The 72,089-nt window shown below is 33.9% G+C and overlaps 6 protein-coding genes across 6 annotated transcripts in view; 5 read left to right on the top strand and 1 right to left on the bottom strand.

Annotated features, from left to right (window-relative positions):
• The first annotated feature begins 7,598 nt into the window (after nt 1-7,598).
• LOC102586986 (uncharacterized) lies at nt 7,599-11,361 on the top strand. The gene is made up of 10 exons (XM_006338148.2): nt 7,599-7,896; nt 8,175-8,279; nt 8,378-8,494; nt 8,617-9,147; nt 9,233-9,576; nt 9,672-9,771; nt 9,853-9,912; nt 10,092-10,175; nt 10,293-10,409; nt 10,736-11,361. Exons 1-10 carry the CDS (start codon nt 7,837-7,839, stop codon nt 11,036-11,038), a joined length of 1,821 nt encoding a protein of 606 aa, XP_006338210.1. The 5' UTR covers nt 7,599-7,836; the 3' UTR covers nt 11,039-11,361.
• A 454-nt stretch (nt 11,362-11,815) lies between these two features.
• LOC102587522 (uncharacterized) lies at nt 11,816-33,659 on the bottom strand. The gene is made up of 24 exons (XM_006338150.2): nt 33,257-33,659; nt 33,036-33,145; nt 31,298-31,463; nt 30,184-30,284; nt 30,009-30,081; nt 29,775-29,910; nt 29,120-29,280; nt 27,589-27,713; nt 27,416-27,515; nt 25,231-25,327; nt 23,764-23,815; nt 21,584-21,685; nt 21,350-21,496; nt 21,090-21,252; nt 20,749-20,976; nt 20,515-20,669; nt 20,235-20,363; nt 20,009-20,126; nt 19,671-19,866; nt 18,506-18,617; nt 17,954-18,108; nt 15,437-16,847; nt 13,997-14,191; nt 11,816-12,658 (listed from the first exon to the last, which is right to left on the bottom strand). Exons 1-24 carry the CDS (start codon nt 33,387-33,389, stop codon nt 12,188-12,190), a joined length of 4,836 nt encoding a protein of 1,611 aa, XP_006338212.1. The 5' UTR covers nt 33,390-33,659; the 3' UTR covers nt 11,816-12,187.
• Nucleotides 33,660-43,901: 10,242 nt separating this feature from the next.
• On the top strand, nt 43,902-45,850 carry LOC107060262 (calcium-transporting ATPase 12, plasma membrane-type-like). Its single transcript, XM_015307930.1, has 3 exons — nt 43,902-45,296; nt 45,387-45,680; nt 45,782-45,850. Exons 1-3 carry the CDS (start codon nt 43,902-43,904, stop codon nt 45,848-45,850), a joined length of 1,758 nt encoding a protein of 585 aa, XP_015163416.1.
• Nucleotides 45,851-50,244: 4,394 nt separating this feature from the next.
• Nucleotides 50,245-52,193, top strand: LOC107060263 (calcium-transporting ATPase 12, plasma membrane-type-like). Its single transcript, XM_015307933.1, has 3 exons — nt 50,245-51,517; nt 51,633-52,018; nt 52,125-52,193. Exons 1-3 carry the CDS (start codon nt 50,245-50,247, stop codon nt 52,191-52,193), a joined length of 1,728 nt encoding a protein of 575 aa, XP_015163419.1.
• Nucleotides 52,194-54,657: 2,464 nt separating this feature from the next.
• On the top strand, nt 54,658-60,728 carry LOC107060264 (calcium-transporting ATPase 12, plasma membrane-type-like). The gene is made up of 3 exons (XM_015307937.1): nt 54,658-54,912; nt 58,102-60,621; nt 60,723-60,728. The coding sequence occupies exons 1-3, from the start codon at nt 54,658-54,660 to the stop codon at nt 60,726-60,728; spliced, it is 2,781 nt and encodes a 926-aa protein (XP_015163423.1).
• Nucleotides 60,729-69,307: 8,579 nt separating this feature from the next.
• The window catches only part of LOC107060265 (calcium-transporting ATPase 12, plasma membrane-type-like), a 2,794-nt gene continuing 12 nt past the window's right edge, over nt 69,308-72,089 (top strand). Inside the window, exons 1-2 of the mRNA XM_015307941.1 lie at nt 69,308-69,544; nt 69,663-72,089. The exon at nt 69,663-72,089 is cut by the window's right edge and continues 12 nt beyond it. Of these exons, the coding sequence (XP_015163427.1) occupies nt 69,308-69,544; nt 69,663-72,089 (2,664 nt within the window). The remainder of the gene's footprint in view (nt 69,545-69,662) is intronic.

The raw sequence follows: 72,089 nt of genomic DNA on the forward strand, positions 1-72,089 counted from the left end.
TAAAATTATGATTGCTCCAATTCACTATCTCTAAAAGTTGGGTTGGTGAACTGAATAGAAAGAAATTAAAATTTGATGAGCTTGAGCGATGACTCAATGTTTAACAATTCATGACCCCATCTCTGTCAAGTAATATTTGACGCCGATCATAATTATCTGCCTTTCTATTTATTAATTCATTCAAATTTGAACAACAGCATATGAAAAATTATATTGAGATCAATTTTTAGGCAAAGTTTTTTAGGCGTGGGTAGAATTGAGGCATTAAATGACACTCATTCTTATATTTTCTTTGGCAATATAACTAACTTTAGAAGAAATTATTCTCCTCTCATTAATTTTGTTGAATCCTCAATGTCTTCTCTTACTTCTTTTAAAATCCAGAACATGCATAATGTAGGTACTTTTAGCAAGTGAGGGATGACACCATAGCCTTTGTACGAAAACATTCTTTCATACTTAAAAGTCATTAACTTCTACCATTCAATAATTGAAGACTTTCTTTAATGTCCTCAATTATTAGTGGATACCTAATTTACACCTACAACTAGTAACTAAAACTATAGTCCATGCTGCCAATTAGAAAATTATTTTTCAAAGAATTTATGAAGTTGCGGACTTTTAATTTATTAATTAATGATGTTGAAATTCGATTAGGTTGTTAGCAAGTAGTTAGTAGTAGCTAAATAGACACCAACAAATACTACTGGGTCCTGGGACAAGGCAGCTACTTGTGAATTGTCATAGTTAATTAGTTATTCTCTTCTCTCAACTTATTCGAAAAAATCCGTTCCCAAAAAAATGTGAGCTTTTTATAATAAGAAATGTTTAAACTTCAAAATTATTCATTTTACCTTAATGAAATATTTCCTCAATTCATTTTTACTTGTCACTTTTGACATATCAAGAAAATACAATTATTTTTCTATCTTTTATCCTTAGCAAATCATTTTTCAAGATCTAATATTAAACATCAACTAATAGGAGTAATTTGTAAAATACTTATATCAATAATTATTTTCTTAATGGATGTGTCAAGTCAAACAATGACAAGTAAAAATGAAAAAATAGAGTAATTTATAGCTATGCAAGTGGTCAAAGAGACAACAAAACATAATTAGCTTTTGAAATTTGGTAAAATTTTTGTATTAAAATCAAATGATGTCACATAAATTAATTGCGACAGAGGAGCAAGAGGATGATGAAAAATACTGTAGCAAATTATCCAATATCAAAATCATATTTTTGAGTTCTGAAGATAAAGCGTGTATATTAGGCAAATAGACATATAAAGTCTCGGCTATCATTAATTATATTTTGTGCTGCTCTCATTAGTAACCACCGTAAATATGAAGCATTATTTTATGGAGTATAATAGTGCAGCCATTCATGGTGACGACAACGACAACAAATAGTATCAGAATTTAGGAAAAATAGTATGTACGTAAACTTTATATTTCTATTGATAAAAAATATCGATTGAAAACAATTTGGAAATCACGACAAAAACTTCTTCTGTCCAATATAAGTTGATTATCTTATTAAAAATAGTTAGGCCATATTAATTGATCACTTTATTAAATTAACGTTGAATAAAATGCAAACGAAATGACTTACTAGCCACAGTATATCCCGACAGAACCATTAATTAAAATTTTCCTATATTACCCTTGCAATTAATTCTTTTTTAAAGTGTTCACATTTATTTGTAAAATCTCAAGAAGTTTTTTAAGGGATGAATTATTATTATTTATCATTTTTTAATATGTGTGTAAAAAGGAAAGTAATCAACTAATATGAAACAAAACTAATAAGAAAGCACGGAAAATAATAAGGAAGTAAAAAAGCTAAGTATGGAAAATTAAGGAAGACAATGCATTATGCTAAAGGGATTGCATGATAACGTGACGCAATATTATATAGAAATTGACCAATAAAGTTAAATTATTTGCCAGTAGTTGCTTAGTTGGAGATATATATTTCTAACATGAAAAAAGAAGAAGAATACTTGACAATTACTGATCAAAATGATTAAAAAAGAAGAAAGACGAAAAGTAAATTTAGCACAGTTGTTCACACCAAATTAAATGAAAGTGATGATACATTATTTTAGCATAAAATACAATAGGAATGAGTCTTATTAACATGTTCAAAAGTAGTTTTGGCTTTCTCCCCATATTTTTGGAAGTTTGCTCCTTAAGAGGAAAAGTTCTGACACCATTAATCTTGTGTTTCAACTGTTAATTTTATTAATTAGATAGAGATCGGGCCAGCTGGGAGAAGTGGGAGCAATCTTGCTTTATCACAAATATTCATTAATCAATATTTTACTTTATGGAGGCATTAGCGAATCAATATATTAACGGAGCGTAATGTTGAATCAAATCAAAATAATCATGGATTAAAAAAAAAGACAAATTAATTAAAACGAAGGTAGAAGAGTATGTTTTTATAATATGAAATGGTTTATGATCACATTATGTCATTATCGGATTGCAGAGAGGTACGATTATAAACTGATAAGGGCACATGTGCACAATCAATATGTTTCAAAGCTGAAAATGGACAAGCATGGGATATGCTTTCACGTGCTTTGCTCAATATAATTATAAAGTAATATTTACTCCAATATACAACTACCTAGTTTTTGAATCCGGCTCTTCTCTATTTCTTTTCTCTCTATTTTCCCTAAGTTCTAACTTGGATTGGAGACACATGTCATAGTTTAAAATTAATGATTGAGATCTAATTGATTAAAGTAAAGTCCTAACCATAGTTATTTACTTCCATATATTTACTTCTTAAATATTTTTGCATTATATTTTTCCTAAATATATTTTAAAAAATTCTTTAATGCCCTGCATTCATATATAAAACTATTACAAATTATTTTTACTTTTTCTAAAAAAATTATAATAAAGTTAAAACATTTTTATTATTCTAATAGAGTATTAAGAGCTACGATGTCTATAGAGCAATATGGACTCCATTTAGGGAGTAAGAGAGAATTTAAAGTTGAGTGACAATTTATTTTACTCCTAACATTAGAAGAAAAAAACATTAGGTCACAATTTTTTATTTTTTATTTGGAAAATATTATTTGAGAAATGGCAAATGTTAGGGAAAAAAGTAAAAATCAGCAAAAAATTACTCAAGTAATTAAGAAAATAATTTTTAAAAATATATTTAGGAAAAATATAATGTAAATCTAGGATTGTTGGATTGCAAAAATATTTAAGAAGCAAATATATGAAAATAAATAGGGTTATAACTATGGCTAGGAATTTACTTTAATCAATTAGATCTCAACCATTAATTTAAACTATGACATGTGTCTCCAATCCAAGTTAGAACTTGGGGAAAATGAAGAGAAGAGAAATGGAGAGGAGCCGGATCCCTAGGTTTTCATCTTTGTCAACCTGTGCTATTTTTAATGCATCGATCCGGACTGCCTTCAACCGTATCATTGAAACACTACTCATATGAGAAGCAATAAATAAATTAGTAATTATTAATTATATCATGAATAAATAAAAATAATTTTTCTAATATAATTAATAAGTAAAAGTAAGCAAAGTATTTGCCATTTCTTTTGGATTATTATATTGCATAAGGAGTTTAGTGTACTTAGTTGGCACATAATATTTGTTATAATCAATTGATAGAAACATAATAATCAATATAATTCTAAAACTGTCGTTTTAATTTACTACAAATTTCTTTGATTAATTAATTAGTAGATGTACTATATAATACCACACTGCCTCCAACTGTGACACCCATGAAAAGTTTATCACTTACCTACGTAATTTTTGTAACCTACAAAACGGACAAATATTGAAATATGTGCAGTTAATTACCCAAAATAGTACTCCCTACAAATACTAATCTTCTTCAACAAGCATTTATAATGAATTTGGTACTACGTACACATATATAAAGCTGTTGTCTACTTGAAGTGCTTTACTACTTTTTTTACCGTAATTTTTGTGACAAAATCAATTTACATACGTACAATAATAATTACCCTTGAGAAAAAAATTATTCCGAAAAGTATTGGAATTTGGCATTACTTGCTTTCAAATACTCTATGAGTACTTTATTTGCTACTTGGGACCAAGAGTTTTTATATTCCCATTACTTCCTCCATTTAAAAAAGAATGACCTCCTTTTCTTTTTAGTTTGTTTAAAATGGAATGATCTCTTTTCTTTTTTGATAACATTTTACTTTCAGCTTTCCACGTGACATGTTTAAGACCACAAGATTAAAAGACAATTTTATACATTTGACATAACTTTAATTTAGAACCACAAGATTCAAAAGTCTATTTTATTTTCTTAAACTCCGTATCAAGTCAAACTAGATCACTCTTTTTGAAACAGAGGGAATATTATTTATCTAACACCTATTTGTAGCTACCAGCTTCATAAAACTTGGTTTTTCATTACTTATTTATTGTGTTGAACAAATCGTTAAGAAAATTTTATGAGAAAGAGGTACATTATTTTTTAGGATTGTATGTAGCAGTGACAATTGCATTTTGGGCATCAATTAATTAAACTTCTTGTTATACTATCTTCTGAAACATGTTCGCCCTATGCATTTTTTGCTCAGAAAGTCACTCAACTCTGGTTATTAACTGAAAAGTCACCCAACTATGAGTTTTTTTCTCAGAAAGTCACTCAACTATGAGTTCTTTTCTCAGAAAGTCACTAAACTTTGATTTTTAACTCAAAAGTCACCTAACAATGATTGTTTTACTTACAAAGTCACTCAACTATGAGTGTTTTATTTACAAAGTCAATTAACCAATTTAATTGATTTTTCATTAAAATTTACCGACATAAATTTTACTTTTAACCAAAATTATAAGAAATAAAAAGATATTTTATTTGCAAACATTTCGCTACTACCAAACTAATCAACACTCAAATTGGAAACAAGTTATATTATTTGGATTATCATATGCTTTCCAAAGCAGATTAGCTTAAAGATCACAAGTCACAACAGAGTCGATCAGTTCCTTATCTTTGCTTCTTGGTTTCTTATTATTTTTTTGAAGAAAAAAAAATTAGATGCAAATCGAGTAGTTATTTTGTATCATCACTTACTAAATTATATAAATGAATATCTTTTTATTTCTTAAAATTTTGGTTAACTTTTTTTTTTTATGTTAATAAATATTAATGAAAAAATAAATTAAATTGGTTTAATGACTTTGTAAGTAAAATATTCATAGTTGAGTGACTTTGTAAGTAAAACACTCATAGTTAAGTGACTTTTGAGTTAAAAATCAAAGTTTAGTGACTTTCTGAGAAAATAACTCATACTTAAGTGACTTTATGAGGAAAAAATTCATAGTTGAGTGACTTTTGAGTTAAAAATCAAAGTTGAGTGACTTTCTGAGAAAAGAACTCATAGTTGAGTGACCATCTGAGATATTTTCTCCAATATTTTGACATACAAAGAATCAAATTCAATTGAAAACATTATCCAAAGATATGTCGTTTTTTTTTTTAAAAAAAAAACTTAGAATCTGGTGCTTACTATCCAAAGATAGTAACAAAAGCATTACTATTGTTAAATTAGATCTTAGGCCTAACTCACACCCCAAAAGCTAGCTCAAAGGGAGGAGGATTGCTCAAGCTTTATAAGGGGTCCACTCATCTCATTAACCACCGATGTGAGACTTTTGTCATTCTTTAATGCCCCACCTCAAGCCCAATGCTTAGCATCTGGTGCGTGGGCAATTTTTTATTTTGGGGGCCCCAACATCGGGTGAGACGGGCCCTGCTCTGATACCATGTTAAATTAGATCTTAGGCCTAACTCACACCCCAAAAGCTAGCTCAAAGGGAGGAGGATTGCCCAAGCTTTATAAGGAGTCCACCCATCTCATTAACCATCGATGTGGAATTTTTGTCATTCTTTAACAACTATTATTTAGTCCATATGGATGCCGTCACGTCCATGAAATTAAAACAGCCAAAAAAGTAAGAAAATGAGAGGTGCAGGTCCTAGATAAATATATATATTGATAAGAGCTGGATAGAATATATATGCAACTCAATGTTGGCCAGCTGAAATAATAGATTGATCTAGTGGCAATCGAATATATGCCCACAAAAACAAAATGAAAGAAACAAGAATAAAACAATACTATTTCTTAATTCCATATATATATTCAATATTTATTTTGAGTGTCTATCGATTTTTTATTAATAATAATTTCATGTTACTCCTAATATAAAACTTACAATATGTGTTAAAAATTCTGAGTTGTAAAAATAATTCCACCTGACCTTCACTTTCTTCGTCCATATTCGTTTGTTGCCTTATTTTATACTGACAAAAGTGCTCTGCCCCTTTCCTCTTCTTGGACTCCATGCTTTCTGTTGTTTATTTATTACGATACGTCCATATTCCTTGATCGAACAGGCACGTTTTTTAAGACGTATACAAAGATTTGTATAGTTTAAAAATAAATAAAATTTTAAAATATATATATTTTTTGCTAAATAAGTGAGAAACAATATTGAACATTTACAAATAAAAAATAATTTATTTAAAAAACTTATTAAAAAGGAAAGTGTGTCGAGGGAAAGTAGTAATTTAGTGATGGGAAGCAATCTTTTAATCTTATACAATTGGTATTAGTTTAAAACTCACGTATATGGTAAGAATAATTAGTTTTTGTTAGTAGGTCTTTATTTTATTCTGCTTCACTAATATTTAAGGGTGTCAATGGGACGGTTCAGTCGATTATTTTTAAAAAATTATATCATACCAACTTTTTGGGTATTATATAATGTATAACATATATTTACATATACATAAGGTTATTCGGTTCCGTTCGGAAATTTTTCAGTTTTTTACAAAAATTAAAAATACCATCCCAATTGTTTGGGATGGTTAAACACTTAGACAAAAATCCACGGTTTTATTGAAAAAATGACATAAATCGATTCGATTAAGGTCGATCAATTTTTCATATTCTTTTGACACCCCTACTTATAATATTGTTAGCCGATTCGAATCAGGTATTATTTTTATTAGGTAAAACTCATTAAAACCATTAATTTATATGTGTGCTGATCAATTAACCCACTACAAAAGAAAGCACAAAGTATTTCTTATTTCATATACTGAAACTCAAGACCTTTATTTCAAGTTTTTAACCATTCATCTCATCTATCACAGAGAAATGGATGAATATAGCCTTTTATTAAAGAATAATTCAGCAGAGGCTTTTTTTGATGTTATTTTTATAGTTCTTTTATATATATATATAAAAAAATCTTTTGAGAAAAGGGCATAAAACTCATTGATGGTAGCTATTGTTACCATTATTTGTATATTACTCATAACTCAAGCTATTTCCACTCCAATAATTGGATGAATAAGAGAATATATTTGTTCAGTATGAAAAAAAATCCTTTGAGCACTATTCAAACATTTTCTTGAATGAGTTTTATAGGTACAAATTTAAAATAATCAATTCCAACACCAATACGTACAAATTTAAAATTAATCAAACTCTAACGCGAATATTATATGAAGCAATAAAAAAACAGAGATGCTTCCCCACTCTGTTCTAGTTCCCCCAATCCCACTACTCTTTTTTCTCTGTATCACCCTTTAACTTTCCCGCTCTCTCTTCTCTTCCTCTCAAGTTTCTTTCTTTCTCTCTCTATATCTCATGCTTGTGCTTTTTATGTATGTCTTCTTCCACCTCTCTGAATTTCTTATTCTTTTCTTCAAAATCCTTAGACTGGTCTTTGTCTGAAATTTACCTTATAAACTTCGACACCACCATTTTCAAGAAAATAAAAAGAGATGAACAATAGATTCCGACCATCTCTACACCCCAAAAAAGTTCCTTTGAATCCTCAAAAGGTGAGTTCTTCCACTTTCCAAAAATCCCAAAATTTTCTTCTCTCTGACTTTGATTATGCTAAATTATTGAGATTTCTCTTCTTTCTTGTCCCCTTTCCTCCTTTTACTTTTTCTTCCTTTATTTGGCCATTGTCTTGAATAATACTACACAATCTTTGGATCCAATTTCTGAATGGGATGCTTTACTCATATTCTCAATACCCCTTTTAATTACACATCTAATTTATCTCACTTATTAAATTCAACCTGAAAAGTTTGTTAAATCTAATTCTTGATAGGAGAAGAAGATGGAAATACAGCAAAACAAATTCTTGTCTGTAGAGAAGCCCAGAGTTAATCGGCGTCAAGCTGCTAAAGAGAGAAAATTAGCCTTACTTCAAGATGTATTCTTATCTTAATGCTCTAAATTCATAAAATTAAAATTTTCATTTTTTGCCTTGAGGTTTTAAAACTTTCTGATTTTTCGCGTTCAAATTGGCAGGTTGATAAGCTAAAGAAGAAGCTGAGGCATGAAGAAAATATCCACAGAGCATTGGAAAGAGCTTTTTACAGACCTTTAGGAACTCTACCTCGCCTTCCTCCTTATCTTCCCAAATATGTTAGTACTTGTGGTTCAATTGAAATTTCATATGATTTTTTTCGTGTTTTCGTTCTGAAAATATTGAGTTCAATTGAATATGCATGGTAAATGAATTGATTTGTGTGATGACAATAATGCAGACATTAGAGCTTCTTGCTGAAGTAGCTGTTTTGGAAGAAGAAGTGGTCCGGCTTGAGGAACAGGTTGTTAATTATAGACAAGGTCTCTATCAAGAAGCAGTTTCCACATGCTCAAGGCTAAATACGGACGATAATCATTTGTCTGATTCATGCCCTCAGAGACATGGTAAAATTTCTAAGCAAAGACATTCAAGATCATTTTCCATGAGTGAAGTCAATCTCGGATCATCCGTGCCACAGTCTTCTCTTTCTCTAGATAGGAGTGCTTCAAGTAGAAAGTTGTTTTTAAAAGAATCAGTGTTTGGTAGCTCGAGAATTAGCTATGATGTAACATCAAATAGCAGACAAGCTGTCATGAAGAATTGCAATGACTCATTGATAGATGGCCTACGAAAAGAGAATCACTCGGCTGATAGTTGTACTAAGGATAAACCATCTCCACAGAAGCAAGTCAGCACGATAAAAACTTTGTTAGTAAGGCCTCCTGTTAAGCCTGAATCAATCAGCAAAATAGCAGATGTTAGGGTTCAGGTATATACCATTAGGCAACCAGCAAGAAAGTTAGCATTTGATGCTTCACGTGCGAATTGATCTTATTATAATTCTATCTGTTCAGTGCAGGGTTGTAGAACAAGCACAAGAGAGTTATTTAGCTTCTTCAGATGAACGGGAATTGGAAGCTGAAAGCACAGAAAACAAAATATCTGAAGACATTTTAAAGTGCTTGTCTAGCATCTTATTAAGGTTGAGCACATCTAAAGGGAAGATAGCTAATACAGAATCTTTTCGCTCTTTAGGAGCAAAAGTCTTGAATGAAAGGGAGTTGCAAGATCCGTATTGCATCTGCTCAGAACAAAGGAAGCAAGATATTGGCGAATACGGATATATACTCACTATAGATGCTAACTCTGTTAATCTAAACCGGAAAATGAATGCTTCGTTTCTGATTCACAGACTTAAGTAAGTTCAGGCTCTCTACCATTTTCTAGTAATTATGATTAAGAAGTCAGTATATTTGCATGTCCTTATCGTGTTCTTTACATTTCAAACGTAAGGATTCTCCTTGGCAAGCTATCATCTGTGAAATTAGAGGGTTTGACTCATCAACAGAAGTTAGCATTCTGGATAAACACATACAATTCATGTGTGATGAATGTAAGTGGCCTATGTTATACCCAAAAATCAATTCATATTATACTCGATTTAAGAAATAATTCCTTGTCATGAATCTGTCAGGCATTTATAGAGCATGGTATTCCAGAGACTGCTGAACAAGTTGTATCACTAATGCAAAAGGCAAGTTACTCAGTCACTATAATCCATGCTTCGTATATTGCTGATGCTACAATAATTGATCCATTTCTCCTCGTTGAAGTTGTAATGGGTCAGTTAAAAGTATATGCGGTGTAGGTTTTCCTGATACTGTGGCAAATGAACTCCGGAATCTATTTAACTTTCTGAATGAATTTCATCAGGCAACAATTAATGTGGGAGGGCATTTTCTAAATGCAATCATGATTGAGCACTTTATCTTGAGGCTACCGTACCACTTAAAATATGTAAGTTACCTTTCGATGTTCCTTAATCTGTTCTGCAGTTGTGTGAGCTTAGAGCAATTCTTTTTAAATTTTTCTTTCATTCAACAAACTCTTAAGCTATTTTCCATCACTTGAAAGACCTGTTCAAAGTCGGCAAAAGACACTGAGCTGAAGGTTCGGAGCGTTTTTGGCTTGGAGTGGTCTGAACCTCTCGTCACATTTGCACTCTCCTGTGGAAGTTGGTCCTCCCCTGCAGTAAGTTTACCGGCCACTTACATAGCCTTGCTTTACAATTCATTTTCCTGTGCTGGAAACTTCAAAAAGTATAGCTTTCTGAATGTCTACAAACAGAAATCAGGTCATTTCACAAAATTAAGAAGTAAAAAAGCATAATGGTTGAGAAAAGAATTCTCGCAAATTAAAGAATAAGCATAAGGTCATAAGGTGTATAATGAGTTGGTCAATCATTCATCTCCTGAAGTCTCTCAGAGCTTTAAACTCCGTGCTAACATAATGTTTCAAGTCTCGACATTATGTCCAAGTAATTCTAATTGTATGTTGTGATCTTTTCCATACCGAAGGTGAGGGTTTACACTGCATCTCAAGTTGAAACTCAGTTGGAAACAGCAAAAAGAGATTACTTACAAGCAGCAGTTGGTATTTCAGCAACAAATAAGCTCATTATCCCCAAGTTGTTGGATTGGTATCTTCTTGATTTTGCAAAGGACTTGGATGCATTACTTGATTGGGTGTGCCTCCAGCTACCAGATGAACTTAGAAATCAAACTATGAAATGCCTTGAGAGACGAGGAAGAGAACCCCTTTCACAATTAGTTCAAGTAATGCCTTACAATTTCAGCTTCAGGTACCTCATACACCAATAAAATATTGCTTCCACTAGTTCCAGAGTACTAGCTCAGAAGACAGAATACTAGTAAAGGAACTGTCTGAGAAGCATAACATTTCAGAGGGATGTGTTAATGGAACTAATGATGGTCATTGATATTGTTCCAGATAACAGTATAGGATTGTAGCAAATTCAATTCTTTGTATCTCTTAGACACCTACGTTAATAAACTCGACGAGATCATTATCTCTAGAGTAAGCAAAAATGTTGCTTGCTGAAACACAGGTTGTGGAATCAGAGTATATGTGATGTGATTATTTGTAGAGTTAAATTCTGCAGCCAAGGTTGTGTCTCATTCAACTACACTATTTTGGTCAGTGCCATTGTACATTACTGTCTCAAATTTGTTTTGAGTCGACTTTTTATTTGGTTGTACAATTTTTCAAATATTTTACAACAAAAATTTGTGATATCTACTCTCTAGTACTTTTACTAGAATCTTGGAAAATGTAATTTTACTTCAAACAAAAAAAAAAAAAAGGATAACTTAGATGCATCAATGCTGTTACATATACCTTCTTTTTTTTTTCTTCATTTTTTGTTATAATATATGTTCACGGGTATTTCAGCAATCAAGACTCAAATTTGTGTTAAAGCAACAAATTTGATGACAGAGGAAACTTAAAGAGGCCATCTTGTACAGTTATAGCAAAACTAGGCACCATAGTAACAAATATGCTTCTCTTTTACACAGTGGTTGTAACAACAATAACAATTATATTCCGTGTAATCTCACAAGTGGAGCCTGAGAGGATAGTCAAATGTAGACCTTAAATAATAAGATCCATAGAAATCAGTGTTTACAAGGACTTACATCTGTGTAAAAATACACATGTTGATATTTAAAAAAAAGATGTATTTAAGGAGAGACCATACAAAACAACACCCGCCGCTATTAGCAAAATTTTCAAAGAGAACTACAGGAACTGATTGCTGGAATTAGTTGCACACGGCCAAACTAGACAAGGGTAAAGGAGGAAAGGAAAAGATGATGTGGAGGGAACAAAAGAACACCAAATACAAAATGGATGATTACACTATGTACAAACAATTGCACTATGCTAATACCAACACCACAACAACCAAGCCCAGAATTTCTGAGTAAATTTTGTTTCAACCGGTAATTTCAGCCAAATGGAGAGGGAACAGGAACCACAAGTGCGTCCGATCTTTTAATGCTACCCATACCACAAATAATGCAGCCAGGTGATGACAGAGCAGAGAATTTGGCCCCACATAGATCACACACATCATAACCAATGGTTGATAGACGGCTAAGCGTAGCAGCACAGAACTGGGATGGATCTTCTTGCGGATCAATTGACTTGTTGGACAAGCCCCTTTGAACACATATGTCAACCAAGCTCCTCAACTCGTCTTGCTTGCCTGGAGGTGCCTTAGATAATAGAAGTTCAAGCATCTGCTTGGAATAGCCATAATTTTGTACGTCCATGTTCCTCTTGATAGCAGTTCGAATACAATTTATCCTGTGCTTAGCGAGAAGAGGCAGTGATCCCAAGTGTCGAGACAATCGTGCCATTTCATCCTTTGCACTGATTGCACTCGGGCCCTGAACTCTTTGCAGTCGGCTGATTTCCTGCAATGAAGTGACAAAGGACTTAGATGCTGTTTGACCATGAATATATTTTACTTCTTTCTGGAGTTGAATTCTGGAAATCATGTTTGGCCATAAAATTTCGGAAAAATCAGGAATTTACCAGAATTTGAAAAACACCAAAACCTTTTTCACTCCAAAAAAAAATACATTCAAAAAACAACTCTAATTTCCAAATATTCATTTTTCACTTTGAAAACAAAAGCTATTGTTTTTTCAAATTTCACAATTTTCATGGCCAAACAGGCAGAAGCCATCCATCCAAACAAAACAAGACCTTGAATGGAAACCAAATGATATTTGCTCAATATTGCTGTTGGCTAGTAAATAAAAGGTTCTCTTTTACCAAAAAAAAAAAAGGTTGTCTTCTGCAATGAAGCTTAGATTTCAACTTAAGTCACCCATACACAGGTAAATACATCTCCCTTCCCGCTCCTCTCTCTTTAATCATCCTATCTGTTTACAAAGGCTATCTCAAACTACCTCCTGCATATGCCTACGGCATATGCTGTAGGGACAACACAAAACTAGCTAGTGGGTTTGCTGCATTAAATTCTAATGCGGAAAATTCTATTGAGAACAGCTGCATTTTGGGAAGAAACACAAGAACAGAGGAGAAGGGTTAGCTAAACTCCTACTTTTCTTATAGAGCTAATTGCACTTTTTGTCCCTTGCTCCAAATTTTAATCCTTGTGTTACCTGACTACACATATTTAACCTTCTAAAACTAAGAGCCTGTTTGGATTGGCTTAAAAGTGGTCAAACCTACTTCTAAGTCATTTTTAGCTTTTGGGAATGTTTGGCAAAGTTAAAAATAACTTAAAATAAATTTAAAATGACTTAAAAAAAGTTAAAAGATAAAAGTACGTATTCCCCTACTTTTCATTTTTTAACTGAAAAGTTACTATAGTTTGAGTTTCTAAAAACTACTTTTAAAAAGCTATTTTTTTTAAGCTAAGCCAAACGGACTCTAAGAGTACAGCTGTGCACTTTTGGTACTTCCACTAACAGATCTCTGTAAATATTCAATCTTAATCTTAAGACTAGTGGTATTAATTCAACCCACATGGTGAAGTAAGTCTATAGTGGTGATAACAAAATGGTTGTTATCTTGAAATATAAAAAGATGTGAATATCTGTCCTTAATGTTAAAAGAAATGAAGCTAGCAACTTGTATTAGGAGCAGATTAGATTCACTTGGTAACTTCTAATGCAGTAGTCTACAAAGAAAATACATGGCGTCAATTAATAGGGACAGAAACAGGAGGATGGTAAAACAAAAAAGTAGAGACTGTAGCTATTTGGTAAAGGATTAAGTACCTGAAGCAGAGTGACTGCAATTTTGTATTGTGCACTTATTGTAGCTTGAGCTTTTATGTCAGCTCCACGAGATTGATCCTTAGCCAATGCTAAGAAAGCTTCATCGAAACAGGATAATGCATCTGGCAGCTGATTTTGCTCAAGATGGGCAAGACCAGTCTTGAAGCAAAGTGGAGCAGCAGCCCCACGAGGAACCTATGACAAAGAAAAATGCAAATTGTAAGAAAATGATGAGGATTCTGACTTGGACATAATTGACCTTAAGACTTTCAAGTTTCAACTGACACTAGTGCTCAAGGATCTCCTCACTGATTCTCAGTAAATCCTTGTCGTATTTACTTTCTTGAACCCCCATGGAAGGAGAAGGTTTTTAGAGAGCTCAAAAATATTTCTGTTGTATGTTATCATATAGCAATAGTTCATAGGTCTCCCTAGCTTCATCAGTTTTTCTTCCGCGGACTTATATACAAATTCCTCACTTTGGAGCATCATTGCTCCTTGTCCCTCTTGGCAATGTGATTTTCCTTTTATTTCTTCTGAAGTGAAGCACAAATGAGCATATCACCAACTGCGGGTTTGGCCTATCTGTCTCTTGTTTTTTGTCAGACAGTGAAGTAGAATCCACCCATTAAGAAGGTTGAAACCCTAAATATATACACCTTAACAGAATCAGTATGCTCGTTGCAGTTAAGCTTAATTATCCATCTTCTTAACCTTTGACTTCAAATTTCTTTTCCCTAACCCATCACTAGTTTAATTCTGATTTGCAATAATACAATCCAAAAATGAAGGGATTTCTTGTAGCACTCAATTTTCTCAGCATCCTTGTATCTTATAGTACAAGGGATTTCCCTTCACTAGCCCAAATCAACCACATACGAAATTGGTCAAATTAGACTTAGGTAAGTTAATTGATTTTTCAAAAGCACACAAATCCATATCCAAGGAAGCATTATATTTTCTCTTACTAGAACGCTCAATATTCAACCATGAACTAGTGACAACAGATCACTGAACATGAGCAATTGAGTAAGGGTCCTGAGGCCTCACTGTACCTCCTACACTCCAGTGAATCAGAAATATCAACTAATAATTACATAACGGCCTCACTAACTTAGTGAAGAATCTGATGACAAAACCCAGCTCTTAGATATGTAAATAACCCAGCTATCTGTGCTTTAATTTTACAGTTACCGCGAACCCCAAGCAGTCCTACAAAATTCTTCATGTGCTATTATCAACATGTATGGCATTCAAAAGGCCAATTTTCGTTCTTATGTGTCAGCATTTGCACATAGAAAAAACGAAATTGTTAATGATTACCATCAATCTTCCCATTATTACTAATGATCCAGACAAGTTCAATATGAAGCAGGAATTGATCATAGTACGGTACCAACTATTTCCTAACAATTTAAAAGTGTGGAAAAGAAAACTTACTTGTCCAGGACGCACAGCTTTTGGAGGAGAAGATGGGCGTGCAGAAGGTTGTCCTGAACCTGGAGCTTCAAGAGAACTGAGATCAAGAGGTTGGTTGGACACGGGAGGTTTTGACATCTGAACATGAGGTTGCAGACCAGAATGTTGAGTGAAGGGCTGCGGAGGAACACCACCATCAGGAAGACCTACCACATCAAGTGAAACAGGTCGTTGAGTAGCTTGAGGGGGGACACCACCATCAGGTAGACCAACATCAACTGCAGATGCACTACCCTGGCTAGGTTGCATTTTAATGGCTTCAGCAACTTGGGAATTTTGATCCAGCTTAGAAAGGTAAGTCCCAGGAGGAGGCAATGATGCCGCAACCTGGACGGATGATATAGTATTCTGGAAGAAGTCCTCCGGAATGGGCCCTGCAGCAACTCCAGCACCCACTGCCTTAGGAGCAAGATTCGGCATAGATGCAGATTGTGTCAATGAATTTGTCCCAAACGGATCAGCAGATGTTGAAACCACTGGAGCTGTGACTGACCCATTGGTTGCAGAAGAAGGTTGAGGTACAAGTAGGCTAAGTTCTGGGGATGAACTAGTTAATGATTTTGTTCTACTAATCGGCAGGCCCAGCTGTTTTGTGGCTTCTTTTATCTTGTTCACGTCCACTGTAGCAGATGTCACAGGTTTGTCTCGAATTCTTATGTGTAATTTTTTTGTTTTTGATGTTTCTTCTTCATCACTGCTGGTACCGTCAGCAGCAGATCCATACAGTGATTTCTTGAATTCTTCTTCTGCTTTTGTTTGCTCATCTACCACACTAGAACTGGCAACTATCTTGCCAAGGCTTTCTAGTCCCATTAACATTTCACCCTCAGGCAACCCTTTAACCTGGTTAGCTGCCGATGCAGCAATAGATTTTTGAGGCTCATTTGCCTTGTCTTTAGCATTTTCAGCTTTGAATGCCTTCACCAAACTATCTTCTCTCACTTCCACGATGTTACCTCTTCCTTTTATCAAACCTAGGTAAACACCTATGTGATCCGTGACAATTGATGGAATTGTACCATCATCGGTTCTCATGTATGGCATCACCTCAGCAGCAAGCTCCCACTGAGGAATGCTCTTCAGATTGGTTGGTGTCTTGATTTCCCAATTACCACCACCCCATTCTGATCCTTTAGGTACCATACTTTCAGCTGCAAAATTTGCAAAGATACCTTGTGTCCACCCAGTTGAGCGCACCCGAAGGATCCTTTCACAATATCGTCGTAATTCTGAATCAGCACTTTCATCTTCTAGTTTCTGTGCTAGTCGCCGCATAGCACTTGGGTTAAGGTGGCATATAAATAGGTCAAGCATGCTTTCGTAGTCTGATATGACTTCAAAAGTTTCTTTAGCACTGTCAAACTGAGCATATCTGCAATCATATTATAATCCAATATAAGAATGAATATTAAAAGATGCTCAAAGCCTGAAACACGAATGTGCATATCAAATTTTGCATGAGTCTCCCAGAGAGTTATCTAAAAGTTGGACGTGTAAAAGTATTGCAAATATAAATTTAATGGACGATGTAGATAGAAACAAACTGCAAACATCACCAAAATAGAAATTTCATCCTATTAATTCACAACAGACCACTTTTCCAAACACATTTTAAAGCGGCACAATCTCCACCATGGTCGATGATAAAACAGTTCTAATTGAGCAACACCCAAAAGAAGCACATTTTGAAAACCAAAAGTAGCTACTGTTGTCACATTGGCATATTAGTTACACCCTAAACCTAGTCTCACATTTCTATCATATTACCTATCCTACTGAATCAAAAACATGTCACACTACAGGTCCGTCTCAACTATTTGGAACAAGCTACCTCATGTAGTTCAAGACATAGGCAAGGAGGGCTGAGACATCACAAAAGTAATGGAATGTGTCCTGACAAAAACTTTTTATATTTTGATCAGTCAAGTGCCCTAAATGAAACCAGAGGAATTGTTGACCGGCAAACACAAAAAAGACACGAAAGAATAAGATATCAATTTGCGTGACATAAACATGTATATCGAGCACGTCACAAGAACAAAACCAAATAGATCTGGTCCAAAATATATAGAAAAGAAAGAGAAAAGGCTAGTAATGAAACTTTAAAGATCCAGACGTGATTCTCTACGATTTATATAGAACTTATATGCACGGTTTCTTGACACCACATTAATAGATTTTAATTTCATAAGAAAAAAAGAAGTAAATGTCACTATTTAATAGGAGTGATGGGAAAACATCTACTCCACGTGCAAAACGGTTATATAGCTGAGAAAATATTTACGATATGCAAAATAGTAGTAAAGAGAATGTAAGGCTGCAAATTGTAGGAAAAGTCCAAGCAGGTCAAACACCCAAAGCCAAAACAAGGAAAGAAGAAAAACAAATAGCAAAGACAGGATGAAATGAATTCAAGGACATAGCATATAGTTTTAGACAATTTAAACAGAATTATAAAATATTCACATGAATACATACTTTATACAAGCATATCCCAACTGGCGAAAGCGCTGGAACAAATGTGAAGTTGGGGGGCATCTTGGATAATCTCTTGAGCGCAAAAATTCGTCCTTTAAGACAGACAGTGCAGTAGAAAATCGGAGCGCCTTGATTGCATAGGTACCTCTCAATACCTACACAGGTTAGCAAATATTAACACAAAGAAGATGCAAACTTAACACCACATATGGTTCTGCATACAATTGTGTTGGGGGAAGGTAAAGTACTGATGAGTTATTTCAAGTTTTGTAGTACATCTGGAGAAAGCAAAAGTGATGAGATACTGCAACCTTCCCATCCACTTCCGGAGGGCTTCAAATGCTAGCTAACATGGTGGGGTATCTAACACTCCACATTAACTTCAACTCCTCTTTAACTTCTTAACCAAACAAGAGAAGTAACTCTTATCCATAAATAATTTTTTCTTATTCATAAATAACTTTTATACACTTTTACTTCCCTCCAGTCTCTCCTCCTGACCTCAAACAAACAAAAGATGAAAAACAAAGGAAGTTGGTAAATAATTTATACCTGAGTGAATTGTGGGCCTGACTGGGATAATGACACAGCAAGATCACCACAAACTGGTGGACCTCTAGCAAGTATGTCAAGAGATCTAGGAGTTATTCGTAGACTGTCGAACCTTCATATAGAAAAAACCACAAAACTGTCAAATATTCCTGTACCAACAGGCTTTTGTGCAAGCACTCATAGTAAAATTACAACCAAAAACCTACAAGAAAACTGCCATCATGTCGAACAAGTACCTTCCTCTCCCATTTGTATTCAACTACTAAAGAAATCTGAAATATACACACTAAGATATCCGAAATATATACATCTTTAAAATCTCTTTGTAGATTTTGCAATATCGCATACAACAGATTTTCCCTTATCCTATTTATCAGATCTTTCACATTCACAATCCACTGAAATTTTCTAAATACAGTTCTCTAGCCTGCTATTCAATTCTTGCATCTTTTGGCAGTTGACCAGATACACCATAAAGAGTAGACCTCATAACCTCCACCAAAGGACAACATTAATGCTAGAAAAAAAAAAGCATGTGGCTATGATTAGTGTGAAGATATGGCACCTGGGCCTAACTCAACCTCAAAAACTAGCTCATGAGGGGAGGTTTATCCAAGTTCATATAAGGAGACCAAATTCCCATCCCTCTACTGATGTGGGACTTCTTAACACTCCCCCGCACGTCCAGACCTCAACTGGAACGTGAACACTTCTAAATGGGGGCCCAACATCGGTGAACAATAAATTGGGATAGGCCTTACCATGTGAAGTGAAGATATGACACTTGGGCCTAACTCAACCTCAAAAGCTAGTTCATGAGGGGAGGTTTGTCCAAGTCCATATAAGGAGACCAAATTCCCATCCCTCTACCGATGTGGGACTTCTTAACAATTAGATATGTAACTAACGAAGTATTTAAGCAAAGGTGATTCATTCGACAAAGAATTCAAAGAACAAAAATTAAAACTACTTGAGTCAATACCTACATTTCCTGGTTGGCAATATATTATAAATGTTAGCACCAAGAAAGAACTAAATAAGTACAATCAGAACAAACATTAAGCAACATGAAAGAAATTAAAGATGCCACACTAAAAGCATTTAACAGTTTTTTTCTTTTTTGAAACTGGTAACTTAAAGCGTCAAAATTTTGTAGAAGGAAAACCTTGAGGTTATCTGATATAAGATCTCTGAGAGGTCAAGCTTCTGTTCAAAATGTTGTTGCATTGTGGAAAACCCAACAAGGAGAGGTTCAAGAAGTCCAACAAGACAGTTTTTAATTTCAACCCCTTTCTTTTGCCTAGGATTTATATCTGTAGGGTTCGCAAGCAGCAGCCGATCATTCAAAGCGCCAAGCAGTACTGCACAAGGAAGCCATGCAGGGAAAGTAGCTAAGCACCCAAGGTTGCACGAAAAAAGATGTAGCCAACAGAAAAACAAATACACCAGGATAGCCCCAAACATGGATGTACATGCAGTTTGGAGCAAGAATTAGGTATCCACCTGCATTAGGCATGCTAATTGAAAGTATAGTCCTCACTTTGCTATCCCATCCAAGCACACTAACAGCAGTGGCAGTTGAAAAAAGAAGTGCAGGCCCAAGCCATAGAAGAGATCTATAGTATCCAAAAAGTTAAGAATCCAAGCAAATATAAAATAGCCTACAGTAAAGATAGCAAAGAGGCAATATAAATAACAGGAACAATAAAAGGAATGCATCCAAGGATATTGAAGGAAGTCCTTTGTCAAACTTTGTAGAACTGCATGCCAGTATATCTAGATCTGCTGAAACAATAAGCACCCTATGTGTGGTCAATACACCAGCAACATAGCCCCTGAGAGTTTCTTGCCATTGCACCTGGAAAATATCATACTTGAGAATGAAGTAACTCTTGGGAGAAAAACCATAATAAACAGGAACGGGACTCAATATGTGCAGTTGCTAATTCTTGTATTGGAATTTTGTTAAACAAGACTTGATAGAGAGAAAAATAGCCTGAACCATTTACCTGGAGGACAATCTCATTTACTTTCAATTTGATAAATTTTCGTCCTTCTGCTTTTGTTGATATGTAATGGCCATCAGCATTTGAAAGGCGGTAATTTTGAACCAGTTTTACCAAGCCAATCTGGTCACCATGGGAAGCAAATACCAAAGTTGATTCTACAAAATCAAAATATTCTGATCAGGATTGCCACAGCAGATTAAATAATACATTTCATGAAACCCCTTCCTCACATACCTATTGGAGTTGAGAAGATGCGATGAACTTCAGTTTCGAACATAAACTGCATAGGACCCTTACTGGTACCATCAGTGTCAGTAGATTGGTTTTGATCAATTGCTCCGTTCTTTTCATCTAACACTTGTAGAGCAGTTCCAGGCAAAATATACAAGGACAGCCCAGTCTTATCCTCATCAAGAATTGCATAATGATTCTCATTAGGCCCAATAAAGGCAGCGTCTAGACCTGGAACATGGCAAAGGAGAGTAAACTCATCAAGTATCAGAATAATGAGTTATGGCAGAACCTGTTTACATGTTAAGAAGCCAAAACTAAAAGCTCTGATAAATGGTGAGAACCTTTAATCGTAGTTCCTTTACTATTAGCAAGTTGGGTATCTGTATTTTCCCAATAAAGAACCACTTCATTTGTGGCGCCACTGAACTCATAAACGATGAGGAATAGGTGCTGCTTTTTACCATAAATGATGTATTTCGGATGAAATTCTACATTTCCAGGAATCTGGAAGAACAACTAATTTGTCAGTTTCAAAAGTGCAATAGTACTGTTAAAATATACTGCTTCAACATACTAACTGAAAACAATAATTAAGTATTACCGATGGGTAAAGCTTCTTATAAACATTTTCTACTCCAGAAGACAGATTGTATGCCATAAGGTTTGAGCCTTCTACATAGAAAGCCCTGACAGGATAGTGAAGAACTCTGCTCTCTTTATTGAAAAAATTTAGATCCAGATGAAATGGCTGCACAAGATAGCTAATTAGAGATATGTCAAGCAAAACCATGTTATTGTGAAGACGGTAGAAACTTAAACAGTTGATAATAATTACCTGACAAACTGGGACATCTTTCAAATAATGTTTAGTATCCAGGATTGTGATGAGAGGTAACCGGGAAATTGGAACAGTTTTTGCATGACCTTCCATAAAATGCTGCCAAAATAAGTTCACAAGGTGACTTTTTCTTATAAATATTGACTTCTTGCCTCAAAAGGCAAGTTAGTGTTAATTTGACTTTAGAGGAATGTTCTTCAGAGGAACGTATGCTTTGAACAATGAGGACCAAAGTGACCCCAGTGAAACATAACTGGTTCTTTAAATTCAACTTTGAGGCTTTCAAGTAATGTCGGAATTATTTGCATATTGCATGCTGAAATTAGTTATTTAATTGCAATTTGGCTATGATAGTACCGATTGAATATTTGGGAATTTTTTTTAATTCTGTGAACTATGCACTTCATTTCCCCTTTTTTTGCTTCAAGCCCCATAGACCTTTTATTAGCTTTTTCAGTAGAATTTTTGTGCTTTCACATCTAAAAACAATGTCCTAAACAGCACACAATCATTTCAACTGTAATGCAACAATTAGATTCAGCAACACGATAAAGGTCAACTATTGAGTTGATGATATGATAAGACTGACTTATACACGCTACGTATAATATAGATTGCATGAACTACCAGTCAAATCTAGTTCTAAAGTTTTTTCATGTGAGTGAAATAAATGGTATCATTGATGGCATTAAGTAGATGCAAAAGTACAAAAGATGTTACATCCAACAATAAAACTGAGTTAGTTCCATAGTATAAACAGTCTACTCTAGGATCAGGGAGCTAACAAAATGCAAAAAATTATCACAATCTACATGATATACAAATTTCTACTAACACTTCATTCACTAATTACTTATAAAAAAAAAGACAATTTATTTCCCTGGCTGATAGTTGGTTAAAAACATAATTAAAATGTAAACGTGTCACTCATGCTTAAACTTTCCAATCACAAGACAGAATCAACATGGTACTAGAGCTGGTACATCTTGCAAGTATCACTACCACACGTCATAAAATTCTCACATGATTGGCTCAAGAAAAAAGATAAACAGTACCAGAAGAGTCATTTTAAAGACATAATTACATAAAGTAATGTCTCATTTTAAAAACTTCTAAATGAGAAGCTACATAGTATACACGATTCAATAAAACTCCATTTGTTTCTTAGAAACCTCATGAGAAGTGTTGAAAGGCGCAGAGGTCATTTCTTATAACTTTCTACTTTTTACGAAGATTCAATAATGAAAAAACTAAAAGATATGGTGATACTTGCAATACTTCAACCTTAACAAAATTAAGTGTACCTTCCCTTCTACTAGAATTTCCACATCGATTGAGGGAATAAGTTATCTCTTTAAACGATATTGAACAATCACATCACCTTATGAGCTAATTTTTTTGTGTTGAATTATACTCGAGGTCCATTTTCTTAACATGGCATCACAGTCAAACGCATCTTTTTCCTTGATTTACCCAATGTTGAACTCCCGAATTCTACGGTCCAACACTCCAGATACCAAGTCTTTGGGCATGCATGGCATTAGCATGTCCCACATTGGTTGAGGGAGTGAATTAGTGTCTCCTAATGAGATAGATGTTCGGTAATCCTCACCTCATGAGCTAAACTTTTGGAGTAGAGTTACATCTAACAATTATTTTCTTAGCAACTCCAATTCATAAATATGAAGGACCTCCCTTTTACTTTAATATGTCACTACAAATGCCTCCTGTTGTAATAGTTTACCATCCCCAAATGCACATCAATAATGCCCTTCTTATTATTGCCGCCGCCATCCTGCATATCTCTAACCAACTATTAGCTAGCAATGCAACTCCTCACAAATTATGAAGAAAGTTTGGTTTAACGTTATGAAAATGATTCCATTATTTACTATCATAGAAAGGGCAAGTATTATTTTTCAAACAATCAACTAATCTCCTCAATCTTTTCTTTGATAATTATGGTGTGTGTGTCACCTTGAATGCACCTTTGTTATTCCACACGGTACATGCTACGTCCCACCGATACATAGGGTAACTTTGTCAACTGAAGTTTAGGCGGTTGGAAAGAAATCAACTAGAATTTTTGTAGCCTCCACAAATTTTAGGAAAGATCTATACAAGATAGGCCATACTTTCCAAAGGAAAAAATGTGAAACAAAGAGAAAATGACTTACGCTATAAAGAAAAGCCTTTCTCGCTATATCCGAAATTGTGAGCTGACTTTGTCTGACACAAGAAAATTAACCAAACATTAGTTGTAAGTACTAAAATTGGAGAATTGAATAAGTAGACTATAAGAAAAATAGCGAACCAACAAAAATTCTCAAAGAGAAGTTAGTACAATTGCTATTTACTATCAAAGATCAAGTAATCCACTCAATGTAATAGAGTTGCCAAAAAGGTAAACATGACAAAAGGATAAGCTACACCCTACAAATAATGATTGATAAGTAGGTTCCTAGTAGATGGCTGATAAACTGATTTGCAATATATATAATTAATAAATGGACATTTATTAAATGTATAATATAGACCAAGACTACAGAGGTGAGGATCGGGTGCCCTCAGGCTACAAGAGATAAATTAAGCATACCAAGCTCTTCAACCTCGCCAAAGAGCAGTCACGCAATACGATGGAAGATGTCTATAGCCTTACACCAGCAAGAAGACAAGAAAACCACTCTATCAAATTTGGTATCACCACTTCTGCAGTGTGGTTGTCTTTTTGGAAGTCAAGATATATTTTCTACTTTCTATGTGACTCATGTGTATCTTCCATTGTGTTTATCTAACGGTAACTTAAGCTTAGTTTAGTGAAGAGAAATGCAATTTAACCCTTTCAGCATTACTTAAACATAATGGAAGGTACACTTCCTTTACCGCAGTTTTAAAATCTTTTGAATTGAGAACATTCGCCACAAATAGCAAATTTGTTTCGAACTGAAAAGAAAAAAATACTGTAAGCAGGAACGACAGTTCAAACTTTGAATAGCTCTGATATTCTTTGGTTGGTTTAGGATTCAGGAAACAATTTGGCTATGTCGTTGCAATGGGGGTGTAAGTCAGGCAGAAGAAATGGTGGAGATTGGTTCCTGCTTGTATATGGTAGACAGTTAGGATAGAAAGAAATTTAAGAACTTGAAGGAAGAAGTAGCTCTTTACAGAATTTTAATATGAAGTGCTTTCTTCTTTTTCATTTTTGGCGTAAAGAACATTTTGTAGAGGAGGCAGTATCCTTAGTAGGTCTGATAGATGCCCTGTAACTGTTAGGATTTCATAGGTGAATCTGCTGCCCTTTCTCTCTGTATTTATAGTTTTAGTACTATCCTAGTGCCTTATTCTTTAATACTCAAGTTACCATTCTCAAGGAAAAAATTGGTTATGTCATCCCTTGTCGCTTTTGAACAACAAATTACCAACCCATCCTCCTTGGCTGAAAAAATGTGTAAAGATAAATGTTCATAAGAACAGTTAGATAGTACTAACATTTTTTTGGTTCACTTAAAATACCAAATCCAAAAGAAAAGACAATTAAAATGCAACAACAAATCAGTAGCTTACAGGTCATAACTAGGGTATCCTGAATGTTACTAGTTCTGATAGAAAGTGAACAATGCTAAGGGCCTAGGGCTTTAACTCACCCTTTCAAATAATGTTCTTGCAGCTGCGCTTTAAGTTGATGATCAGCTAATATTCCGGATGAACCAAGGGCTGAGAGCTTTTCCTTCAAGACAGAGGCTGTTCAGGATCATGAAGTTAGAACAACAAGGTGAAGATACAGATCACTTAATACCGCAGTTATATCAATGTGATAACAAGATCACCTACAACCACATTTGAAGTACATTTATGATTTATCCCAAAACACCATATTTGGATTACAGATTACTTAATTTTATTTTTGATGAAGTATTGATACTCTCGGGCTCCCCTTGGACACATGCTATACAAAAGTATAAAGATTACACAAAAGTGTAGTCCTCTACAAAAAAAAAACACCATCATCTACACTAATAAGGACCTTGTGTGATCGCACTAAAAGTTAACCAAACTCAGAAAGGAACATACTGATTGCATATTCTAATGGGAAACAAACTAACAGCAATCAGCAAATGCCTCTGCCAGTATCCAATTGAAGACTAGAGAAAGGATAAAAGTAAAAACAATAAGGAAGAATAGGTGCATGTAAGCCTCAGCACACTCCTTCCCCCATCAACAACCCAAGATTTGTTGAGCACTTAAAACAGAATCAATTTCATGCATTGAAAAATCATTACAAATTCTATTATTTTCCAAGATCATGCGCGCATAGCAACAACAATAGTACAACTGCATTAAAAAGTTAGATAAGCTGATGGGATCAGAACTAGAGTAACTAAATGAAACAAGAGATTGTAGCAAATTCTGCAAATAATTTTCTCTGCAATATCAAGCACATAGCAGCGACAACAGTACAGGCACATAAACAGTATTTCGGAAACTTTATTTTTCATGATTAGGAAACTCTGTTAAATCATATTAAAAATGAAGCCCAGGTCCCAGAGAAATCAAATGAAGAGCCAACCAACACTTGAAGAAAAGAAGACCTGACTTGATAAGCAAATCTGAACAAACCTTCATTGATTATATAAATGTTCTCAGTTTAAAAGGAAGGACAAATAGAACTTGAGACTTGCAGGATAAAATGAAATCCATGATAGCTCCAATATAAGATATGGTATTGAAATCTTTGGAGAGGTGAGACAGCTGATAAATATGGGTCAATAACAGAGGGATCGAGAACTAGAGATGTCACTATGCCTTTTCGATGCAGACTGTGGAGAAACATATTGAAGGGATGGGAAGATTTTAATGTAAATATTTCATTCAAGGTAGGAAATGGAAAGAGAATCAATTTGTGGAAACATACGTTGTGTGGGGATAACTTACTGAAAATTGAATTTCGGAGTTTGTTCTGAATATCATGCCAAAGAGACTTGACGATTCAACAAATTAGGAGAACACTAAGTAGCGACTTATTGAGATTTAGAAGGGATTTCCACGATTGGGAGGTGACTGAGCTTCACAGGTTGTTGGCCATTCTACATAGGCAAGTCATTTCGTTTGATAACTCTGATGCTTTGCAGTGGGGTTCGGGCCTTTGGGGAATAATGGAGTTTTCTCTGTTAAATCTTTCTATGAGTAACTTTTGGTTAGGGCCTGTGTGATGCAATATGAACACCACATGTGCCGAGGAAGGTGTATATTTTCTCTCATTTGGCTGCTAGAGGGGTGATCTTGACGGCGCAAAATCTTAGAAAGTGAAAGACTGTCTATGTCAGTTGGTGTTACATAGACGTGGATCATCGTCTCCTACATTGTGTTTTTACCATGAGGTTATGGTGGGACATGCTTCAGTGGTTTGGAACTTTTGGGCAATGCCAAAAATTGTGGAAAACTTGATGTTTTGTTGGAGGAGAAGAAGTAGGGTAGGTTGTAACGTGATTCCTCTTACGTTGAGTGGGTGGTTTGGAGATAGAAAAATAGAAGAGCTTTGAGGGGGTAGAGTTGAGTTTTACTCTGTTCAGTAGTAGCCCTCAGTCTCTTATTTTCTTTTGGTACACCCATAAAGTTCCTAGTTGTATAGAATAACAGGCGGATTTTGTAAAGAACCACGTCTTTTTTAAAATTCTTTTCTTTTTGGTAATACCCATTTGTATACAGCCAATATTGTGGCCATGTTAATAAATGAAATACTTTTACCTGATAAAAACAAGAAGATATGATATTGAAATCTAATAACCGTGGAAAATAAAACACAAAGCAAAATTCTTAGTTTAGAAATACCTGAAGATCCCCTTGCACCTTGCAGAACTGCAAATAATTGTTTCCTTCCATCCCTAGTAAAAGCAGCTCTATTTTTTTTATTGTCAGCACCAGTCAAACTCTGTAAACAAACACAGAAATGTCCTGAGTGTCAATACAAGTCACAGGTATGTGACATAAATCGAAATGCTCACCATAAAAAGCAATGCAGATAGATTTAATTTTGGGTGAACTTCTAAAGCCCTGATCCGAGGAAGTGGATAAACTGCTTCTCCTCCTTGCTGAGATAGAATTCTCGGGATGTCAATGGATTCAATTGCTGCAACATAGCAGTTAATTTATCAACACATAGCATCAACAGAAAGGATCACAAAGACACATGTAAAAAAGGAAATACAAACTCCTGTCAAAGTTACAACGTGAAATACATATGTTGTTGGTAGCAGTAGAACCCAGACTCCACTTGAGGGATTTCACCGGGTATGTGGGCGTTGGTGTTGTTGGTAGCAGAAAAAAAAAGATATATACTCCCTCCATTTCAATTTATACAAATTTATTTGACTGCGAACAGAGTTTAAGAAAGAAAAAAAGATTTTTGAGACTTATCGTGTTAACCATGACATTTTGTAGTTATAAGACTTTTAAAACTTGTGGTCCTAAACATGCCATAACATTTGTGTGGCTATAAAAACTTAAAGGGGGTAAAATGGAAAATTGAGTTAAATTGTTTCCAAATTTAGATGGAATCGTTCTTTTTTAGAACGAACAAATACGGCAATAGGGTCACATAAACCGGAGGGAATAGTAGTTATTGCTAGTTGGTTTGATCCAGAAAATACAACATAATTTACTGAATATGACTTTACAAATGAATCTTGTATTTTTTATTTTTTTGATAACCGAGAAATCCGCCTGTGACCCGCCCTTTGGACTGAATCTTGTATCTTCAAAGTAGGTGAAGTTATGTATAAAAATATTTGCAGTTTAGAAGTGGATAATACTTTCTGTTCTTTTGGATGTTCTCAAATAGTAAAAATAGCAAATAAAACAAAGAAAAAAGAGTACTATTTGAGAACAAGATTCATGGTGCGCAATGTTAGTTCTAAATTTTGATTTATGGTTTGTGCATGTCATCCTTGCATAGGGGTCTCTCTATCATTTCAATTTTATCGGATGTCCCTGAAGAAATGGTAAAGGGCAGCCTAATGCATGAAGCATCCAACATTCAAGCAGGGTTCGGGAAAGGACCACACCCCGCGGGGGTGTGATGTAGACCGCCTACCCTAACGCAAGCATCAATGGTTGATTCCAAGGCTCAAACTCATGACATATAGCTCACATTGAGACAACTTTACTGTTAGAATAGCTTTGCTTATAACCTCAGCCAAAAAGAGCCTGAACTTTTAAATATAAGCTTTTTGTTTTTTTTATCAAGCAAAATGAGTTTGCTCTTTGTCCTATTACAAAAGAAATCCTTTAATCCAGCTTGAAACACCATAGAGGAACATAATCTACAAGTAAAAACACCTCAAAGGAAAACTTAAAATTGAGATCAACCTATGTTTTTACCACCAAATCTGAACGGTTCATTTAAAAATCTTTACTACCTCCCAAGACTCTTAAAACAATTGACGTACATTAGAAGCTCCTAATTCATGTCAAACAACTTCACCCAAAGTGATCTCAAGACAATTTCATTAAGGGGGGTTCAAAGAATTGAGTTACCAGCAGGCTCGAAAAAGTTTGCTTGCATGGGTGGCTTGTTGGGATTCAGTACCACCCTTGTTTTCCACACCTGAATATTTCCATCCTTGGACAAAGTGACCAGCAATCGCAGCATTGGCAGCCAAGAAACTGATGTGATAGGTTGAGAACCTACTTGGGTACTGTTATTATTGCAAGCAAAATATTAAAAATTATAATCCACCTATGAGAAAGAAATGTAAAATTTCATATTTAACATCAGAAATTGGAACTTCTACAATTAAAATTATAACTGTCAGAGTTGGTTTTCCCAAATGTAATCAGCAGAATACATGATTCCAGAACCCATTCAGATGTGATTTTTATTCGACATTTCCATTCAGAATTCACGGGTTATTTTTCATGCACATATTTGTTTTTAAGAAAACACACTTCAAAAGGAAAATGAGAGGTTACTGAAAGCAATATAACTATTGAATTAGACTAAGCTGTCGGTTAGCTTTCAGAGAAGGAACCCCAACATTAGTCAGAAAATTCAGGGAGAAAGAACTGGCATATTGGTTGCTAAGGCCCTAAATTGAGCTAGATATGAGAAGACATCAGAAAAAATTAAGATTGCGGAAATTGCAAAGAATGAAATGTAAAGTCAGCCATAGCTGAATTGTACAACACTTACATTCCAATCATCATAGGCCTTTCAGTTGATACATCCCATGCAAGAAGAGTTCCACGTCTATCACCAATAAAGAGCCATTCCAATGTTGGGTGAAATGCAAATGCACCAGCACCAACCAGCTTGATAGTATTATCCACTATATATGGCAAACAAACAGGCTTTCATGAAAGTTCCACTAAGTTCAAACTATCCAACAAAAAAGAGAATATATTAAGGGACTCGTTCAAATCTCACATTGTAAAGTGTAATGTACAGCATATGTATGGATGTTATAAGCTCGAATCAAGCCTTCCGCGTAAGCTACATACTGAAATCAAAAGGGAGGGAGAATGGTCAGATCAAATTGGCAGTCACAAACTTTGCCGGTCAATCATGAAATGGGAAGTTTTAATTGCACTAAACATGTTACCAGAACTGGGAGTCGAGGATGGCAAGCAAGATTGACGATAGGTTTCTTCAGGTCAGTCTTTATTTTTGTTGGCGCCTTTCCACCCTCCACAGTTCCAACAACTTCACAAGAAGAGAAATGGATCAGAAACACTTGCAATAAAATAGCTATTCAAGAACAAAAAAATTGCTCTGAAACTAGCATTTGACTGTAGAAACGTAGCAAATGACAAAACATTGTTTTTAACACTGTGTTGCCTGTCCAGCTTGAGCACACCTTGACTATTCCACCAGCTACCTGTTACCTTCCACCACCACAAGTACCGTGTAACTTTTTCCACCAAGCAATAGATAAATGGGATGCAATAAGCCGGGGTTAAACCCTAGTCTCCAAAGTTTTGCAAACGAAAAGACTCTTCACAAACTCCCAAGTTCTGACTCAGTGATCTTTTCTTATTTTTTTAATGGGCTATGGGCATACAAGAAAAGAATGATGTGCAAGGAAAGGAGGCTGCTGTATTTCTCTTTCAGGGATAATACGCTTCAAAGCATGAGAGCGGAATCCAGAAGGACAAAATACATCATCAAGAAAACCAGAACAGAGAGACATGAAGGCAGAAGTAGTAAAATGTTGCAGGCACTCGGTCAAACCACATAAAACAAAATACTAATGCTCCTAAGGAAATATGGAGATAATGTGGTAGCATTGACAGGAAAGAAGTATAGACTCGGCCATAATTGATGAATGACAGAGGACTCTTTTGAAATGCAAATCAGCATAAGCAGAAAAGCACAGTATAGTTAATGCAGCTCTCAGGACTAACATTGCCAAGACTGCATCCAACAACCACATTACACAAGAAACAACAACACCACACAACTCTGGCTTGCGTCTGCAACTCCCAATAGCTGGATTACATCTCTCATGTCCATATAACCCGTCACTCAGATGGTGAAATATCTATAATTAAACTAATAACAACACTGGTGCTTTTAGATACTGAGTAAATTTCTAACCAATGACACGTATCCTAGGAGCAGTTATCAGCTAGAATTTACTTTTTAACTCAAACAATGCAACAACAAAAAAACTACTTAAATATGAAAGAGATGTGTGTACAGGCATGAGCTCCAACCTGTTACACTCATCCTACGATGGAAACCAAAAAATACAACAGGTTGAAGAGGAGTCAAAGCAAGATGAACTTCAGTATCAGAAGAAATGCGTTCGGTCCTCTTCTCAGGTGAATGTAAAACACACGTTTGCTCTGCATCAAAATCACACGAACGCATTGTACAATCCTACAATAAGCAGCAAGCAAAATGAGTACAATTTTCCTAAATGCAAGATTATAGCATAACGAGTACCGATGACAGCAATATCCGAGTTCAAATACCCCACATAAGCTACGAAGGAACAGGTGACATCATTGGAGCTTTAAACTCAACAGTAAGAAACCATTGAAATTCACACTGGAACAATGCGATTATTAAATTTTTACTAGCAAAAATGTATATCACAGACAAAAGAGGATAATAAAATGCATACTAGCTTTATTCTAGGGGTTTTAGAACTCTTATGGGAATATATGAACTCCTACATGGGGAAAAGAGGATAATAAAAATGCATATTTTCTTCCTTCTTCGTTGTCTTATACAAAAGAAACATAAAACAAAAAGAAGAAAAAAAAAACAAATAATTACATGTTATCGTACTTATCAAAAAATTCTAGCAAGTTTATTTTATAAGGGAAAAAATTCTATTACGAATAATCTGAGAAGCTGTATCCTTTATTTCAAGGTATCTAATTGCAAAGAGAAAGGGAACCTAGAATATCATGAGCAATGTGAAGAACACTATCTGCTATGTCCAAAAGGGTAATAAGTTGGTCTGTTGTTACTAAATTATATGATTAAAAGAAACAAAAAAGATTTTAAAGAACAATAACAGAAGATTACACAGAGTTAAAATTCAAAGACGTGATCTTTCAGGATATAATAAGTAAGAAAAGGAACTTATCACAAAATAATTAAAAACACATAGAGATAAAAACACTGAATAACATAGAGATTCAATGTGCTGAAGAGTGAAGACATTCATTATATCACACCTCAGTTCAATCGTCCTTTTCTATAAAATTTTCTTCCTTGTGATTCTAGTAGAGCATGTCTTTCTTAGTTTCTTACAATGCCATACGAATCTACAGTACATATAGTTCTTTTGTTGGTTGGTTGATGCAAGGAAAAAGGGGATTTCTGAAAGTTGTCACCTCTCCAAATTGGCATTCTTACTGTAGCCAATAAGATAATCCTTCTATGCATAACAAACATCTTTTAGAATAAACTTTCACAACTTATCAAAGCCAATGCACAAAAAAGAAAAGAGCTTTTTTGTAAGCTAAAAGAAAGAAGAGCTAAATGAATAATATCTGATATTTTCATTGGAATGCTATATGCCAGCCACCCAGCACCCAACCCTCGTCTCAAACAAAGAAAATTAAAGGTAATCAATTGCTCAGTGCAAATGGAAGTCTTTTGTGTTGTTGGATTTAATGATGACCCTTCCTAGGCAAACAAATTACTGATAAAACTTAAGCACTAAAAAGTTGCCAGTATATCACCATGTAAAGCATTTTCTCATGGTTTCTCAACAAATCAGAACTGTAAACCCATTAAACTATTCCCATCTTGGAAAGATGAAAATGTTCAGTTAATTGTTTTGGGGATTCAAAGTTAGCACATGAGCCCAATGCCATGATGTTTCACCACACTTAAGTTCATCGCAATAGCACTAGTTTCAAATGTAACAAGTGTTATCACTTGCAGGTTTTAACTGAAATTATTGAAATCTTTGAAGAAATTTAATGAACTAACCTCAAGAATAGCAATTACACAATGTCCACTTGTTGGACTATAAGCCATACGAACAACAGGGGAACCAATGTCTATCGAAGCAATCTTGCTTCCCGTATATGCATCAAATTCTGCCCATTTAAAATATACTCAGCCTCATCATACAGTTAATTAACAGAACATAAAGCATATGTGATTCTGTTTCAATTAAAAATTCAAAGCTGAAATTGAGAAGGGTTTACCAATTATTTGGCTTCCAACGGCAACAGCGAGAAGCGCCTGAGTGGGATGAAATGCGGCGGCGTGAGGCTGTAACGACTTCGAACTCCGACCAACATGCCTGAGATCTAAATGCTGTAGAGTCGCCCACTCCATTGATCCACCCTAATTTAACTAACCAAGACCAATTTCAACTAAGAACACAAAGATGAACAGTTGTTGATTGAGGTTTCAGATCCAGATCATGAAAATGAACGGATCAAATTTCAGATCAGATCCTGAAAAGCTTTGATGACGAAAATTAGTCTGATATTAATTAATCTACAGAAAAGGGGTTGAAGAGAGGATGAAGAATCTGATGCGAGATACTTGCAGGATTGTAGAAAGTCGAAACAAAATTATCTAGCCATTTTTATTTGCCACAGTGTAAAGTATTAAATTAGAGTAGTAATTATTTTGTAAGGTTATTTGAACAATAACAATGAGAAGTACGCTGTTAATTTAAAATTGAGGTCAATTACATAGAGTAGTTTTTATCATTAACACAACTCTGTTTAAATAGTATCAGTCCAAATGTCCAATAACATATAATTAAAAATAAAATAATATTTTAGTTTAAATTTAAAGGAACAAAAAAACATTAGTAACATGTTTTTCAAACTTCTTCACAAATAGTAACATTCCCAAATTCAGTTATGAAGATTCAGAGATATATATAGTAGAACTAATATGCAAGAATTATAAATAGTGAACCAAGAAAAATGGAGGAAGAAGAGAACAACATTCCCAAATTGAGTTATCAAGATTCAAGAATGCAAAGAAAATGGAGAAATTAAAACTTGTTTTGTCAAGAATTATGGATATGGAGAGAGTATTTATTAACTTATAACTAGAATCAATATGCAAGACCCCAAAAAAACATAAAGAGTGAAGAAGAAAGCAATATTCTCAAATTCAAGAATGCAAGTAAATGGAGAAATTAAAAAGTGGGTCGTCAATATATGAGAACAAATTCATTGGAGAGACCACATAAACCTGTAAGTGATCAAGAAAATTTACTTACATCAAGAAAAAACCATAAACACATTGCATCAAAAAGACATACAAATATCTACATGTTTGGTGACAGAGAAAGCAAAGAAGAGCCGGAATATTTAATTCTTCTCCGACGTGTAAATAAATGACAATTAAATTGGATTGGCTCTATTTATGCATAATCTGTACGCACACTTTTAACCGCAAGGGTGTCCGCTTACGGTTTAAGCTAATCAATTAAAACACATTCGTTTTTTCTCCCCAATTTTTTTCTTTAATTTAATAGCCTTTTGATCACTAATTACGTATGTCCTTTTTAGTATACGAGTTAACACATTTAACTTTTTAGTTTTCGAATACATGAATATTTAATGTTAAATAGTACAAATACTTTAAAAGTTTAAAATATTTGAACTAAAATTACTAGCCCAATTAAAATACAATTTTTTTTTTATAGAAATTAAAATAAAGAAGTCTAATAGAGAGGAAAAAAACACAAAAAAAAAAAAGAGAGAGAAGAAAAGATATTCGAAAATAATAATAACAAACCAAGATGAAAAGATAAAAATCGAGCTTACTGAACTCCTCTATTTATATAACAGCAAACCAAGATGAAAATAATAATAAAAAAAAATGGATTCATTTTAGAGAAAATGACCAAAAGCCCCCCCAACCTATACCCGGATTCCCAACTACACACTCATACTTTACAGGGGTCCTATTACCCCCCTGAACATTTTTTTTTACTAATTTTCTCACCCTTATTTGCTGACATGTCCAAGAAGGTGAGATCAACTCCCTTAGGCGCGTAAGAACAGAAAATAAAACGTTAAAAGCTGAAGAAAACTACACATGTGAGTCCAAATCAGCTATATTAAATCTCCAATGGTATAATCTCATCTCTCCCAAAATCAAACTCTCTTTTTCTTCCTTTTTTTCTCAATTCTTCTAATAGTTGACAAATCTCCAACGGTATATTCCTTCATTCTCTCCCAAATCAGCTTAAAACTTGAATTTACTTGTCAAAGCATTCAACTGTAGTTTCAATTTCGAAAAAGCTTGAAGCTTTAGGACTTGTAATTTCTCTGATTTCATAGTTATGGTTCAAAAAATTTCTTCAATGGAATGCTATTATACCAAAACCCAGTTATTGCTCTTCATTTTTTTGTCAATTTCATAACCCTAATCAAACACAATAATCAATATCGTTCAAAATCGCTAGTAAAGAACTAAAAGAACTAACCTTTACTTAGAGAAAACTTCGACCCAACAAACGAAAAAAGCTAAACGAACCTTCCCCAACCTTCCCAGCAAACTTCGATTGGAACGAAATCTCAGATCGAAGAGAATGGGGGTGAATTTGGTCAGATCGAAAAAAGGTTAGGGTTTAGAGAAAGAAAGAGGAAAATGAAAAGATTAAAGGAAATTCGTGGGTTCTGGGGTCCAGTCATTATGTGGCAGCGCGTGTAAACAAACATTTAATTATATCTGGTTTATGTGGACACGTCAGCAAATAAGGGTGAGAAAATTAGTAAAAAAAAATGTTCATGGGGGTAATAGGACCCCCGTAAAGTATGAGTGTGTAGTTGGGAATCCGACTATAGGTTAGGGGGGCTTTTGACCATTTTCTCTTCATTTTACTTTAATTTCACTCTTACGCGCTAACTGTGAGTGTGGTCACTTGTTCATCCAAATAACCTAATAATACCCTCAATAATACATTAAAAGATAGTTTATGGGGGGGGGGGGATCATATGACCCCACAAAGTTGGAGTGTGTAAGAGTAATTTCGGTCAAAATTTGTATGTGTTTTGAACTATTTTCCCAATTTTTAAAATCGAATTAGCTTTAAAAAGCCTATTTTTCTAACTTCTTCACAAATAATAAGTTTTTAATAGGAAATGGTCACATAAAAAAATTGAAACTATTAGGCACCTAAGTGGCAAAATTATAAGATTCAATAACATCTTTCTCAAATAACTTACTGATATAACAAAAATATAACTTTATAACTTGCGTCTATGTAACGAATATAGTATAGCTGAGATTTTATAATTTGAATTTTTCTATTTTAGATATACAAAATTTTACTCTAAATTAAAGCAAGAGAACTACAAACAATTAATTAAAGGGTCTCGAGTCTCAACTACCTACTTAAACTAGTCATTCATACTCAAGCTATCAAATGAGTTGACATTTTACTATTTTAGTTATAACTTGTTATTGGTATCGACGAACTTCAAAGAAAAGTATATTTGCTCCTTTGCTGCAACTTGTAATTGGTATTGACAAACTTCAAATGAAAGTGTCTTTGCTCCTTTGCTGCTTCTACTTCTTTTTCTCCTTCTTGTACACCGGCTTCCAAAAATGATTGTCGAACTGTAACATATCAACCTCTGTAATTTTTATATTGTTGGCATAGCAAATAATAAAATTCAATCACCATTAATTGGTTAATAAAACAAGAAAGTACAATACGAACGAATCTTTCTTTATTGTACTTCCATCCGCTAAACTTGGTAGAAATGATGGCTTGCAAGAGCAATTTATAGCAGTAATTATCACAAATAACATCTAGAAGACCGTAACAACAAAATATAATTGAACAAAAATGATTTTTCCTAAAATGCACTGGAAAACAATTCATATCTAGTTTTAAAGGTAGAACTGTGCATGTTCAAACTTCATATTCATCTATGTCTGAAGTTGTAACTTCACCCCAATTTTTCAACTCTAATGTGTGAACACACACACATGTATGTATATGAATATATATATATATATGTGTGTGTGTGTGTGTGTGTGTGTGGTGTTGTTGATTGTATGTACTATGTAGGTATATATATATGTGTGTGTGTGGTGTTGTTGGGTGTATGTACTATGTAGGTATATATATGTATGGGTGTGTGTGGTGTTGTTGGTTGTATGTACTATGTAGGTATATATATGTGTGTGTGTGTGGTGTTGTTGGGTGTATGTACTATGTAGGTATATATATGTATGGGTGTGTGTGGTGTTGTTGGTTGTATGTACTATGTAGGTATATATATGTATGGGTGTGTGTGGTGTTGTTGGTTGTAATATAACATAAGTATCTATTATGTAAAAGGATAAAAAAACACAGGTTTAATACTAAATATGCTTCGTAAAGTATCACAATGAACAACATTAGAATTCATTTCATTGAATGATCAAAGTTAAATATGCCTTTAAACTTTGTGAGAGGAATTACCGATAAGAAGCTAAATTTACATAGGAATATATAATCTCGGAATTCAAGTATGGAATTTTTGGCCCATGATTTTCTCTTTACTTGTTTTTTCCACAGTTGAACCGAAAATACACTTGTCCATAAATTTTCTTGCAAATAAAAGTACGTTCTTTTATTTTAAAATACTCACAATTTATATGTTCAAACGCCCTAAATTCCTGAAGTCTTTTGGAAAAACAATTTTAAATATACTAAAAACAGCATCTTCTAGCGGGAGGAGGGATCAATTGAAAAATCACCATTACCGCGTTATATAAAACTAAATACTTAAGCAGGAGTAGCTTCCTAGGAAGCTTCATCGCAACCTTTTTCTTTCCTATTTATATGTCAAAAAAATCAGTTACCATCATCATATCTTATTCTGTCTGATTCTTTAAGTGTCAGGATCATAGTGATCTTTCCTAGTATTTTATAATAAATCCAGAAAAAAAAAAATAGTGTGCACGTACGGCGATAGTGCTGATCAAAGGCAAGGATGATGGAGGTGGATCATGAAGATAATGGATCAGACATTGAAGCTCAGCGGAGTTCCCCGCAGTTAATGAATGGTGAATTGGGTAAATCTAGTTTGATCATGAGGAAGTCGGCCATCATTTTCCAATCTACTTACAAGTTCATTGAAGCTGGAGCAAAAATAGCGTCTCTTTCACGAGTCTCATCGTCTTCCTCATCTTCCAGCACAACCTTTTATACTCCTCTTCCCAGCTTTAAACATGGAGTATGTATATATAATTTAAAAACATATATATGTATATAGTTTAAGTTATATTGATGATATTAATTATATATATATGCTCTATGTCTAATCAGGATGCGGAAGGTGGTGGAGGTGAAATCCAGGTTGTTGAAATTGTGGCTGATGATAATACTGTACAATCAAACAATGAGATTGAGCTTCAGCCTGATGATCAGAGTACTCATCAGCAATGCTTAAAAATTAGTGAAGAGATTGTGAAGGAGAAAAAGTTGGATTGGAGTGATGCTCATGATGTTGACAAGGGAATTCATGTTGCAGACAATTCTGGTCGTTACATGCTGATCTATGCCCAGTTCATGATCCGACAACTGATATGTAAGGAACCAACTATTTTGCTCCTTGCAATTGCTGCAATATTGTCGTTTATCTTTGGAATCAAAGAAGAAGGTGTGCATAATGGTTGGTTTGAAGGAGCACTTCTGGTTGTGATTATATTTGTGATTGTTTCGTTTAAGCTAGCACGTAATTGGTACAAAAGACACATTTGGAATAAGCAAAATGAGAACAGAGCAAGGAAGGACCAGCCGTTTATTTCTGAAACGGACTCCAGTTTTTGTGCCGACTTTGACAAGTTGAACAATTACATACATATTAGTGGGCTGTCCATTGGCATTTTGATCACTGTGGTGCTGTTCATTCGCTTTAAATTGGGCTATAAAGATGATGAGAACGGATATAGATTGGAAACCAAGGAAGAACCAACTGAAATTGCACGGATAATGAATGCCGTGAAGAAGGTTTTGACAGAATCAAAGGGAGCAGTGAGAGTTATGATAACTTCTCTTGGTATCACACTGGTGGGGATTACTGAAGGAGTACCATTTCTTATTTCAATTGCAAGGGCATACTGGTATCCAATTTTTGATGTTAAGATGGAACCAGTCAACACCATCTGTATAGAAAAAATTAGATGGTTGAAAGTTACCCAGTTTCTTCTTGACAAAAAAGATGTTACCAAGATGTTAGCTGGTGGAAAGAGTTGAAAGTTACCCAGTTTCTTCTTGACAAAAAAGATGTTACCAAGATACCGCCACATGTCTACAGTGTTCTCTCTGATGGAATTGGTGTGTCCCCTCTGACTTCTCAAACAGCCTACCACAGAGTAGAAGAAGCAATACTCTGTTGGGCAGAAAAGAACACGGGTATGCAGAGAGACACTTTGGATAAGCAGTTCACCATAGTGAAGAACAACGATGATGAGATGAATCCTTTTGAAGGACCTTGTAAAGTAGTCATAGAGAAAAATGGAGATAATGGGAAAGAGTACTATTCATATTTCAAGGGTCCTACTGATTCAATATTGCCAATGTGTTCAAGTTACTATGACTTGACGGGTCAAGTGCAGGATTTGGATGACGAAACAAAGAGTGACATTGTTCAAACTAACAACAACAACAACATGAACGTAGTTGCATTTGCCTTCAAACACAGTCAGGACGTTGTTGAACTTGATGAAAATGGCCTAACATTCATTGGTATGTTTGTCTTAGAATATACTTTCAATCTAGACAACACGAGGAAAGCAATTGCGATTCTGAAAGAAGGCGGAGTGAAGATGATATTTGCCTCAGAAGAAGATGTTGAAGTGCTTCGTACCATTGTTGATGAAACAGGATTGCTCAACTCACATGAAGCTCTAGTAGTTAGGGGTGAAGATGCTACAAAGGAAAATGTTGATAAAATGTGCATTATGGGAAATTCCTCTCCCGCATGCATGCTTCTTTTAATAGAGCAATTGAAGAAAAGAGGAGAAGTTGTGGCTGTGGTAGGAGAACAAGCATCTGAAAGTAATGTGGTTCTTGAAGCAGCTCATTTTGGCCTGCCTGTGGTGACTAACTGGCCTGAAACTATAACTTATGTGATTAACAGCATCAAGGGAGGAAGAATTGTTGTGAGTATATGAGGCAGTTCATCCAAGTTGAGATAATCTTTGCAATCAGTAGCTTATTAATAAACTTCATACTGGTTATATTAGACGGAGATGGTCCGTTAACAGTCATTCAGTTGGTATGGGTTAACCTTCTTGTAAAATTTATTGGAGGGCCAGCTTTGCTAATTACTCAGCAGGCCACAAGACAACTAAGGGATGAGCTTTCTATCAGACCAAGAAAACTGCCAATTACCAAGTGCATGTTGAGAAACATACTTCTTCAAGTTTCTTATCAGACTGGTATTTTTGTATTCCTTCAACACAGAGGAAGTGCAATACTGGGGATCACTCCAAAAGTTAACAGATCTATAGTCTTTAACGGGTTCGCTCTGTGCCAGCTTTTTAACATATTCAGTGCAAGGGATTTGGAGCAGAGGAATTATTTCAAAGGTCTCGGTCAAAATTACTTGTTTTGGGCATTGTCTGGGCTCTATCTTGTGTTGCAGTTTGGATTCATTGAATTAGAGGCTTTCTTGTTTAGCAACACGGCACGACTGAATTGGAAGCAATGGGCTGAATCCATTTTAATTGGAGTTGTTACATGGTTGCTTGATGTGATAGTAAAATGGGCATCACAACACATAAAGATAGACACATATTGTGATTGTGGAGTTCTTCACCTAGCTAGAAACTGGTTACAGTGTTGGTTTATGAGGATCAATTGCTGTTACTGTGGACCAAGAAGTACACCAAATCCAACTCTTGCTTCCTTGGATTCTTCAAGATACACTAGCGGAAAGGTATTATAAAAATTTGTCCATACAGCCTAATTACAGTACAGTTCAATCAACAGTCTTTCCTAAAATTTTGGATTCAAGTTGTAGTTGTTGTTCGTTTGCAGGGCTGGATAACAAGTATTACACGTCGTGTTAAACCAACCAAGCATAGAGCTAATACTTTGATGGATTAATCATATGTTTCAGTAGCTTCAATTTTTAGTACATAGTTTCCTCTGTTTTCTATAGAAGGTTAGATATAGTTGGAGCAACACTAAAGTTGTCTCAATGTGACCGGTAGGTTATGGGTTAGAGCAGTTATGAAATCAGCCTTTGATGCTTGTATGAGGGTAGGTTGCCTACATCACACCCTTCAAGGGTCTCAGGCCTACGTCAATGAGGGATGATTAGTGCACTAGGCTATCCTTTTTAGTTAATTTATGTTAATTAATTTCATCAAGTTTTTCGGTTCTTGTTCTTGTTCCTCTTCACTTTTAACTAAATTCAAGAATGTAAACTTATTATATAGTACTACTCCCTCAATCCCTTTGTATGTCACATTTTTAATTTTTTACTTTGTATTTGTATTAAAAAATGAAGTAACTTTATCCTTATTTAATGTTTTCTTAAATCAACTCTATAATAAATGATGAATACATTTTCAAGATTAATTAACTATTCCATCAAGGGTATAATAGGAAAAATATGATAAATTTATGCATAAATTTTATAAAATGACAAGTATTGTGGTCCAGCTATTTATAGAAAGGAATGTCATATAAAAATGGACGGAGGGAGTAATATACGTAGAAAGCAAGAATTTTATGAATTTCAAACACAGCGAAGTTTGCTCAAAATCATAAAGCAAACTAGTGAGTACACATTCTACTAATTAATTGGCTTGTTCAAGAAGATAAATATTTCCAATATCATATAGTATATGCAAAAATATAACTTAATTACCTCGATCTTGTTTTTCTCAAACTTGGTGAAATGTAATAGACAAAGCTCTTGTTGAGGAGAAACTGACAAGCCGGGAATGCCATTGGAAGAGACTTTTCTTCAGCGAAGTCAACTGCCTGTGGTCGTTTCTTTACTATATAAAAAATAAAAAACAAACCTCACAAATATCCTAACATGGATTTTATAAGAATATTTTTCTTTAATTTTGGACACATTTGTCTTTTATCAAACGTGTCTTCAATAAATATTCATGTGTGAGTAGGTAATGTAGAAATGTTACTTTATCTATTTCAATTTATGTTACTAAAAACTTTTTAGTTAGTTCTGAAAATAATAATAGTTACTTTTTTTATAGATATTTTGAAATAATTTAACTTCTAAATTTTTTTTTTAAAAAAGAGAGAGAATAATTTATAATCATAGAAATATGTATGATTAACTTTAAAAGTCATTTGAAATTCATTTGTGAGTAGATAATCTTGAAAAGGTTACCATAAGGAATTTGTTACTCCATCTATTACAATTTATTAATGTTACAATTTTTTTAAGCTAGACCTGAAAATAATAATAGTATTGATACAAAAATTTAAGTTGAATGATTTTATAGATATAAAAGCTTAATTGAGTGGGTTTTTTGATACAAAATAAAGTTCAATGATTTTGCTAGACAAATTCTTGAAGTTGAGTGAACTTTTGAGATATTAACTCTAGAAAACATGTGACTACTCGTGTACATTCAAAATTAATGGACATAAATAAGAACTAGAGCCAAGTTAAAGGATACACTTATATATTATATCATTTGATAAAAGTAATTTTTATTTCCGAAGTGAAAAATAATATATAATTTTTTTTATTTTATTAATTTATAAAGTCTTCTCGAAAACATTTTCTAACATACCAAAAAGCAGCATCTTCTATAACAAATTTTTTGTGTGTGTGTGGTGATGGTGAGATCAATTTAAAAATTGTCAATATTAACGCGTTATAAAAATTAAAGAGTGTAAGGGAAAATTTGAATTTGAACAAGATGGGTGTTCACATTCCGCAACACAAAGCTGAGGCCGGGAGTGAATAACTAACCACTTGAGCATTGGAGTACTGCATGTCTATTTGAACGGGTCACGATTTAATTCATTTTCAATTTCAGTAGTGCTGATCAAAGCTAGGATGATGGATGAAGATAATGGATCAGACATTGAAGCTCAGGGGAGTTCCCCGCTGCTAATGAATGGTAATTCTACGTTGATCATGAGGAGGTTGGCTCTCATTCTCCGATCTACTTACAACTTCCATTGAAGCTGGAGCAAGAATACCATCTCTTTCACGAGTCTCATCGTCTACCTTATCCTCCACCACAACCTTTTATACTCCTCTTCCCTAAGTATATAAACAAATGTCTTTATCACTACTATATATATACACACACGTAGTTGTTAATTATACATGCTCTCCGTCTAATTAGGATGCAGAAGGTGGTGAAGATGAAATCCAGGTTGTTGAAATTGTGGCTGATGATAATACTGTACAATCAAACAATGATCACGTCGACATTGATCAAAGTACTCATCAGCAATGCCTACAAATTAGTGATTGTTTTGTTTAAGTTTGCACGAAATAGGTACAAAAGACACCTTTGGAAGAAGCAAAAAGATAACAAAGAAACGAAGAATTACCCCCTGTTGATTTCTGAAACGGACTCCAGCTTTTGTGCCTGTTTTGACAAGTTGAACAATTATATACATATTAGTGGGTTGTTGATTGGCATTTTGATCACTGTGGTGCTGTTCATTCGCTTTAAAATTGAGCCATAAAGATGACGAAAATGGATATAGATTAGAAACCAAGGAAGAACCAGCTGAAATTGCACAGAATAATGAATGCCGTGAAAAAGGTTTTAACAGAATCAAAGGGAACAGTAAGAGTTTTGATAACTTTACTTGGTGTCACACTGGTAGGGATGACTGAAGGGGTACCATTTCTTATTTCAATTACAATGGCATATTGGTATCCGAATTTTGATGTTAAAATGGAATCAGTCAGCACCCTCTGTATAGAAAATGTTGGCTGGTTGAAAGAGCAAAAACTGGAAGTTAGTCAGTTTTTCCTTGACAAAATAAATGTTACCAAGATACCGCCAGATGTCTGCAGTGTTCTCTCTGATGGAATTTGTGTGTCCACTCTGACTTCTCAAACAACTGACCAAAGAATGGAAGAACCAATACTCTGTTGGGCAGAGAAGAACATGGGTATGCAGAGAGACACTTTAGATCAGCAGTTCATAATAGTGAAGGACAATGATAGTGAGATGAATCCTTTTGAAGGACCTTGTGGAGTTGTCATAGAGAAAAATGGAGATAACGGGAAGGAGTACTATTCACACTTCAAAGGACGGGCTGATTCAATATTGTCAATGTGTTCAAGTTACTATGACATGAAGGGAGAAGTGCAGGATTTGGATGATGGAACAAAGAGTGACATTGCTCAAACTAACAACAAGAACAAGAACGTAGTTGCATTTGCCTTCAAACACACTCAGGACGTTGGTGAACTTGATGAAAATGGCCTAACATTCATTGGTATGTTTGTCTTAGAAGATAATTTCAATCTAGACAACATGAGGCAAGGAATTGAGATTCTGAAAGAAGGTGGAGTGAAGATGATATTTGCCTCGGAAGAAGATGTTGAAGTGCTTCGTGCCATTGGTGATGAAACAGGATTGCTCAACTCACATAATGCTCTAGTAGTTAAGCATGAAGATGCTACGAAGGAAAATGTTGAGAAAATTTGCATTACGGGAAATTCCTCTCCCGCACACAAGCTTCTTTTAATAGAGCAGTTGAAGAAAAGAGGAGAAGTGGTGGCTGTGGTAGGAGAACAAGCATTTGGAAGTAATGTGGTTCTTGAAGCAGCTAATTTTGGCCTGCCTGTGGTGACTAACTGGCCTGAAACTATAACTTGTGTGATTAACAGCATCAAGGGAGGAAGAATTGTTTGTGAGTATATGAGGCAGTTCATTCAAGTTGAGATAATCTTTGCAATCAGTAGCATATTAATAAACTTCATACTGGTTATACTAGACGGAGATGGCCCGTTAACAGTCATTCAGTTGGTATGGGTTAACCTTCTTGTAAAATTTATTGGAGGGCCAGCTTTGCTAATTACTCATCAGGCCATAAGACAACTAAGGGATGAGCTTTCTATCAGACCAAGAAAACTACCAATTACCAAGGGCATGTTGAGAAACATAATTTTTCAAGCTTCTTATCAGACTGTTATTTTTGTATGCCTTCCACACAGAGGAAGTGCAATACTGGGAATCACTGCGAAAGTTAACATATCTACTGTCTTTAACGGGTTTGCTCTGTGCCAGCTTTTTAACATATTCAGTGCAAGAGATTTGGAGCAGAAGAATTTTTTCAAAGGTCTTGGTTAAAATTACTTGTTTTGGGCATTGTCTTTGCTCTATCTTGTGTTGCAGTTTGGATTCATTGAATTAGAGGCTTTCTTGTTTAGCAACACGGCACGATTGAATTGGAAGCAATGGGCTGAATCCATTTTAATTGGAGCTGTTACATGGTTGCTTGATGTGATAGTAAAATGGGCATCACAATACATAAAGATAGACACATATTGTGATTGTGGAGTTCTTCACCTAGCTAGAAACTGGTTCCAGTATTGGTTTATGAGGATCAATTGCTGTTACTGTGGACCAAGAAGTACACCAAATCCAACTCTTGCTTCCTTGGATTCTTCAAGATCCACTAGCGGAAACGTATTATAAAAATTTGTCCATACAGCCTAATTATAGTACAGTTCAAACAAAAGTTTTTCCTAAAATTTTGGATTCAAGTTGTAGCTGTTGTTCTTTTGCAGGGCTGGCTAACAAATATCACACGTCGTGTTAAACCAACCAAGCATAGAGCTAATACTTTGATGGATTAATCATATGTTTCAGTAGCTTCAATTTTGAGTACATATTTTCCACTGTTTTCTATTAGATACACTTGGACCAACAATAAAGTTGTTTCCACGCGACTGGTAGGTTATGAGTTAGAGATGTACTGGAATCAGCCTCTGATGCTTGTATCAGGTAGGATGCCTACATCATACCCTTCAAAGGCATTGACCCTTCCCGGACCTACGTCAATGAGGGATGATTAGTGCAGTAGGCTGTCCTTTTTAGTTAATTTATGTGAATTAATTTCATCAAGTTTTTTGGTTCTTGTTCTTGTTCTTCTTTTTACTTTTAATTTAAATTCAAGAATGCAAACTTATTACTATATAGTACTAATATACATAGAAAGCAAGAGTTTCATGAATTTCTAACACACAGAAGTTTGCTCAAAATCATAAAGCAAACTAGTGAGTACACATTCTACTAATTGGCTCGTACAAGAAGATAAATATTTCCAATATCATAATTCATATATATGCAAAAATATAACTTAATTACCTCGATCTTATTTTTCTCAAACTTGGTGTAATGTAATAGACAAAGCTCTTGTTGAGGAGAAATTGACAAACCAGCAATGCCATTGGAAGAGAGTTTTCTTCAGCAAAGTCAACTGCCAGTGGTCGTTTCTTTACTATATAAAAATATAAAACAAAATATATGGTCCTCACAAATATACCAACATGGATTTTATAAGAATATTTTTCTTTAATTTTGGACACATTTGTCTTTTATCAAACGTGTCTTCAATAAATATTCATGCGTGAGTAGGTAATGTAGAAGATGTTACTTTATCTATTTCAATTTATGTTACAAAAACTTTTTTAGTTAGTTCTGAAAATAATAATAGTACTTTTTTTATAGATATTTTGAAATAATTTAACTTTTAAAATTTTTTTTTAAAAAAGAGAGAGAATAATTTATAATCATAGAAATATGTATGATTAACTTTAAGATCTTAAGTTTAAAAGTCATTTGAAATTCATTTGTGAGTAGATAGTCTTGAAAAGGTTACCATAAGGAATTTGTTACTCCATCTATTACAATTTATTGATGTTACAAATTTTTTTAGCTAGTCCTGAAAATAATTATAGTATTCCTCCATTTCAATTTATGTGACACATTTTGGATTTCGAGATTCAAACAAGTCTATCTTTGATCGTAAAATTTTCTTATATCTTTTAAATATTTCGAATTGTCAATTATTGGACTTATAGTACTTTTTACGTAACTTATAAATATATAAATTTCATTTTAAAAAAGTGAAGATTTCATGAGCAAATTATTGGTCAAACTTAAAACTAGTTGACTTTCAAAAAACGAAATGTGTCACAGAGGGAGTACTTTTTCTATAGATATTTTAAGATAATTTAACTTATAAAAATTATGTTCTAAGAAAGTAAAATAATAAGTAATTTATAATCATAGAGAAATTTGACTGTAAAATTTTTGAATTTTTTAAAATTTGAAAAATATCAAAAAAATATTTTCACTCCAAATTACTTATAAAAATTCAAAAGCAACTTCAATTTGTATTCATGACCACACACTTTTGAGGAGTGTTTAACCATGAAAATAGTGAGTATTTGATTATTATTATTTTTATATTAATGTGTTCTTTAACTTGATCTCAGTTTGCATCTATGTTCTCCAACTTCTGGTGTGTATAAGTAGACACTTAAACTAGTATAAAGTCAAACAAGTAGACGCAAGTGTCCTACATGACATAATACATTCAATTTTAATTCAATTTGCTCATTTAACACTGAGAAAATTAAGTAATACAAATAGTTTAATGAAAGTTGTAATATATTATAAGCCTATACACCAACAAACCTTCCCACAGTAGCCTATTTGAGGAAATTTTTTATGGTGGAGGCATATCATATTGTCACATTTGTATGAGGAAATTTTTTAATTGAAAAATTTGTCTCACTCTATTATAACTTTTTTCTCTTCTCACTACTCCACCTTCACCTTCTTCCATTTGCCCCTCGCGCTAACATAAAATACTTTTTTATTTTTTAAATGTAATTTACATATATTTCATTGAGTAAATTACAATAATTTAATGACAAAATCAAGTCACAGTGAAAACTAGTTAATGTCCTTGAAATGTATGACAAAATCAAGGCACATAGTCAAAAGTAGTACTACTATGCTTAAATTAATATTTTGTTCTTTTTTCTCTCTAACATCACTTATCCAATCCCTTTCTCTTATGTATTTTGTTTCTCCTTTTTTTCATAAACTTGATTTTCATTTGTTAAAAATCAGATAGAGATAAATACATTAATACTAATTCAAATAACTAATAAACATGTTTAAAAAAGAATTAATCAAAAAGTATGTTCTTGACCTCGTATAAATTTGACTGTATCATTTGTAGAGTAAAATAATGGAGTGAGACCCACTCCATTATGCAATGAAATTATGTGTTAATAAATTAAAATTATTGGATGTTAGCTGGAGGTGTAAATGGGAGAAGGTGAGGGTTGAAGAGTAACAAGATAAAATGACAAGTTGTAACTGAGTAAGAGCCTGTTTGGCATTATTGCTAAAAGCGACTTATTTTTAGAAGCGTTTTTTAAAAATAGCTTTTCAGAAAAATGTTTTTCAAAAAAAGCAATCTGTGTTTGAAAAATTCATTTAAAAGTGTTTTTGATAAACAATTTGTGTTTGAAGAGTAAGAAGATAAAATGAAGTAACGGAGTAAGACCCACAATATATATTTTCTCAATTAAAGAAATCGCTCACAGCTGTAACTTTTTTTTTTTTTGAGAATTTACAGCACTAGACAAAGTGTCTAATAACTTTAAGAAAGGGGTTAGGCCTTTACCACCATAATATTTTTTTCCTCTAGTTGTGTATGTCGGAATTAACAAGCATTTCACTTACTAGAAAATTTAGCACAATCTTCAATCGTTAGTCACAAAGTAACGTCGACATATTCAAGTTATATTATTATAATTAAAGTAATGTTAATTGTTTCTTGTTCAAATTCTAACATGTGAAATAAATAGGTTGATGCCTGTTATAGTTGTCATCCTCTGTTTGAAGGACTAGAATATTAATTCAAAATGACTTAATTTCTGTAAGATAATCTTAAGTATGACCTTTGTTGTAGATAGTGCTTGGAAGTTGCCTTTGATTTTCCCCTCTATGTAACTTGTATTAGAGATTCTATTTCAAGTATGACAGCCGTACTTATCACAAAAATAAGTGTTTTTTTATTTTATACTAAATCCCCAAAAAATTAGTGTGCTTGTACTGCGACACTAAGTGTAGAATATAGCTAGAATGATGAATGAAGATAATGGATCAGACATTGAAGCTCAGGGGAGTTCGCCGCTGCTAATGAATGGTAATTCTACGTTGATCATGAGGAGGTTGGCGCTCTTTCTCCAATCTACTTACAAGTTCATTGAAGCTGGAGCAAGAATACCATCTCTTTCTCGAGTCTCATCCTCCACCACAACCTTTTATACTCCTCTTCCCAGCTTTAATCTTAAACATGGAGTAAGTATATAAACAAATGTCTTTATGGCTAATATATATACACACATAGTTATTAATTATATATGCTCTCTGTCTAATTAGGATGCGGAATGTGGTGACGATGAAATCCAGGTTGTTGAAATTGTGGCTGATGATAATACTGTACAATCAAACAATGATCACATCGACATTGATCAAAGTACTCATCAGCAATGCCTACAAATTAGTGAAGAGATTGTGAAGGAGAAGAAGTTGGATTGGAGTGATATTCATGATGTTGACAAGGGAATTCATGTTGGAGACAATTCTGGTCGTCACATGCTGATCTTCACAGGGTACATCATCCGACAATTGGCATGCAAGGAACCGACTATTTTTCTCCTTGCAATTGCTGCAATATTGTCGTTTGCCTTTGGAATCAAAGAAGAAGGTGTGCATAATGGTTGGTTTGAAGGAGCACTTCTGGTTGTGATTATACTTGTGATTGTTTCGTTTAAGTTTGTACGAAATTGGTACAAAAGACACCTTTGGAAGAAGCAAAAAGATAACAAAGAAACGAAGAATTACCCCCTGTTCATTTCTGAAACGGACCCCAGCTTTTGTGCCTGTTTTGACAAGTTGAACAATTATATACATATTAGTGGGTTGTTGATTGGCATTTTGATCACTGTGGTGCTGTTCATTCGCTTTAAATTGGGCCATAAGGATGACGAAAATGGATATAGATTAGAAACCAAGGAAGAACCAGCTGAAATTGCACAGAATAATGAATGCCGTGAAAAAGGTTTTAACAGAATCAAAGGGAACAGTAAGAGTTCTGATAACTTTACTTGGTGTCACACTGGTAGGGATGACTGAAGGGGTACCATTTCTTATTTCAATTACAATGGCATATTGGTATCCGAATTTTGATGTTAAAATGGAATCAGTCAGCACCCTATGTATAGAAAATGTTGGCTGGTTGAAAGAGCAAAAACTGGAAGTTAGTCAGTTTTTTCTTGGCAAAAAAAATGTTACCAAGATACCGCCAGATGTCTGCAGTGTTCTCTCAGATGGAATTTGTGTGTCCACTCTGACTTCTCAAACAACCGGCCAAAGAATGGAAGAACCAATACTCTGTTGGGCAGAGAAGAACATGGGTATGCAGAGAGACACTTTAGATCAGCAGTTCATAATAGTGAAGGACAATGATAGTGAGATGAATCCTTTTGAAGGACCTTGTGGAGTTGTCATAGAGAAAAATGGAGATAACGGGAAGGAGTACTATTCACACTTCAAAGGACGGGCTGATTCAATATTGTCAATGTGTTCAAGTTACTATGACATGAAGGGAGAAGTGCAGGATTTGGATGACGAAACAAAGAGTGAATTTGCTCAAGCTAACAACAACAATGTGAACGTAGTTGCATTTGCCTGCAAACGTACACAGGTTGTTGAACTTGATGAAAATGGCCTAACATTCATTGGTATGTTTGTCTTAGAAGATAATTTCAATCTAGACAACATGAGGCAAGGAATTGAGATTCTGAAAGAAGGTGGAGTGAAGATGATATTTGCCTCGGAAGAAGATGTTGAAGTGCTTCGTGCCATTGGTGATGAAACAGGATTGCTCAACTCACATGATGCTCTAGTAGTTAGGGGTGCAGATGCTACGAAGGAAAATGTTGAGAAAATTTGCATTATGGGAAATTCCTCTCCCACACACAAGCTTCTTTTAATAGAGGAGTTGAAGAAAAGAGAAGTGGTGGCTGTGGTAGGAGAACAAGCATCTGAAAGTAATGTGGTTCTTGAAGCAGCTCATTTTGGCCTGCCTGTGGTGACTAACTGGCCTGAAACTATAAATTATGTGATTAACAGCATCAGGGGAGGAAGAATTGTTTGTGAGAATCTGAGGCAATTCATCCAAGTTGAGGTAATCCTGGCAATCAGTAGCTTATCAATAAACTTCATACTGGTTATATTAGACGGAGATGCCCCGTTAACATTCATTCAGTTGGTATGGGTTAACCTTCTTGTTACATTTATTGGAGGGCCAGCTTTGCTAATTACTCAACAGGCCACAAGAGAACTAAGGGATAAGCTTTCTATCAGACCAAGAAAACTGCCAATTACCAAGGGCATGTTGAGAAACATACTTCTTCAAGTTTCTTATCAGACTGGTATTTTTGTATTCCTTCAACACAGAGGAAGTGCAATACTGGGCATCACTCCAAAAGTTAACAGATCTATAGTCTTTAACGGGTTCGCTCTGTGCCAGCTTTTTAACATATTCAGTGCAAGGGGATTTGGAGCAGAGGAATTATTTCAAAGGTCTCGGTCAAAATTACTTGTTTTGGGCATTGTCTGGGCTCTATCTTGTGTTGCAGTTTGGATTCATTGAATTAGAGGCTTTCTTGTTTAGCAACACGGCACGACTGAATTGGAAGCAATGGGCTGAATCCATTTTAATTGGAGCTGTCACATGGTTGCTTGATGTGATAGTAAAATGGGCATCACAATACATAAAGATGGTCAAATATTGTGACCCTGGAGTTCTTCACCTAGGTAGAAACTGGTTACAGGATTGGTTTGCCAGAGTCAATTGCTGGGACAGTGGACAAAGTAGCACACCAAATCCAACTCTTGCTTCTTTGGATTCTCCAAGATCCTCTAGTGGAAAGGTACTATACAAATTTATCCATACTGCCTAATTACAGAAAATTCAAAGAGTCTTTTCCTTTTATTCCTAAAACAATTTGGATTCAAGTTGTAGTTGTTCTTTTGCAGGGCTGGATAACAAATATAACACGTCGTGTTAAACCAACCAAGGATAGAACTAATACTTTGATGGATTAATCATATGTTGCAGTAGCTTTAATTTTTAGTATAAATTTTTCACTGTTTTATTTATAGGGATTAGATACACCTGCAACAACAGTAAAGTTGTCTCCATGTGACCTATAGGTTACGGGTTCGAACCATACTGGAATCAGCGGACCTAGTCAATGCAGGATGATTAAGGCACTAGGCTACCCTTTTTAGTCTGTATGGGCTAGTTAATTTATGTTAATTCATTTCGTCAAGTTTTTGGTTTCTCGTATGCATTGGATGGAGATAAAAAAAAAAGGTTTGTTCTTGTTCTCTCGTTCTTCTTCTTTTCACTTTTAACTAAATTCAAGAATGCAAACTTACTATATAGTACTAATATATACAAAAAGCAAGATTTTTATGAATTTCAAACACATGGAAATTTGCTCAAAATCATAAAGGAAGCTAGTCAGTACACATGATTCTACCAATTGGCTCGTGCAAGAAGATAAATAATTAAATATCATATAATATGCAAAAATATAACTTAATTACCTCGATGCATATTTTCTTCAACTTGCTGTAATGTATTAGACAGAGCTCTTGTTGAGGAGAAACTGACAATCCAGCAATGCCTCTTTCTTTGTTGTATTTTCATCCGCTAAACTTAGTAGAAAATGCACGATGACTCGCAAAAATATTTTACAGAAATAATTAGTACAAATAATTAACATCTAGAAGGTTGGAACAACAAAAATGTACTTGGACATTAAAAAATAATAATTCTAAAATGCAATGAAACAATTAACATCTAGGTTTGAAGGTAGAATTGTTCAAACTTCACCCATATATCCCCAATTTTTAACTCCAATCACACGTATGAATATGTGCGCGTGTTTTTGTTGTTAGTTGTATTTACTAATTACTATGTAGGGAAAAATGTTTGAAATATATTCAAACTTTGACCGAAATTGCTGTAATAATATCGAACTTTGGAAAGGATCGTTTATCCCTGCACTATTTAATAGTGTATTTTAAAGGTATATATGTGCTCATGTGAACATCATAAATATTGCATAATTATAAATAGTAACGTGTCCACGTGGGCACATATATACCTTTAAAATACAATATTAAATAGTGTAGGAGGGTAAAAGGTCCTCCATAAGGTTTGGTATCATAACAACAATTTCGGCCAAAGTTAAAGTATTTTTCAGACCCTTTTCCCTACTAGATATGTATATGAGGGCAAGATCAATTGATATATGTATGTATACCCTATTGTTACATGTAAGTCTACCATTATTGATCGAGTCCACTCAATGAAATGAAAAGAATTTTTAAATAATTTTTTATTTCTACCCTTAATATTAATTAACTGCATAAAATAATAGTAGTCAAATTTAATAACGATCATAAAAATAATATTAAACTTTGTGATAAATTCATAAAAATATTATTCTATTTATAATATTAATGAACTTAAAGAAAATTTTTATAAATAGTTAGGTTAAAAAATAAATTATATATAAAAGAGGTATTACATATATGTGATATAACAAGGGTAAAAAGAATAATGCATAGAGTATAGGGGGAGTTTGATGATTGTTTAAAATTGAGGAAAAGTTTGATTTTTAAAGCAAAGTTGGAGGGTGAATATATATATTTTTTTTCAAATACTGGTGGACAAAAATGTGTGTGTGGGGTGAAGTGGTGATGGTGGGATCAAATGAAAAATTGTGAATACCGCGTTATAAAAACGAACCAGCGTTGGGAAATTGTTTTGGACAAAATGAGTATTAACATTTCGCGACACAAAGCTGAGAAAAACTAAACACTTGATTAGCATAATTACCTAGGAGAAATTTCTAGGAAGCTGCATTTCACCACTTGTTTAGAAAGTAGAAATGAGAAAATAAGTTCCACAATGTAGTTTGACGAACTGAGTAATACAAACCTTCGTCAAAAAAGCACCTATAATTTAACAAGCATTTCACTTGCTAAAAAAATTAGCAAAGATTCAATCGTTAATCATAAAGTAGCGTCGACAGATTCAGATAGATTATAGTATAATAAAAACAATATTAATTGTTTCTGGTTCACGTTTTAACATTTGAAATTTGTAACTTTCAAATAAATTATAGGTTTGCATATTATACTTTTAACTATATATATTATTATTGTCGTCTTGAAGTTTGAAGGACCGAGAATATTAATTCAAATTGACTTAAGTCATTTATAAGGGATGCATGACATTGTTGGTGATGTCATGCCTTAAGAAAAAAACGTTGATGGAACAGCGCAGGGTGGTGCTAGGAAGCTCCCTTTCCTCCCCTCTCTCTATATTTTTACGATCCTTTTCAATGATCATACTAGCTAATCACAACAAAGTGCTTTCTTATTTTATACTAGCTAGATCTTAAAAAAGAATTAGTAGTGTGCACGTACGGCGACAGTACTAGCTAGTAGTGATCGAAGGTCAGATAAGTATAATATACAGCTAGCTAGGATGATGGAGGTGGATCATGAAGATAATGGAACAGACATTGAAGCTCAGCGGAGTTCTCCGTTGTCAATGAATGGTACTGAATTAAGTAATTCTAGTTTGATCATCATGAGGAGGTTGGCGTTCATTTTCCTATCTATTTACAAGTTCATTGAAGCTGGAGCAAGCATAGCATCATCTCTTTCACCAGTGTCATCGTCGTCCTCAACATCCAACACAACCTTTTATACTCCTCATACCAGCTTGAATCTTGAACATGGAGTATGTATATCATCACAACCTTTCAATTTCATTTGTTTTAGGAGTATTGACTCCATATTTTACATTTTTAAGTTAGACTTGATAAATTATATAATTTTATATTTATAGTATTATTCTTTTTATCAAACATGCATTTTATGAAATTATGTACTTTTTGTTTTTATGATTAGTATAATTAAAATATACTAAATTGAAAAATACAAATCAATTAGTTTTTATAATATTAGTCAAGAACATATGTTTATTAATTAATATATTTTCAAAAGACAATATATATCTTAAATATTCAATTTAATATCATTTATAAAGGGCATTATTAGTCTAATATAAATTTTAATTTTAATTTTTAAAATTCAATATAACCTTATGATTACACTTGTGCAATAAAACATTACACTTGTAATTAGGGGTGTGCATTCGGTTTTACAGTTTGGATTTGTACTATTTGGTTTGGATTTTTCGGTTTTTGATTTTGAAGAAGTGTAACCCAATCCGAATCAAAATAAATTTGGTTTGGTTTGGTATTTTTCCTTTTGGTTTGAGTTTTTTCGGTTCGATTAATCGGTTATGTCGATAATTAGAAACATAACAAAGTTATATTTGTAATTTGAATATATATAGTTTTTTTGGTTTCTTTTTTCTAAATCTGAAACCAAACCAAAAAAACAAACAAAATAAATCATAGATTCAAAACCGAATCAGAAATCCAAAAAATCAATCCAAATTAGAATTCGATTTGATTTGGTTTGATTTTTCTGTTTAATTCAAAATAGTGCATACCCCTACTTGTAATTACACTGTGGCAAACAAACAAATCAGCGTAATTACTAGATTGTGTAATTTACTAGGCTGGTAATTACTACAATAATAATTACCCCAATTCCAATCACTCAGTGGCTTTCCAAACATACTATTACATATTTCTTAACATCTAGTATTTAGAACATTATCTTTTTCCTATTCCAACTATATCATTGATTTGTCCCTCTAAGTTTTTATTGTTACAAGAGTTACATTTATGGCATAGTCTTTATCCATAATATTATAATCGATTAGATAATTAACTGTCACTTGTAATTTATAGATGAATACAGTCACTTTATAACTCTTTCGTTTAAAATTAAGTTAGGAGGTGAAAATGTTGTGAAAATATTTTAATTACTCTATATTTAACTTATTAGATATTTATAACATTTTTAATTATGATAGGGGTAAAATGGTATTTCAACTTTACTTTTGTGGCTTCGTGTTAAATAATAACAAAAGTCTCACATTGATGGTTAATGAGATTAGTGATCTCTTTATAAGCTTGGTCAATCATCCTCTCTTTAATCTAGCTTTTAGGGTGTGAGTAAAGTCCAAGACCTAATTTTCACACTTCTCACTCTTATAGTATGACTAGTATTTGGGCACGTGCGGTGCGCGTATATCCCTTACCAGTGAGCATAAGTATTTTTCAAAATTGCATCAATATGATAAATATATTCAAAAATCAATGACATCCAATGTCTAAAATGTCCAACTTTGAAGATTCTTAATTAGTACTAAATTGATTTTAATTTGAATTTATGAGTTAAAATTTGATATGAATTTGTCAAATTTTAGTAGTTTTTATATAGATATTATGTTTTGATTTAAAAAATAATTAAGTTAATTAAATCCATAAATTATAGGCTTAATATGCTCATATCATCAATTAACCGTTGTCCTACCTCCAAAATCAATATTACATTTCTAAACGAAATTCATTTGATGCGACTCAACGCAATTATAATATTTTTTGTAGTTAGAAAAGGAATTCAACATTTCATTTATATTTTGTCGACTGTATTGTTAACATTGTAATTGAGAAACAAAAAGACATGTATTGTTTTATGTTGTCAAAAAAAAGAAGAAACAAAAAGACATGATAAAAAATAATATTATGACATGTGAGTGATAAGTAATATAAATTCTGAAGGAGAAAGGGAGGGATAAACTATGGCTCAAATAACTAAAATAATCAACGAAAATTAAAACAAAGAAAGTTAATATAATTTCGTGAGAAAAATAACCAAAAGATGATATTGTATTCATTCCTTTCTTTCTTAACATGGGTTGTTTATCCTCCCTCTTCTTTCTTTTTGGATGAAAGCTCCATTAAAAAAATTAAATTCAGACAAAGAAAGTGAAGTCAAATAGGCAATGAATATCAAATCACTCAACATGCCATAGCTCATAAATACATTTTTTACTTTTATTGGGTTATGACGATTAATATCAAAATTCAATACTTAATTAGCTTTACACACAAATAAATCACACGAATCTGCATATGAAAATTCAATAAACTTGACCTACTATTGACAAAATAAAAATAAAAAAGAAAAGAAAAACCAAACAAAGAATATTGTGCTAACAAAAAAATTATGTTAGAAGGAAATGTCACTTACCCCATTTGTATCGACACAACTCAAAGTACAGTTCTATGCGATTGACACAGAAGCATCTCATCAATTGATTTTTTCTGCAACAAAAAAAATCATCTCATACGCTATTGACACAAAATTAAAAATTTTATTTTATATCAGAGATCAAAATCTTAAACATCAATCAAACAACATAAACTATATGATAAGTAAGAAGTAAGAAACAAAATAAAAAATAACTTAAAAGAACATACACATGAATGGAGCACCGGAAAGGACAATGTTCCTATGCTCTCTATCAAACTCATAAAACAAAATGTAACGAACAAGACGATATACATATGTGAAATGAAAAGACAAGGATCATAGTGGAGAATGTAAAGAGACAAGAGTTTCTTTAGAAGATTATTAATGAATAATTGTCTTTTAATGTATCTATTTTATGTAAGAATATATATTTTAAGTACAATATAATATGTGATATGATTACTATTTAATATTTTATAACATTTTTATTTAATATAGGGGCAAAATGGTAATCCAACATTGTATTTGATGCTTCCCACTTTTAATAATATATGATATGATATGATATGATAATAATATATATATATATTTATTTCATATGGATAAAGCAATTTCAGAAATGAAACAAGTATATCTGCATACTAGTCATAGCTATGATGCTATAATATTTTCAATACATGAAATATATATATATATATATATATATATTGATAATAATAATTTGAGGGATTATATATGCTTTCTGTCTACTCAGAACTCTGAAGGTGGTGGAGATGATAGTACTGTACAATCAAACAATGAGATTGAGTTTCAGCCTCATGATCAGAGTACTCATCAGCAATGCTTAAAAATTAGTGAAGAGGTTGTGAAGGAGAAAAAGTTGGATTGGAGTGATACTCGTGATGTTGACAAGGGAATTCATGTTGCAGACAATTCTGGTCGTTACATGCTGATCTATGCCCAGTTCATGATCCGACAACTGATATGTAAGGAACCAACTATTTTGCTCCTTGCAATTGCTGCAATATTGTCGTTTATCTTTGGAATCAAAGAAGAAGGTGTGCAGAATGGTTGGTTTGAAGGAGCACTTCTGGTTGTGATTATATTTGTGATTGTTTCGTTTAAGCTAGCACGTAATTGGTACAAAAGACACATTTGGAATAAGCAAAATGAGAACAGAGCAAGGAAGGACCAGCCGTTTATTTCTGAAACGGACTCCAGTTTTTGTGCCGACTTTGACAAGTTGAACAATTACATACATATTAGTGGGCTGTCCATTGGCATTTTGATCACTGTGGTGCTGTTCATTCGCTTTAAATTGGGCTATAAAGATGATGAGAACGGATATAGATTGGAAACCAAGGAAGAACCAACTGAAATTGCACGGATAATGAATGCCGTGAAGAAGGTTTTGACAGAATCAAAGGGAGCAGTGAGAGTTATGATAACTTCTCTTGGTATCACACTGGTGGGGATTACTGAAGGAGTACCATTTCTTATTTCAATTGCAAGGGCATACTGGTATCCAATTTTTGATGTTAAGATGGAACCAGTCAACACCATCTGTATAGAAAAAATTAGATGGTTGAAAGTTACCCAGTTTCTTCTTGACAAAAAAGATGTTACCAAGATACCACCACATGTCTACAGTGTTCTCTCTGATGGAATTGGTGTGTCCCCTCTAACTTCTCAAACAGCCTACCACAGAGTAAAAGAAGCAATACTCTGCTGGGCAGAAAAGAACACGGGTATGCAGAGAGACACTTTGGATAAGCAGTTCACCATAGTGAAGAACAACGATGATGAGATGAATCCTTTTGAAGGACCTTGTAAAGTAGTCATAGAGAAAAATGGAGATAATGGGAAAGAGTACTATTCATATTTCAAGGGTCCTACTGATTCAATATTGCCAATGTGTTCAAGTTACTATGACTTGACGGGTCAAGTGCAGGATTTGGATGACGAAACAAAGAGTGACATTGTTCAAACTAACAACAAGAACATGAACGTAGTTGCATTTGCCTTCAAACACAGTCAGGACGTTGTTGAACTTGATGAAAATGGCCTAACATTCATTGGTATGTTTGTCTTAGAATATACTTTCAATCTAGACAACATGAGGCAAGGAATTGCGATTCTGAAAGAAGGCGGAGTGAAGATGATATTTGCCTCAGAAGAAGATGTTGAAGTGTTTCGTACCATTGTTGATGAAACAGGATTGCTCAACTCACATGAAGCTCTAGTAGTTAGGGGCGAAGATGCTACAAAGGAAAATGTTGATAAAATGTGCGTTATGGGAAATTCCTCTCCCGCATGCATGCTTCTTTTAATAGAGCAATTGAAGAAAAGAGGAGAAGTTGTGGCTGTGGTAGGAGAACAATCATCTGAAAGTAATGTGGTTCTTGAAGCAGCTCATTTTGGCCTGCCTGTGGTGACTAACTGGCCTGAAACTATAACTTATGTGATTAACAGCATCAAGGGAGGAAGAATTGTTTGTGAGTATATGAGGCAGTTCATCCAAGTTGAGATAATCTTTGCAATCAGTAGCTTATTAATAAACTTCATACTGGTTATATTAGACGGAGATGGTCCGTTAACAGTCATTCAGTTGGTATGGGTTAACCTTCTTGTAAAATTTATTGGAGGGCCAGCTTTGCTAATTACTCAGCAGGCAACAAGACAACTAAGGGATGAGCTTTCTATCAGACCAAGAAAACAGCCAATTACCAAGGGCATGTTGAGAAACATACTTCTTCAAGTTTCTTATCAGACTGGTATTTTTGTATTCCTTCAACACAGAGGAAGTGCAATACTGGGGATCACTCCAAAAGTTAACAGATCGATAGTCTTGAACGGGTTCGCTTTGTGCCAGCTTTTTAACATATTCAGTGCAAGGGATTTGGAGCAGAGGAATTATTTCAAAGGTCTCGGTCAAAATTACTTGTTTTGGGCATTGTCTGGGCTCTATCTTGTGTTGCAGTTTGGATTCATTGAATTAGAGGCTTTCTTGTTTAGCAACACGGCACGACTGAATTGGAAGCAATGGGTTGAATCTATTTTAATTGGAGCTGTTACATGGTTGCTTGATGTGATAGTAAAATGGGCATCACAATACATAAAGATAAGCAAATATTGTGACTGTGGAGTTCTTTACCCAGCCAGAAATTGGTTACAGAATTGGTTTGCCAGAATCAACTGTTGTGACAGTGGACCAACAAGTACACCAAATTCCACCCTTGTTTCCTTGGATTCTTCAAGATCCACTAGCGGAAAGGTACTGTAAAAATTTATCCATACTGCCTAATTACAGTACAGTTCAAACAAAAGTCTTTCCTAAAATTTTGGATTCAAGTTGTAGTTGTTGTTCTTTTGCAGGGCTGAATAACAAATAAATATTACACGTCGTGTTAAACCAACCAAGCATAGAGCTAATACTTTGATGGATTAATCATATGTTTCAGTAGCTTCAATTTTATTTATCCATACTGCCTAATTACAGTACAGTTCAAACAAAAGTCTTTCCTAAAATTTTGGATTCAAGTTGTAGTTGTTGTTCTTTTGCAGGGCTGAATAACAAATAAATATTACACGTCGTGTTAAACCAACCAAGCATAGAGCTAATACTTTGATGGATTAATCATATGTTGCAGTAGCTTTAATTTTTAGTACATAGTTTCCTCTGTTTTCTATAGAAGGTTAGATATAGTTGGAGCAACACTAAAGTTGTCTCGATGTAACCGGTAGGTTATGGGTTAGAGAAGTTATGAAATCAGCCTTTGATGCTTGTATCAGGTAGGCTGCCTACATCACACCTTTCAAGGGTATCAAACCTACGTCAATGAGGGATGATTAGTGCACTAGGGTATCCTTTTTAGTTAATTTATTTTAATTAATTTCATCAAGTTTTTCGGTTCTTGTTCTTGCTCTTCTTCACTTTTAATTAAATTCAAGAATGTAAACTTATTACATAGTACTACTCCCTCAATCCCTTTTTATATGTCACATTTTTACTTTGTACTTGCATTGAGAAATGATATAACTTTACCCTTCTACCCTTATTTAATGTTTTCTTAAGTTAACTTTATAATAAATGATGAATACATTTTCAAGATTAATTAACTACTGTAACAAGAGTATAATAGGCAAAATATAGTAATTTAAGCATAAATTTTATAAAATGATAAGTATTATGGTCCAGCTATTTATAGAAAGGAATGTCATATATAAAGAGACGAAGGGAGTAATATACATAGAAAGCAAGAATTTTATGAATTTCAAACACAGGGAAGTTTGCTCAAAATCATAAAGCAAACTAGTGAGTACACATTCTACTAATTAATTGGCTTGTTCAAGAAGATAAATATTTCCAATATCATATAGTATATGCAAAAATATAACTTAATTACCTGGATCTAGTTTTTCTCAAACTTGGTGAAATGTAATAGACAAAGCTCTTGTTGAGGAGAAACTGACAAGTCGGAAATGCCATTGGAAGAGACTTTTCTTCAGCGAAGTCAACTGCCTGTGGCCGTTTCTTTACTATATATAAAAAATAAAAAACAAACCTCACTAATATCCCAACATGGATTTTATAAGAATATTTTTCTTTAATTTTTGACACATTTGTCTTTTATCAAACGTGTCTTCAATAAATATTCATGTGTGAGTAGGTAATTCGGAAAATATTACTTTATTTATTTCAATTTATGTTACAAAAAAACTTTTTTAGTTAGTTCTGAAAATAATGATTGTACTTTTTTATAGATATTTTGAAATAATTTAACTTGTAAAAATCTTGTTTCAGAGTATTGCATATCTATTTGGACGGGTCATGATCTAATTTAATTTCTATTTTAATTTATTTTAAAATCTTCAATTTCAATTCAACTCGCTCATTTAACATCTTTACCTAGAAGCCTCATAGGAAGTTTCATTTCACCCATGTTTGGAAAGTAGAAATGAGAAAATTAAGTAATACAAATAGTTTAATGAAAGTTGTAATATAATAGAATTTTTTATCAAAGTAAGCCATTATTTAAATCAATTCACTATAATAATATGTTTTTTTTGAAATTTTACAAAACTAGAATAAACATATTTGATAGTAACGTTTTAGGTATTATTTTATTAAAAAAAAATCTATGGCAAAAAGACAAATTATCTGACAGATAAACAAACATAAAATGTTACTGTCAAATACGTTTTATTAATTCGTTACTCACGAATATGTTTTAAGGCAAAAACGTTACTGACAGTAACGACTCTTTAATAACACAAGAATAGTTTAAGTCTCAAAAGCCAACTTGCTTTACAAATAGAGTAATTAGTAGCAAAAAAGAACTGAATAATAACACAAGAATAACTTACTATTTTTACATGTAAATTGCAGAAAGAAACGGAAAAAGAATGAGAAAAAAGCGAAAAGACTATATGGGCAAATACTTACTTGAAGTCATTTAGACCTACAGGTTTTCAAAGGCAAGCTAAGGCTGATGATGGAAAATATAGAACTTGGTCATGTTAATCCTTAATTTTGACTAGATAAAAATTAAAAATCTAATACGAAAGGAAGTCTTGGAAAGAGGAATAAGTTCTTGCTAAATACAAGAGATAATTTAATAGTAATAAGGTGTATGGTGGCAGTAACCAATGGAGTAAAAATTGTCAATACAGTCGGTAACCTTTTAACCTTATAAGGTGTGCATGATTGGATTCTAAAGAGTTGGTAACGTTTTAGCCTTAAAACGTGTGTACGAGTAACAAATTAATATAACGTATTTGACAGTAACGTTTTATGCTTGGTTACTATGTCAGACAATTGTATTTTTGCCATTAATATTTTTTTAATAAAATAATACCTAAAACGTTACTGCCAAATACGTTTATTTTGTAAAATTTCAAAAAAATATCTTGTTTTGATAAATTAATTTAAATAATGGCTTACTTTGATAAAAAATTCTAATAAGCTTATACACCAACAAGCCTTCCCACAGTAGCCTATTTGAGGAAACATTTTATGGTGGAGGCATATCACATTGTGACATTTGTACGAGGAAGTTTTTTAATTGAAAAATGTGTCTCACTCTATTACAACTTTTTTTCTCTTCTCACCTCTCCACCTTCAATTTCTTCCATTTTGCCCTCCCTCTAACATAAAATACTTTTTTTAAAAAAATAAATTATTAACATATATTTCATTGAGTAAATTACAATAATATAATGACAAATCAAGTCACAGTGAAAACTGGTACTAATGTCTTGAAATGTATGAAAAATCAAGGCACATAGTAAAAAAGTAGTACTACTATGCTTAAATTAATATTTTGTTCTTTTCTTCTTTTTTCTCTCTAACATCACTTATCCAATCCCACTCTCTTGTGTATTTTGTTTCTCTTTCTTTTTTAGACTCAATTTTCATTTGTCAAAAACCAAATAGAGATAAATTGATTAATACTAGGCAATTCAGATTTAAATTCAAACAACTAATAAAATGTCTAAAAAAGAATTAATCAAAACATACGCTCTTGACCTCATATAAATTTGACTATATCATTTGTAGAGTAAATATAATTGGACACTCCATTATGCAATGAAATTATGTGCAAATAAATTAAAATTATTCGATGTTAGCTGGAGGGGTAAATTAAAGTAATGTTAATTGTTTCTTGTTCAAGTTTTAACATGTGAAATAAATAGGTTGATGCCTGTTATACTTTTTACTATTGTCATCCTAGAATATTACTAATTCAAAATGACTTAATTTCTGTAAGATAATCTCGAGGCATGACGTTTGTTGTAGATAGTGCTTGGAAGTTTTCCTCCTATGTACCTTTTGTGAGATCCTTTTCAATCATCTATTCTGTCTCAACTGTACTTATCACAAGAAAGCCGTACTTATCACAAGAAAGAAAGAGTGTTTTTTGTTAAATTAGGTCTTAGGTCTAACTCACACCCCAAAAGCTAGCTCAAAGGGAGGAGGATTGCCCAAGCCTTATAACCCATCTCATTAACCACCGATGTGGGAGTTTTGTCATTCTTTAACACTTTTCTATTTTATACTAAATCCCCCAAAAAAACTAGTGTGCAGCGTAGTGCTGATCAAAGCTAGGATGATGGATGAAGATAATGGCTCAGACATTGAAGCTCAGCGCTGTTAATGAATGGTGAATTAGGTAAATCTAGTTTGATCATGAGGAAGTCGGTGCTCATTATCAAATCTACTTACAAGTTCATTGAAGCTGGAGCAAGAATACCATCTCTTTCTCGAGTCTCATCCTCCACCACAACCTTTTATACTCCTCTTCCCAGCTTTAATCTTAAACATCAAGTAAGTATATAAACATATGTCTTTATCGCTACTATATATACACACGTAGTTATTAAGCATATATGCTCTCTCTCTCTCTGTAATTAGGATGCAGAAGGTGGTGAAGATGAAATCCAGGTTGTTGAAATTGTGGCTGATGATAATACTGTACAATCAAACAATGATCACGTCGACATTGATCAAAGTACTCATCAGCAATGCCTACAAATTAGTGAAGAGATTGTGAAGGAGAAGAAGTTGGATTGGAGTGATATTCATGATGTTGACAAGGGAATTCATGTTGGAGATAATTCTGGTCGTCACATGCTGATCTTCACAGGGTACATCATCCGACAATTGGTATGCAAGGAACCAACTATTTTTCTCCTTGCAATTGCTGCAATGTTGTCGTTTGTCTTTGGAATCAAAGAAGAAGGTGTGCAGAATGGTTGGTTTGAAGGAGCACTTCTGGTTGTGATTGTTTTGTTTAAGTTTGCACGAAATTGGTACAAGAGACACCTTTGGAAGAAGCATAAAGATTACAAAGAAAGGAAGAATTACCCCCTGTTCATTTCTGAAACGGACTCCAGCTTTTGTGCCTGTTTTGACAAGTTGAACAATTATATACATATTAGGGGGTTGTTGATTGGCATTTTGATCACTGTGGTGCTGTTCATTCGCTTTAAATTGGGCCATAAAGATGACGAAAATGGATATAGATTAGAAACCAAGGAAGAACCAGCTGAAATTGCACAGATAATGAATGCCGTGAAAAAGGTTTTAACAGAATCAAAGGGAACAGTAAGAGTTCTGATAACTTTACTTGGTGTCACACTGGTAGGGGTACCATTTCTTATTTCAATTACAATGGCATATTGGTATCCGAATTTTGATGTTAAAATGGAATCAGTCAACACCCTATGTATAGAAAATGTTGGCTGGTTGAAAGAGCAAAAACTGGAAGTTAGTCAGTTTATGCTTGACAAAAAATATGTTACCAAGAGCAGTTGAAGAAAAGAGGAGAAGTGGTGGCCGTGGTAGGAGAGCAAACATTTGAAAGTAATGTGGTTCTTGAAGCAGCTCATTTTGGCCTGCATGTGGTGACTAACTGGCCTGAAACTATAATTTATGTGATTTACAGCATCAAGGGAGGAAGAATTGTTTGTGAGAATATGAGACAATTTATCCAAGTTGAGGTAATCTTGGCAATAAGTAGCTTATCAATAAACTTCATAGTGGTTATAGTAGACGGAGATGCCCCGTTAACATTCATTCAGTTGGTATGGGTTAACCTTCTTGTTACATTTATTGGAGGGCCAGCTTTGCTAATTACTCAACAGGCCACAAGACAACTAAGCGATGAGCTATCTATCAGACCAAGAAAACTGCCAATTACCAAGGGCATGTTGAGAAACATACTTCTTCAAGTTTCTTATCAGACTGGAATTTTTGTATTCCTTCAACACAGAGGAAGTGCAGTACTGGGGATCACTCCAAAAGTTAACAGATCTATAGTCTTTAACGGTTTCGCTCTGTGCCAGTTTTTTAACATATTCAGTGCAAGGGATTTGGAGCAGAGGAATTATTTCAAACATCTTGTTAAAAATTACTTGTTTTGGGCATTGTCTGGGCTCTATCTTGTGTTGCAGTTTGGATTCATTGAAGTAGAGGTTGTTTTTGTCTTTAGCAACACGGCACGACTGAATTGGAAGCAATGGGTTGAATCCATTTTAATTGGAGTTGTTACATGGTTGCTTGATGTGATAGTAAAATGGGCATCACAATACATAAAGATGGACAAGTATTGCGACTGTGGAGTTCTTCACCTGGCTAGAAACTGGGTACAGGATTGGTTTTCCAGAGTCAATTGCTGTGACAGTGGACCAAGAAGTACACCAAATCCAACTCTTGCTTCTTTGGATTCTCCAAGATCCTCTAGTGGAAAGGTACTATACAGATTTATCCATACTGCCTAATTATAGAAAATTCAAAGTCTTTCCTCTTTATTCCTAAAACAATTTGGATTCAAGTTGTAGTTATTCTTTTGCAGGGCTGGATAACAAATATAACACGTCGTGTTAAACCAACCAATGATAGAACTAATACTTTGATGGATTAATCATATGTTGCAGTAGCTTCAATTTTTAGTATATATTTTCCACTGTTTTTATAGGGGTTAGATACACCTGGAGCAATAGTAAAGTTGTCTTCATGTGACGTATAGGTTACGGGTTTGAACCATGCTGGAATCAGCTCATGATGCTTGCATCAAAGTTGGCGGCGTCGGCCCTTCCCGGACCTAGTCAATGCGGGTTGATTAGAGCACTAGGTTACCCTTTTTAGTCTGTAGGGGCAAGTTAATTTATGTTAATTCATTTCCTCAAGTTTTTGGTTTCTCATATGTGTTGGATGGAAATAAAAAAACGTTAGTTCTTGTTCTCTCGTTCTTCTTCTTTTCACTTTTAACTAAATTCAAGAATGCAACCTTATTATATAGTACTAATATATACAAAAAGCAAGAATTTTATGAATTTCAAACACATGGAAATTTGCTCAAAATCATAAAGAAAGCTAGTCAGTATTCATTCTACCCATTGGCTCGTACAAGAAGATAAATACTCCCTCCGTTCCTTTTTATATGTTATCTTTTTCTATAAATAGTTGGTTCATAATACTTGTCATGTCATAAAATTAATGCATAAATTACCATATTATTCCTTTTTTACTCTTGTGAGTTATTAGCCTTGAAAATATACATTTGACCAACTTAGAAAAGCTAAGTAATTGATTCATGTTCATTGGTTAAATTAATCAATCAAAATAAATTAATTCATATTCATTGATTGAAAACTTGAGTTGCAAAAAAATTAAATAAGGGTAGAAGGGTAAAACTACATCATTTGTTAATGCAAGTGCAAAGTAAAAATGTGACATATAAAAAAGGAACGGAGGGAGTATCATATAATATGCAAAAATATAACTTAATTACCTGTATTTTTTCTCAAACTTGGTGTAATTTATTAGACAAAGCTCTTGTTGAGGAGAAATTGACAAGCCAGCAATGCCTCTTTGTTTGTTGTATTTTCATCCGCTCAACTTAGTAGAAAATGCACGATCGCTCAAAAAAATATTTCACAGAAATAATTATTACAAATAATTAACATCTAGAAGGTTGTAGCAACAAATATACTCGGACATTAAAAAAAATAATATTTTTTTCTAAAATGCAATGAAACAATTAACATCTAGGTTTGAAGGTAGAATTGTTCAAACTTCAAATCCATACATGTTTGAAGTTTGTAACTTCAACCCCCAATTTTTAACTCCAATCACATGTATGAATATGTGCGCGTGTTTTTGTTGTTAGTTGTATTTACCAATTACTATGCATGTATATCAGGGCAAGAACAATTGATATATGTATACCCTATTTTTATTATACATGTGAGGCTACAATTATTGATTGAGTCCAATTAATGAAATCAAAAGAACTTTTAAATAATTTTTTATTTCTACCCTTAATATTAACTAACTGCATAAAATAGTAATAATCAAATTTAATAACGGTCATAAAAATAATATTAAAATTTTGTGACAAATTCATAAAAATATTATTCTGTTTATAATATTAATGAACTTAAAGAAAAAAATTATAAATACTTAGGTTAAAAAATAAATTATATATTATATAAAGAGGTCTTACATATATGTGATATAAACAAGGGTAAAATGAATAATGCATAGAATAAAGGGGGAGTTTGATGATTGTTCAAAGTTGAGGGAAAGTTTGATTTTTAAAGCAAAGTTGGAAGGTGAATATGTTTATTTTTCAAATACTCACTGTTTTCATGGTCAAACACTCACAGGCAAAAATGTGTGTGTGGTGAAGTGGTGATGGTGGGATCAAATGAAAAATTGTGAATACCGCGTTATATAAACGAACCAGCGTAAGGAAATTGTTTTGAACAAAATGAGTATTAACATTTCGCGACACAGCTGAGGCCTGAGAGTGAAAACTAATTAAACACTTGATCAGCATAATTGCCTAGGAGAAATTTCTAGGAAGCTGCAATCACCCACTTGTTTAGAAAGTAGAAATGAGGAGTAATACAAACCTTAAACAAAAAAGTGCCAATAGTTTGAGTTGAATACTACAATTGAATTTAACAAGCATTTCACTTACTCAAAAAATTAGCAAAGATTCAATCGTTAATCATAGAGTAACGTCGAGAGATTCAGATTATAGTATAATAAAAACAATATTAATGGTTTCTGATTCAAGTTTTAACATTTGAAATTTGTAACTTCCAAATATACAAGTTGATGTCTGTTATACTTTTTAACTATATTGTCGTCTTGATGTTTGAAGGACTAGAATATTAATTTAAATTGACTTCATTTATTAAGGCATATACTGAGGCATGACGTTGTTGGAATAGTAGAGTGCTTGGAAGTGTCCTTTCCGATATTTTGACGTCACTTTTGTTAGATCCTTTTCAATCATATATCTCTATCTGATTCTGTCTTAAGTATCATGGCCATACTAATCACAACAAAGTTCATTCTTATTTTATACTAGATCCAGAAAAAGAAGTAGTGTGCATGTAATACTGATCGGAGGTCAGATAAGTATAGTATACAGTTAGCTAGGATGATGGAGGTGGATCATGGATCAGACATTGAAGCTCAGGGGAGTTCCCCGCTGTTGATGAATGGTGAATTGGGTAATTCTAGTTTGATCATGAGGAGGTCGCCACTCATTTTTCCATCTATTTACAAGTTCATCGAAGCTGGAGCAAGCATACCATCTCTTTCACGAGTGTCATCGTCGTCTTCATCATCAAACACAACCTTTTATACTCCCCATGCCAGCTTTAATCTTAAACATGGAGTATGTATATAAACAAAAACACCTGCACACACACACACACACACACACACATATATATATATATATATATATTAGCTATATTGATGATATTAATTTTATATATGTTCTGTCTAATCAGAACTCTGAAGGTGGTGGAGATGAAATTCAGATTGTTGAAATTGTGGCAGCTATACCCGATGTTTATACTGTACAATCAAACAATGAGATTGAACTTCAGCCTCATGATCAGAGTACTCATCAGCAATGCTTAAAAATTAGTGAAGAGACTGTGAAGGAGAAGAAGTTGGATTGGAGGTATTCCCAATTCATGATCCGACAATTGGTAGGTAAGGAACCAACTATTTTTCTCCTTGCAATTGCTGCAATATTGTCGTTTGTTTTTGGAATCAAAGAAGAAGGTGTGCAGAATGGTTGGTTTGAAGGAGCACTCTTGGTTGTGATAATATTTGTGATTGTTTCGTTTAAGTTTGCACGAAATTGGTACAAAAGACGCATTTGGAATAAGCAAAAAGAGAACAGAGCAAGGAAGAACCAGCAGTTGGTTTCTGAAACGGACTCCAGTTTCTGTGCCGACTTTGACAAGTTGAACAATTACATACATATTAGTGGGTTGTTGATTGGCATTTTGATCACTGTGGTGCTGTTCATTCGCTTTAAATTGGGCAATAAAGATGATGAGAACGGATATAGATTGGAAACCAAGGAAGAACCTACTGAAATTGCACGGATAATGAATGCCGTGAAGAAGATTTTAACAGAATCAAAGGGAACAGTAAGAGTTATGATAACTTCTCTTGGTGTCACACTGGTAGGGATGACTGAAGGAGTACCATTTCTTATTTCAGTTGCAATGGCATATTGGTATCCGAATTTTGATGTCAACATGGAATCAATCAGCACCCTCTGTATAGGAAATGTTGGCTGGTTGAAAGAGCCAAAATTGAAAGTTACCCAGTTTTTCCTTGACAAAAAAGATATTACCAAGATACCGCCACATGTCTGCAGTGTTCTCTCTGATGGAATTGGCCGTGTGTCCACTCGGACTTCTCAAACAGCCTACCACAGAGTAAAAGAAGCAATACTCTGTTGGGCAGAGAAGAACACGGGTATGCAGAGAGACACTTTGGATAAGCAGTTTACCATAGTGAAGGACAACGATGATGAGATGAATCCTTTTGAAGGACCTTGTGAAGTCGTCATAGAGAAAGATGGAGGTAATGGGAAAGAGTACTATTCATATTTGAAGGGCCCTGCTGATTCAATATTGTCAATGTGTTCAAGTTACTATGACATGAACGGTGAAGTGCAGGATTTGGATGACGGAACAAAGAGTAACATTGCTCAAACTAACAACAACAACATGAGCGTAGTTGCATTTGCCTTCAAACACACTCAAGACGTTGTTGAACTTGATGAAAATGGCCTAACATTCATTGGTATGTTTGTCTTAGAAGATACTTTCAATCTAGACAACATGAGGCAAGGAATTGCGATTCTGAAAGAAGGTGGAGTGAAGATGATATTTGCCTCGGACGAAGATGTTGAAGTGCTTAGAACCATTGGTGATGAAACAGGATTGCTCAACTCACATGATGCTCTAGTAGTTAGGGGAGAAGAGGCTACAAAGGAAAATGTTCATAAAATTTGCATTATGGGAAATTCATCTCCTGCACACAAGCGTCTTTTAATAGAGCAGTTGAAGAAAAGAGGAGAAGTGGTGGCTGTGGTAGGAGAACAAGCATCTGAAAGTAATGTGGTTCTTGAAGCAGCTCATTTTGGCCTGCCTGTGGTGACTAACTGGCCTGAAACTATAATTTATGTGATTAACAGCATCAAGGGAGGAAGAATTGTTTGTGAGAATATGAGGCAGTTCATCCAAGTTGAGATAATCTTGGCAATCAGTAGCTTATTAATAAACTTCATACTGGTTATATTAGACGGAGATGGCCCGTTAACAGTCATACAGTTGGTATGGGTAAACCTTCTTGTAACATTTATTGGAGGGCCAGCTTTGCTAATTACTCAACAGGCCACAAGACAACAAAGGGATGAGCTTTCTATCATACCAAGAAAACCACCTATTACCAAGGTTATGTGGAGAAACATTCTTTTTCAAGCTTCTTATCAGACTGGCATTTTTGTATTCCTTCAACAAAGAGGAAGTGCGATACTGGGCATCACTCCAAAAGTTAACAGATCTATAGTCCTTAACGGGTTCGCTCTGTGCCAGCTTTTTAACATATTCAGTGCAAGGGATTTGGAGCAGAAGAATTTTTTCAAAGGTCTTGGTCAAAATTACTTGTTTTGGGCTTTGTCTGTGATCTATCTTGTGTTGCAGCTTGGATTCATTGAAGTAGAGGCTGTCTTTGTCTTTACCAACACGGCACGACTGAATTGGAAGCAATGGGTTGAATCCATTTTAATTGGAGTTGTTACATGGTTGCTTGATGTGATAGTAAAATGGGCATCACAATACATAAACAAATATTGTGACTGGAGTTCTTCACCCAGTCAGAAACTGGTTCCAGAATTGGTTTGCCAGAAT

Source organism: Solanum tuberosum, unplaced genomic scaffold (genome assembly GCF_000226075.1).
Source record: "Solanum tuberosum cultivar DM 1-3 516 R44 unplaced genomic scaffold, SolTub_3.0 scf00004, whole genome shotgun sequence".
In the NCBI taxonomy this organism is placed as follows: Eukaryota; Viridiplantae; Streptophyta; class Magnoliopsida; order Solanales; family Solanaceae; genus Solanum; species Solanum tuberosum.

Bases quoted from the DNA above. Each gene is read 5' to 3' on its own strand.
- LOC102586986 (XM_006338148.2), top strand. From the start codon at position 7,837: ATGAACAATAGATTCCGACCATCTCTACACCCCAAAAAAGTTCCTTTG. The intron at 9,148-9,232 runs GTATATACCATT...CTATCTGTTCAG, and splicing joins TAGCAGATGTTAGGGTTCAG to TGCAGGGTTGTAGAACAAGC. The intron at 10,410-10,735 runs GTAAGTTTACCG...TCCATACCGAAG, and splicing joins GAAGTTGGTCCTCCCCTGCA to GTGAGGGTTTACACTGCATC.
- LOC102587522 (XM_006338150.2), bottom strand. From the start codon at position 33,389: ATGGAGTGGGCGACTCTACAGCATTTAGATCTCAGGCATGTTGGTCGG. The intron at 23,816-25,230 runs GTGAGTTAAAGC...TTCTTGTGTCAG, and splicing joins CAAGAACATTATTTGAAAGG to ACAAAGTCAGCTCACAATTT. The intron at 21,686-23,763 runs GTAAGTCATTTT...TTATTTTGGCAG, and splicing joins GAAAGGCTTTTCTTTATAGC to CATTTTATGGAAGGTCATGC.
- LOC107060262 (XM_015307930.1), top strand. From the start codon at position 43,902: ATGGCATATTGGTATCCGAATTTTGATGTTAAAATGGAATCAGTCAGC. The intron at 45,297-45,386 runs GCAAGAGATTTG...CTTGTGTTGCAG, and splicing joins AGCTTTTTAACATATTCAGT to TTTGGATTCATTGAATTAGA. The intron at 45,681-45,781 runs GTATTATAAAAA...GTTCTTTTGCAG, and splicing joins CAAGATCCACTAGCGGAAAC to GGCTGGCTAACAAATATCAC.
- LOC107060263 (XM_015307933.1), top strand. From the start codon at position 50,245: ATGGCATATTGGTATCCGAATTTTGATGTTAAAATGGAATCAGTCAGC. The intron at 51,518-51,632 runs GTATTTTTGTAT...TAACATATTCAG, and splicing joins TCAAGTTTCTTATCAGACTG to TGCAAGGGGATTTGGAGCAG. The intron at 52,019-52,124 runs GTACTATACAAA...GTTCTTTTGCAG, and splicing joins CAAGATCCTCTAGTGGAAAG to GGCTGGATAACAAATATAAC.
- LOC107060264 (XM_015307937.1), top strand. From the start codon at position 54,658: ATGGAGGTGGATCATGAAGATAATGGAACAGACATTGAAGCTCAGCGG. The intron at 54,913-58,101 runs GTATGTATATCA...CTGTCTACTCAG, and splicing joins GCTTGAATCTTGAACATGGA to AACTCTGAAGGTGGTGGAGA.